This window comes from Bufo bufo, chromosome 1 (genome assembly GCF_905171765.1).
Source record: "Bufo bufo chromosome 1, aBufBuf1.1, whole genome shotgun sequence".
Classification (NCBI taxonomy): domain Eukaryota; kingdom Metazoa; phylum Chordata; class Amphibia; order Anura; family Bufonidae; genus Bufo; species Bufo bufo.
The window spans coordinates 743139020-743211108 of NC_053389.1; the positions used below are offsets into that span (position 1 = coordinate 743139020).

At 44.6% G+C, this 72089-nt stretch overlaps 2 protein-coding genes across 2 annotated transcripts; both read left to right on the forward strand.

The window, feature by feature from the left end:
• The first annotated feature begins 20610 nt into the window (after window positions 1-20610).
• PCNA (proliferating cell nuclear antigen) lies at window positions 20611-26527 on the forward strand. The gene is made up of 6 exons (XM_040414458.1): window positions 20611-20968; window positions 22356-22453; window positions 25058-25125; window positions 25281-25475; window positions 25557-25680; window positions 26261-26527. The coding sequence occupies exons 1-6, from the start codon at window positions 20748-20750 to the stop codon at window positions 26338-26340; spliced, it is 786 nt and encodes a 261-aa protein (XP_040270392.1). The 5' UTR covers window positions 20611-20747; the 3' UTR covers window positions 26341-26527.
• A 20482-nt stretch (window positions 26528-47009) lies between these two features.
• On the forward strand, window positions 47010-54168 carry TMEM230 (transmembrane protein 230). Its single transcript, XM_040414459.1, has 4 exons — window positions 47010-47095; window positions 49295-49430; window positions 52004-52126; window positions 53625-54168. Exons 2-4 carry the CDS (start codon window positions 49335-49337, stop codon window positions 53763-53765), a joined length of 360 nt encoding a protein of 119 aa, XP_040270393.1. The 5' UTR covers window positions 47010-47095; window positions 49295-49334; the 3' UTR covers window positions 53766-54168.
• Window positions 54169-72089: the final 17921 nt, after the last annotated feature.

Consider the following 72089-nt stretch of genomic DNA (forward strand, 5'->3'; position numbering starts at 1 on the left):
GGCATGAATGAGCCCCTGGGGAATATCAGAGGCGGATGGGCGCAGGTGCTGGGCACATCTGCGCACATCGCCCTCTGAGGGGAACATTATGCACTGCTAATATATACATACATATATGCATGCCCAGTAGGCATGCATATATATTTATGTATACCTGCCACCCTTCCTCAACAGGCACCACATTTGCCATGCGCCAATCCTGTGGGACATTCCCTGTCAGTAAAGAGTCCGCAAATATCAGAAATAAGGGTCTGGCTATGACATTACTTAATTCCCTTAGGATACGGGGGTGTATGCCACCCGGTCCTGGCGATTTGTCTATTTTGATCTTTTTAAGTCGCTGTTGTACTTCTTCCTGGGTCAGACAGGACACTTTTAATGGCGAATTTATTTCAACATTCAGCATTTCATCTGACAGTTTATATTCCTCAGTGAATACACTGGAGGAAAAAATAATTAACAGCTTTGCTTTCTCCTCGTCGCTCTCTGCGACTCCCCCCTCATTACTCTTTAAAGGGCCGACACCTTCAGATTTATACTTTTTAACATTGATATAATTGAAGAACATTTTAGGGTTAGTTTTACTCTCTTTGGCAATTAATCTCTCGGTCTCTAGTTTGGCCGCTTTTATTTGTTTTTTACATGTTCTGTTTTTTTTCTTATAGTTTTTCAGTGCTTCCGTGCTACCCTCCTGTTTTAGTGTTTTATATGCTTTCTTTTTGTCATTTATTGCTTTCTTTACAGTTCTGTTTATCCACATTGGTTTCTTTTTGTTCCTTAACCTTTTATTCCCATACGGTATGTACCTCTCACAATGAGATTTTAGGATGTTTTTAAAGATATCCCATTTTGTGGCTGTATTTTTATTTTTGAGGACTTTGTCCAAGTTAGTTAGGCCTATGGCCTCTCTTAGTTGGCTAAATTTAGCTTTTTTGAAGTTTGGTATTTTTGTTCCTCCCTGTAGAAACGCTCTTTTGAATGATAATTGGAAGGTTATTACTTTATGGTCACTATTTCCCAGGTGTCCCCCAACCTGCACGTCTGTTGTTCTGTCAGGTCTATTGGTTAATACTAAGTCCAGTATGGCCGTCCCTCTAGTCGGGACCTGAACCAGTTGGGAGAGATAATTGTCTTTGGTTATTGCCAAGAATCTGTTTCCTTTATGAGATATACAAGTTTCAGTTTCCCAGTCTATATCTGGGTAGTTGAAGTCCCCCATAATAAGCACCTCATTATGATTTGCCGCCTTGTCTATCTCGTTTAGTAGTAGATTTTCTGTGGACTCTGGTATATTAGGTGGTTTATAGTAGACTCCTATTAGTAATTTATTGTTGTTTTTAGCTCCATGTATCTCTACCCACAGTGACTCCACATGTTCATGTCCCTCACTTATATCTTCACGGAGTGTGGGCTTTAGACAGGACTTTACATAAAGGCAGACCCCTCCCCCTCTCCAGTTTTGACGATCCTTTCTAAACAGACTGTAACCTTGTACATTAACCGCCCAGTTATAGCTATCATCCAGCCATGTCTCAGTTATTCCCACTATGTCATAGTCCTCCTCACACATCACTAATTCCAGTTCACCAGTTTTATTAGTCAGGCTTCTGGCATTAGTATACATACATTTGAGAGGTTTATGTATATTTTTTACCCTACACCTTTCCTTCTGAACTGTTCTAGTCCCTCCTTCCATTCCTCCCCCAGTCCCACTACCTTGCCCCCAGTCTCTATCTGCACTATCTTCCCCTTCTATAGTGTAATTACCCTCCCCCCCAGTCCCTAGTTTAAACACTCCTCCAACCTTCTAGCCATCTTCTTCCCCAACACAGCTGCCCCTTCCCCATTGAGGTGCAGCCCATCCCTACGATAGAGCCTGTAGCCAACAGAGAAGTCGGCCCAGTTCTCCAGGAACCCAAACCCCTCCATCCTACACCAGTTCTTGAGCCACTTGTTAATTTCCCTAATCTCCCGCTGCCTTTCTTGTGTGGCCCGTGGTACAGGTAGTATTTCGGAAAATACTACCTTTGAGGTCCTTGCCCTAAGCTATAAGTAGTGTTTCTTTTATCTAAAAGAAATGGATCCGAGCTAGAACGTCCCTAGGAATGGTAGGAGAGAGGTGCTTGGGCCGTGCCACTATGTGTATTCTGTCAATGAGGAGGTCACGTTCAGAAATTGAAGGGATCAGAGCTTGCATCAGTCCCTGTAAGTGTAATCGCAGTTCTTGTAGCTGGATTTCCTCAGGGATTCCTCTGATTTTAACGTTGCTTTGATGTGACCTGTCTTCAAGGTCAACAAGCTTGTGTTTTATTATAATTTCATCTGTGAGGTCATTATGGACATCAATAAGTTGATTATGTGAGGACATTCTACCCTCTAAATCTGATATGGAGGTCTGCAGAGGGTTAATGAGCAAGGCGATGTTATCTTCTATAGATCTGATGAGTGCTAGCAGCATGTCCTTTAACCGCCTCCGGACCGCCTAACGCAGGATCGCGTTCCGGAGGCGGCAGCGCTGCGCAGAGTCACGCATATACGCGTCATCTCGCGAGACGCAAGATTTCGCTCAAAGCCGGCCCGCACATGCGCATCGCGGGCCGGCAAAAGTTAGAGGACAAGTTCGTCACCAGCCTGCCAGCCACGATCATTGGCTGGCAGGTTGGCGATTTTCAAAAAAACGAATCACAAGCCATATAACAGATCATATTAGTAAATATGATCTGTTATATGGCTTGTCTGCTCCTCTGCTGGTCCTTTTCGTCGGTTGGTTCCAGCAGAGGAGCAGAGATCACTGTGAGTACCCACCAACACTACACCTTAGCCCCAGATCACCCCCATCACCCGAATTAACCCCTTGATCACCCCTTGATCGCCCCTGTCAATCACCTAGTGAAAGGAAAAAAGAGATCAGTGTAAACTGTCACTTTTTTTTTTCACTGGTATTGACTGTTAGGTTTTAGGATAGTTTAGGCCCCTTGGTTATGTAGTTTAGCGATTGTTTAGCGCCCAGCCCACCGCACCGCAGTCACTTATTCGCTGTTTAGCGTATCGCTAATCAGCATTTGTACATTTATAGTATCTGTAAGTGATCAAAACTGATCACAGTCAGATCTATAATTGTATTAGTGTCACCTTAGTTCACCCTCCACCCAAAACGCAGTGTTTGCCCGATCAGGCCTGATCGGTCGCCCACACGTGCGTTCACCCACACCCGCCCCACCGCAGTGACAAAAAATATATATTTTTTTGATCACTGCACAATCACTTTCCAAGCGCTGCGGCGATAAAAAAATCTGTTTTGATATTTTTTATCAACCGCAGCGGCCTCCGGTACTTCGCTAGCCTCCCCTTTGTAAGACAGGCTTGCTTTTTTTCTTGGGTAGTCTCAGGGAATACCCCTAAATTTAGTAGTCCAAATGTCAAACAGGGGGTATTCTTCTGAAGAGGCCTACAGGATTCTGACCCAGTCGGATGAGGAATGGGAACCCTCATCTGACGAATCTAGCGGGTCAGAATATGAACCTGTAGAAAGCAGTGGCTCTCTGACCCAAAGTTCGGACGAGGAGGTGGAGGTCCCTGATAGCACCAGGCGTACCCGGCCCCGTGTCGCTAGACCACAGGTTACGCAGGATCAGCTTCAAGAGCAGCAGAGTGGGGCTGGCGCTGTCGGATCACGTGGTGAGGCATACACCAGCAGCGCAGCCCTCCCTGGACCTAGTACCAGCACTGCCGTACAACATGGTGAAGTGGCGAGCACCAGAAGGGCAGTTGAAGCTGGTACGGTGGCACGTGCAGTAGTTACCCCGTCGCAGCCACCGCACAGACAGGCCCGTAGAGCCCCTAGAATCCCTGAGGTGCTGGCAAACCCTGATTGGCAGTCACCAACTTCAGCCGCACCTGTAGTTCCCCCTTTCACCGCCCAGTCTGGAGTTCGGGTTGAGACGGCTCAGATCGGTTCAGCCCTGGGATTTTTTGAGCTGTTCTTGACTGCAGAGCTCTTGGACTTAGTCGTGGCAGAGACAAACCGGTATGCCACACAATTTATATCCGCTAACCCGGGAAGTTATTATGCCCAGCCTTTCCGGTGGAAACCAGTCCAAGTTTCCGAAATTAAAATTTTTCTGGGCCTTCTCCTCAACATGGGTCTAACTAAAAAGCATGAATTGCGGTCATATTGGTCCACGAACCCGATTCATCACATGCCCATGTTCTCTGCTGCTATGTCCAGGGCACGATTTGAGGCCATCCTGCGTTTCCTGCATTTTAGCGACAACACCACCTCCCGTCCCAGAGGCCACCCACCTTTTGACCGGCTCCACAAAATTCGGCCCCTCATAGACCACTTCAAACAGAAATTTGCAGATTTGTATACCCCAGAGCAAAACATCTGCGTAGACGAGTCCCTAATACATTTTACCGGGCGCCTTGGCTTCAAACAATACATCCCAAGCAAGCGTGCCCGGTATGGGGTCAAATTGTATAAGCTCTGTGAAAGGGCCACAGGCTATACCCACAAATTTCGGATCTATGAGGGAAAAGATCAGACCCTGGAGCCGGTCGGTTGCCCTGACTACCTGGGGAGCAGTGGGAAGACAGTCTGGGACTTGGTGTCACCCTTATTTGGCAAGGGGTACCATCTTTATGTGGACAATTTCTACACAAGTGTGGCCCTCTTTAGGCATTTGTTTCTAGAACAGATTTGCGCCTGTGGCACCGCGCGAACTAGTCGCGTGGGCTTTCCCCAACGGCTCATTACCACCCGTCTTGCAAGGGGGGAGAGGGCTGACTTGTGTAACGAAGAACTGCTCGCGGTGAAATGGAGAGACAAGCTTGACATTTACATACTCTCCTCCATTCACGCAGACACGACAATCCAAATTGAGCGAGCAACCCGTGTCATTGAAAAGCCCCTCTGTGTCCACGACTATAATTTGCTCATGGGAGGGGTGGACTTCAATGACCAGATGTTGTCTCCGTATTTAGTTTCCCGGTGCACCAGACGCTGGTATAAGAAGGTGTCTGTATATTTAATTCAATTGGCTCTGTACAATAGTTTTGTTCTCTACAGTAAGGCTGGGAGAACACGATCCTTCCTCAAATTTCAGGAAGAGATCATCGAGAACCTCCTGTATCCAGAAGGTTCCGTGGCCCCATCCACCAGTGTAGTTAGCCGTCTACACGAGCGACATTTCCCCAGTGTCGTTCCTGGTACCTCAACCCAACCGTCACCCCGAAAAAGATGTCGTGTCTGTAGCAGGAGTGGAATAAGGCGTGACACCCGCTATTTCTGTCCTGACTGTCCTGACCACCCTGCCCTATGTTTTGGAGAGTGTTTCCGGAAGTACCACACACAGGTACACTTAGCATAGGGATTGCATCTCACAGGACAGGCACACAGGGCTATTAGGGCCCCTACACTCACAGCTACTGCAAACCTCTCCTTTCACCTGGGATAAAGTGCATAATGTACTTCGCCACATCTTTGGGCGATTTGCGCTTTGCACATTGTCCCATGGGGAAGGAGAGGTTTGTCCTATAAAAGGTAAAAAAAAAAAAAAAGGTAAGCAAAAAACTTCAGTTCAAAAAGTTAAAAAATTTTATATGTTCTGTTCAAAAGTTATTATAAAGTTAATAAAATTTATTGTGTTGCGGCCTGGTTTTTTTTTTTTTTTTTTTACCTTCCAGGTGGACCAACCGATGAACGAGCTGCAGCACTGATGTGCATTCTGACAGAAGCATTGCGCTGCTGTCAGATTACACACAAGTCGGTGTATGCGGCGCTGCAAGACGAGATTTCTCCTCTGCAGTAAAAGATACGTTTGCCGAGGCATATGAGCTGAGGAGGTGGCGGTGTTCATATGCTTTGGCAAACACTTTGTATATATATAAAAATAAAAAAAAATCCCGGCAATGATTTATTCATCCACATCGATTGATGTGAATGGATAAATCTGGTTTGCCAGGGCATATGAGCTAAGTGGGTATGGATGTTGGGCGGAGCTCCTATGTCCTGGCAGATGCCTTGCCCCTCCTTTTTTTTTTTTTGGCAGAGATTTTTTCATCCACATTGATCGATGCGAATGAAAAAATCTGTGCCGTTCATTTTTTTCTTTCAGCCCAGAGGCTGAACGGAAAAAAAAAATCTCATTACCCGTATGCTCAATATAAGGAGAATAGCAGAAACTCCTAATGCTGGCCATACATGTAATGATTGCGGAGACCCTCAAAAGCCAGGGCAGTACAAACACCCCACAAATAACACCATTTTGGAAAGAAGACACCCCAAGGTATTCGCTGAGGGGCATATTGAGTCCATGAAAGATTGACATTTTTGTCTCAAGTTAGCGGAAAGGGAGACTTTGTGAGAAAAAAAAACAAAAAATCAATTTCCGCTAACTTGTGCAAAATTTTTTTTTTTTCTATGAACTTGCCATGCCCCTCATTGAATACCTTGGGGTGTCTTCTTTCCAAAATGGGGTCACATGTGGGGTATTTATACTGCCCTGGCTTTTTAGGGACCCTAAAGCGTGAGAAGAAGTCTGGGATCCAAATGTCTAAAAATGCCCTCCAAAAAGGAATTTGGGCACCTTTGCGCATCTAGGCTGCAAAAAAGTGTCACACATGTGGTATCGCCGTACTCAGGAGAAGTTGGGGAATGTGTTTTGGGGTGTCATTTTACATATACCCATGCTGGGTGAGAGAAATATCTTGGTCAAATGCCAACTTTGTATAAAAAAAATGGGAAAAGTTGTCTTTTGCCGAGATATTTCTCTCACCCAGCATGGGTATATGTAAAATGACACCCCAAAACACATTGCCCAACTTCTCCTGAGTACAGAGATACCACATGTGTGACACTTTTTTGCAGCCTAGGTGGGCAAAGGGGGCCACATTCCAAAGAGCACCTTTCGGATTTCACCGGCCATTTTTTACACATTTTGATTTCAAACTACTTACCACACATTTGGGCCCCTAGAATGCCAGGGCAGTATAACTACCCCACAAGTGACCCCATTTTGGAAAGAAGACACCCCAAGGTATTCGCTGATGGGCATAGTGAGTTCATAGACGTTTTTATTTTTTGTCACAAGTTAGTGGAATATGAGACTTTGTAAGAAAAAAAATAAAAAATCATCATTTTCCACTAACTTGTGACAAAAAATAAAAAGTTCTATGAACTCACTATGCCCATCAGTGAATACCTTAGGGTGTCTACTTTCCGAAATGGGGTCATTTGTGGGGTGTTTGTACTGTCTGGGCATTGTAGAACCTCAGGAAACATGACAGGTGCTCAGAAAATCAGAGCTGCTTCAAAAAGCGGAAATTCACATTTTTGTACCATAGTTTGTAAACGCTATAACTTTTACCCAAACCATTTTTTTTTTACCCAAACATTTTTTTTTTATCAAAGACATGTAGAACAATAAATTCAGAGAAAAATTTATATAAGGATGTCGTTTTTTTTGCTAAATTTTACAACTGAAAGTGAAAAATGTCATTTGTTTGCAAAAAAATCGTTAAATTTCGATTAATAACAAAAAAAAGTAAAAATGTCAGCAGCAATGAAATACCACCAAATGAAAGCTCTATTAGTGAGAAGAAAAGGAGGTAAAATTCATTTGGGTGGTAAGTTGCATGACCGAGCAATAAACGGTCAAAGTAGTGTAGGTCAGAAGTGTAAAAAGTGGCCTGGTCATTAAGGGTGTTTAAGCTATAGGGGCTGAGGTGGTTAAGAGGGACCCTGAGACTGGCACATCTGAGATGGGGAAATCTTGCAGTGTGATCCCTGATTACAGATGGGAGGAGAGGGAGAGCCGGTCGGAGCGTTATGTGGCTCTTGCAGGGGGTTAAGGTGTTTACTACTAGACCCAGCACACAGCCTGTGCACGTGTTTCTCTGGTCTGGGGCTTCCTCCAGAGCTGTTATGGAGCGAGGAGGCTGGAGAGATGCCAGTGCTGCCCAAGACAGTCGCTGGGAGAGGTGGGGATCATGGGTGAGGAACTGTACCTTCTCCCTGCTCTGCTATGTCGGGTGTGTGCGCTGCGCATCTTGTTGGTGAGGAGTGAGTGCTTCCTCCGCCATCTTGTGCGCGCTCTCTCAAAGAAAAAGCCTCATTTTCCCTGGGCTTTGCCGGATCTTTTACCCCTCATCGTCCTAGATTGTTGAGACATGGAGGTAGCCGGGAGATAATATGTTTACCGAGCCAGATGCTGTGATGTCGCTGCTGTGTGTGCGGAGCTCTTCTTCTAAGCGGCCATCTCGCACGGCAGCAGGCCACGCCCCCCTACGTGGCAGTTGTTGTCTTTCTGCCTTTTTTCCAAAAACGCAGCATGCTGGAGCTCTGACTTTTTTTTTTTTTTTTTTACATCATTTTTACATCTCTTTCACTATGGAGGGGAAAAAAAACAGGGGGTAAAACGCAGTTCACACAGCCATTTAGAATAAAACGCAGGTGCCTATTCTGGGAAGAAAGGGAAGCAAATGAGCTCTTAACAAGCTCTGCCTCTAATGTCACCAGATGTAAGGCAGCTATCCTGTAAGTCGATGTTCAGCTCTTTAAACAGGCCTTGAGACATGACTCGGATATTATATTAAATAATTCCAAGAATTCCAGAAGAGCATAAATGGCCTATAAGTCTCCTCATGCTGATTAAGGTGCTCTCTCCCCAAGGAAAGATAATACCCCCCCAAACCCTGACTTGGCCTTTCAGCCAGTTAAGCCAGTACTCTCTGCTCTGAACTGATGAGGGGCAATCACCCCTGCAGTTGAGGTGCTGACTTATTTAATATCCGAGTCATGTCTCAAGACTTATTTAAAGAGCTGACCATCGACTTGATAGGATAGTGTCATGCCCCACTCTGACGATGTGCGGAGGTCGGCCAGGATTGCAGCACGAGTTTAGTGTTTGTTTTGGAGTCGTGCTGGATCCGCCCCTCATCAGGTGCACTGGGTGGAGTCATTAGTTTAAATAGCTCCTCAGCCCAGTGTCCTGAGCGGATTATACTCATCATTGTGGTCTTGGAAGCTAGGAAGGAAGGTTGGCTGTCTGTTCCACCTCAGGAAGATAAGTGTTGTTTCTAGTTGGTTGTTTTGTGTCATCTATACCATCCAGGTTCTGTGCGAGCAGGCTGCTCCTATTTCCCACTTCACCATCTCAGGGAATTCAGGGTTTTGTCAGCCTAGGCACGGGGACACCTCACAACTACCTTAAAGGTCTGTAGGTGGGCTGAGCAGTGCAGAGAAAGAGGTCAGGGATTAGCTAGGAGGTGACCCTTCCCCTGTCTCTCGCCCAGAGCCTGGTTGGTGCGTTATCTGTTATACTGAGTGCACGCCCGCCGTGACATTATAATCCACCATACTGTGACTGCCATCACTCAGGGCTTTTGTGATGGCGTCAATTGACGCACTGAGTGACCGCATGCAGGGTTTATCCCTAGAGGTTGCTGATCTGTGTAGTTCGGTCACACAGTGTCAGAGATTTCTGGCATCAGGTACAGGTCAAATTGGTGGGGAGCCTAAAGTCACTCTTCCCGAGAGATTTACAGGGGGTACGGATGATTTTTTCCGCTTTAAAGAGTCATGCAAATTGTACTTTCGACTGCGTCCATTTTCGTCAGGTAATGAAGATCAGAGGGTTGGTATCTTCATGTCTCTGCTTAAAGGGGACGCGCAATCCTGGGCTTTTTCTCTGCCGCCCGGTTCTCTGGCTCTCCGGTCAGTGGAGGAATTTTTCCAAGCCCTGGGATTGATTTACGATGACCCAGATCGGGTCTCGATGGCAGAATCGAAATTGCGTAACTTACTACAGGGTAAACATACTGCAGAGGGTTACTGCACAGAGTTTAGGAGGTGGGCTACTGAGTCGGGGTGGAACGACCCCGCGTTACGTAGTCAGTTTTGTCAGGGGTTATCTGAAAGGTTGAAGGATGCCCTGGCTTTTCATGAGTATCTGGATACTTTAGAGAATGCAATGTCTTTGGCTATACGGTTGGATAGACGTGTCAGAGAGAGGTGTAAGGGTCCCTCCGTGCAGGGGATCCCTCCTGCGTGTGGTTTTGTTTCTCCTACTGCCCAGGGTGATATTACTTATAACTCTTCGGTAGGGGAGGAACCCATGCAGTTAGGTCAGATATCTTGCCATTCTGATAGTAGAGACTTTAGAAAAGTCCACAATCTATGTTACTTTTGTGGAAAGAGGGGTCATTTTATTTTTTCTTGTCCTCATGTTAAATCACAGGTGGAAGAGAAAAAGAAAAAAAAACTTCCCTCACACTTGGTTGTATGAATGGTGTGGTGGAGCAGACAGGTATGCAAGCTCCCTGCAGTTCCCGTTTTCTCCTTTCAGCTATGGTGGCACTAGAGTCAAAAAATGTGTTTGTTGATGTATTCCTTGATTGTGGTGCTGGGGTAAACCTAATTGACTTTCTTTTTCTTTAAGGCCTGGGACTAAGTACTTGCACGTTAGAGAACGAGATTCGTGTTTTTGCAATTGATTCTTCCCCTCTTTCTCAAAGGAGCCTTAGGCTGGGTTCACACGAGCGGATGCCGTGCGTGGCATCCGCTCCGTGAAAGAGTGCCAAGACCCGATGCAGACTGCAGAGGCACGGAGCATTAACATGACTGATGATGCTCCGTGCCTCTCTGTGATCTCTTTACTACGAAATCACAGGGAGATAAAGTTGTCACTGTGATTTCGTAGTAAAGAGATCACAGAGAGGCACGGAGCATCATCAGTCATGTTAATGCTCCGTGCCTCTGCAGTCTGCATCGGGTCTTGGTACTCTTTCACGGAGCGGATGCCACGCACGGCATCCGCTCGTGTGAACCCAGCCTTACTCACATTGTTCATGGTATTCACTTAAGGGTGGGTGATTCACATGCTGAGATTATTTCCTGTTTCGTCATGAAGGATTTGCCAGCTCCAATAGTTTTGGAGTTGCCATGGTTGTCTAGACATAACCCAATTATAGACTGGCAAGCGAGACAAATCATTGGTTGGAGCAAGTTTTGTTCGGATAATTGTCTTGTCACATCTATTTCTGAAGTGTCCGTTACGGCCTTGCCTCAGTATCTCTCGGATTTTTCGGACATCTTTTCAGAGGGTGGGGCTCAGGAATTGCCCCCTCATCGTGACTGACTGTCTAGTGAATCTCATTCCGGGGGCTAAGTTGCCTAAGTCTCAGCTCTACAACCTCTCTCAACCCGAGAGAGAGGTCATGCGAAAGTATGTCGCCGAGAGTTTGGCAAAGGGTCATATTAGACCATCTAAGTCTCCAGTGGCTGTAGGTTTGTTCTTCGTGAAGAAGAAAGATGGATCACTGAGACCGTGTTTGGATTTCCGGGAGCTGAACCGTATTACAGTCCGGGATCCATATCCCCTGCCTTTGATCTCTGATCTTTTTGATCAGATTGTTGGAGCCAAGGTGTTTTCCAAGTTGGATTTGAGAGGAGCATACAATCTGATCAGGATCAAGGAGGGGGATGAATGGAAAACGGCCTTCAATGCGCACGAGGGTCATTTTGAGAACCTGGTAATGCCTTTTGGGTTGACGAATGCGCCAGCGGTATTTCAGCGATTCGTCAATGATATTTTTCATCACTTGGTGGGGAGGTTCGTAGTAGTCTACCTAGATGACATTTTAATTTATTTTCCTGATCTGAAGACCCATCAGGATCATGTGAGACAGGTTTTGACGATCCTTCAGGAGAATAAGTTATACGCCAAATTGGAGAAATGTTTGTTTGCGGTGCAAGAGCTTCCATTCTTGGGATACATGCTTTCTGATTCCGGTTTTCGTATGGACCCCGAAAAGGTCCGGGCGGTTCTGGAGTGGGACCGACCGGAGAATCAGAAAGCTTTGATGCGGTTTTTGGAGTTTACAAATTATTATAGAAAATTTATTTCGAATTATTCCACGCTAGTCAAACCTCTTACTGATATGACCAAGAAGGGCGCTGATGTCTCTGTCTGGTCGGATGAGGCATTGCAGGCCTTTTCGGCTATTAAGGACCGTTTTGCGTCTGCTCCCATTCTGGTGCAGCCGGATGTATCTCAGCCATTCGTGGTCGAGGTTGATGCATCAGAGGTGGGGGTTGGGGCGGTGCTTTCGCAGGGTCCTTCTCCTGGCAAGTGGGTCCCGTGTGCCTTCTTCTCCAGGAAGCTCTCGGTCGCCGAGAGGAATTATGATGTTGGAGATAGGGAGTTGTTGGCTATTAAGTTGGCCTTTGAAGAATGGCGTCACTGGTTAGAGGGGGCTTCTCACCCCGTTACTGTGTATACAGACCATAAGAATTTGGCTTACCTGCAATCTGCCAAGCGTCTGAACTCTAGACAGGCCAGATGGTTATTGTTTTTTACCAGGTTCAATTTCGTGGTTACCTTTCGCCCAGGGGTCAAGAACGTCAAGGCAGATGCCTTGTCTCGCAGCTTCCCTGGGGGAGGTGATTCAGAAGATCCATCGCCGATTTTGGCGGATGGAGTGGTGGTCTCCGCTCTGTACCCTGAATTAGAGATGGAGGTATTGGGAGCTCAGGAGGGGGCTCCTGGTTCGTGTCCCCCAGGGAGGTTGTTTGTTCCTGAGGGCCTACGATACAAGGTGTTCAAGGAACATCACGATACTGTTCTTGCTGGACATCCTGGTGGTAAGTCCACCTGTGATCTGGTGTCCCGGAGGTTCTGGTGGCCAGGGTTGCGTAAGAGTATTGAGAATTACGTGACAGCTTGTGAAACCTGCGATCGGTCAAAGGTTGCTCATACTCGACCGCCTGGTTCACTTCTTCCATTGTCTATTCCATCTCGTCCTTGGACGCATTTGTCCATAGACTTTATTACGGACCTGCCGAGTTCCTCCGGGAGAACAGTGATTTTGGTGGTAGTCGACCGTTTCAGTAAAATGGCTCACTTTTTACCACTAACAAGTCTGCCTAACGCTAAGACTCTTGCGCAGATTTTTGTGGATAATATTGTGAAATTGCACGGTATTCCTTCGGATGTGGTCTCTGATAGGGGCACGCAGTTTGTCTCCAGGTTTTGGAGGGCGTTCTGCTCTCGACTTGGCATTTAACTTTCTTTCTCGTCGGCTTTTCATCCACAGTCGAATGGTCAGACGGAGCGTACCAATCAAAACCTGGAGACCTACTTGAGGTGCTTTGTTGCTGAGAATCAGGAGGACTGGTCCTCATTCTTGTTCTTAGCAGAATTTGCATTGAATAACCGTAGGCAGGAGTACACGGGTAAGTCGCCATTTTTTGGCGCATACGGTTTCCATCCTCAGTTTGGTACCTTTTCTGGGTCTGGTTCCTCCGAGATGCCAGAGGAGGAGAGATTCTCGTCTGCCTTATCCTCTATCTGGCAGAGGATTCAAGGGAATTTGGAGAGGATGGGTGAGAGGTATAAACGAATGGCTGACAGGAGACGTGTGACTGGTCCGGACCTGTGTGTGGGTGATCTGGTGTGGTTGTCCACTAAGAATATCAAGTTGAGAGTGCCATCTTGGAAACTGGGCCCAAGATTTGTTGGTCCGTATAAAATTTCTGCGGTGATCAATCCTGTGGCGTTTCGACTGGATCTGCCGCAGACTTGGAGGACCCATGATGTCTTCCACAAGTCTTTACTAAAAAAATATGTTAAACCGGTGGTACCATCGCCATTGCCTCCTCCTCCTGTTCTAGTCGACGGAAACTTGGAGTTCGAGATCTCCAGGATTCTCGACTCGAGAGTTCTGCGGGGTTCCCTCTAGTATCTGGTGCACTGGAGGTCCTGAGGAGAGGATGTGGGTTCCGGCGTCAGATGTCAACGCCAGCCGACTGGTGAGGGCCTTTCATAGGTCCCATCCAGATAAGGTTGGTCCAGGGTGTCCGGAGGTCACCCGTAGAAGGGGGGTACTGTCATGCCCCACTCTGACGATGTGCGGAGGTCGGCCGGATTGCAGCACGAGTTTAGTGTTTGTTTTGGAGTCGTTCTGGGCGGGGCTTAGGGGGTGGGCGGGGCTGACTGATTCACGCGCATAACAAAACACAAGGTGCATATTAAAATATATAACACTATATAATGACTATATAAACTGACTATGGTCTCTGCTGCACTGGTCTCTGCTGCACTGGTCTCTGCTGCACTGTACCGTATTTTTCGCCCTATAAGATGCACCTAGGTTTTAGAGGAGAACAATAAGAAAAAAAAAAATCATTACACCTCAGGTCAGACCAGCAATCAGACCCCCAATGTTAATCAGACCTCAGATCAGACCCCCAATGTTAATCAGACCTCAGATCAGACCCCCAATGTTAATCAGACCTCAGATCAGACCCCAAATGGCTCAGATCAACCCCCAAACCTTTAGCCATCTATCAGCCCCCAATGTCAGCCATAACCCCCCCAATGTCAGCCATAACCCCCCCAATGTCAGCCATAACCCCCCCCAATGTCAGCCATAACCCCCCCAATGTCAGCCATAACCCCCCCCAATGTCAGCCATTACCCCCCCAATGTCAGCCATAACACCCCCCCAATGTCAGCCATAAGCCCCCCTCTGGTCAGCCATAAGCCCCCCTCTGGTCAGCCATAACACCCCCCCAATGTCAGCCATAACACCCCCCAATGTCAGCCATAAGCCCCCCTCTGGTCAGCCATAAGCCCCCCTCTGGTCAGCCATAAGCCCCTCTCTGGTCAGCCATAAGCCCCCCTCTGGTCAGCCATAAGCCCCCCTCTGGTCAGCCATAATCCCCCCTCATGTCAGCCCCATGTCAGCCAGCAGCCCCCCTCTGGTCAGCCATAAGCCCCCCTCATGTCAGCCATAAGCCCCCCTCATGTCAGCCATCAGCCCCCCTCTGGTCAGCCATAAGCCCCCCTCATGTCAGCCATAAGCCCCCCTCATGTCAGCCATAAGCCCCCCTCATGTCAGCCATAAGCCCCCCTCTGGCCAGCCATAAGCCCCCCTCATGTCAGCCATAAGCCCCCCTCATGTCAGCCAAAAGCCCCCCTCATGTCAGCCCCATGTCAGCCATCAGCCCCCCTCTGGCCAGCCATAAGCCCCCCTCATGTCAGCCATCAGCCCCCAGTGCAAATAAAATAAAATAAAAAAACACTTACCTCTCCTGCTCCTGGTCACCATCGCGATCCTCTTCATTCTGCTGTCGGCTCTGGCTGTGTATAGCGGCACACAGCGTGAGGTCACAGAGAGACCTCACGCTGTGTGCAGCCATGCACAGCCGATAGCCGAGCCGTGGACCAGGAAGCGGTGAGTACAGATCCTTCACCGCTCCCTGGTCCTTCTGTACTAATGAAGCGCTTCCATAATGGAAGCGCTTCATTAGTACAGAGTTAAAGACTGCCCTGATCGCCGCGGCCCGGCTAACAATCCTCCACGGCCCGGTCCTGGGCCGCGGCCCGGCGGTTGGGGACCGCTGAATTCTATCCCATCCAGGTTCTGTGCGAGCAGGCTGCTCCTATTTCCCACTTCACCATCACAGGGAATTCAGGGTTTTGTCAGCCTAGGCACGGGGACACCTCACACCTACCTTAAAGGTCTGTAGGTGGGCTGAGCAGTGCAGAGAAAGAGGTCAGGGATTAGCTAGGAGGTGACCCTTCCCCTGTCTCTCGCCCAGAGCCTGGTTGGTGCGTTATCTGTTATACTGAGTGCATGCCCGCCGTGACAGATAGCTGCCTTAGGCCTCATGCACACAGCCGTTGTGCGGCTGTTCTGTGCAATGGGGACCACAATTTGAAGTCCCCAATGCACGGGCAACATCCGTGCGGTGGCTGGGACAGATAAAGACTGATTCAACTTGAATGGGTCCGTGATCCGTCCGCACCATAAAAAAATAGAACATGCTGCGATTCTCACGCAATGCAGAAATGATGCATGAAAAAAACGCTCATGTACACAGCCCCATTGAAATGAATGGGTCAGGATTCAGTGCGGGGGCTATGCGTTCACTTCACGCAGAGGTCGCGCTACATTTTTTCTGGAAGAGTAAAAATACTCCTCTTAGCATTTTTGAGGAGTATTTTCCGCCGATGAGGAGTACGAAAGTTACAGTAATTCAAATAGTTAATACGAAGACCTACATAACATTAAGGGGTTGCTATTTATGCAGGGAAACCATTACTAGTACTCTAGAACTGTCTTCCATGCATAAATGGCAAATTTAGACAATTTTACATTTAGCGGAGGGGGTCGGCACCACTGAGGTCCCTGTTGCTCTGAGGGGGTCGGCACCACTGAGGTCACTGTTGCGCTGAGGGGTCGGCACCACTGAGGACACTGTTGCTCTGAGGGGGTCGGCACCGCTGTGGTCACTGTTGCAGTGATTTTATGAGGTTTAAAGGGTTTTTCCTAAGATGGATATTTATCACCTGTCGTTAAAAAAGGACCCCTCACCTCTCCTGATTTGTCTGTTTTGGTAACTACTTGCACCCCCATGTAATAACAATCCTGGAGGATCTATTCTTATGACTTTATGTTGCACCATTCCTCTGTTATTCCTGTTATTAGTTATGAATGACTTGCTGGTAGTTTGCAGTGAAGGTCCAGATGGGGGTGTCACCGCACAGCCTGATATTATTCAATCAGTGCTGTCAACTGGTAACATCCAGCTGGACCTTTATTGCAGACTACTAGCAATTAGTTCATAAGTTCTAGTAGGAATAATAGAGTAATGATACAATATAGAGTCACAAGAATTGACTCCCCAGAAATGTTATTGCATGGGAAATGCAAGTCGTTACTAAAACAGACATGTCCCCAAGTACATGATCGCTGGGGGTCCCACCTTGGTTACCACGTTCTAGTGTTCTCTGGGTCAAGTATGGACAGGTAAATAGTGTTGATCTTGGGACAATCCCTTTAATTTTTGCTGCTGTTTCTGTGCTGCTGGTCACTGGGGTTTGCCATCCATCACGTGGCCATTGCTGCCCACCAAAGTTACGTTCTTGTAGATGAGCTCTCAGGTGGGTATGTCGGTGCCACCGGGGCTGTTGGTAGACTCTGAAGAGACCTGAGGCACTGGTGGAGCAGGACACAGGCACAATGGATGGTGGTGCATGCTGGTGGCAAGGGCACAAGCGAAAGACCCGGGCACATACCTCGCACCGCCACAGTCACATGTTGTGGATCTGGATGATGACATCACGCAGTGATAACCACTGATCTAGGGAGCAGCAACCTTTGGCACTCCAGCGCTGCTGTGAAACTACAACTCCCAACATGCACACTTGCTCAGCTGTTCTTGTAACTCCCAAAGTGAAAGGAGGATACTGGGAGTTGTAGTTTCAGCACAGCTGGAGTGCCGGAGGTTGCTTATCCCTGATCTAGAGGCTGTCATTTTGTGTTATGCTTGTTCTTGCTATAAAGGGGAGTTTGTCTTCCATGACCCATTGCCCTATCTCATGCCACAAAAAAGCCACCACCGCTGTGGTTATTGGATTATACAATTTTACAGTGAAGTACTTCATGTGCTTGGCAGAGGGACTGTGTCCTGGAGGCTGTAAATGGCCACATGCGGCACCGCATTACAGAAGAAATCCTTATAAGCGTCTGATGGAACATGCTGCAATGAATCCTTGATGGATTCATAAGAAAGCTGACAGGTGACAGAGGTCTACGGGTGACAGGTCTGTCGTTATGGAGGTCTCCTGTTGGCGTGTCCAGCGCTGGGACCCCCGCTGACTTCTATAAGCAGGAGTCTGAAGCGCTCAGCCACTTGTCCTCACTGCTGACTGCGGTAGTGAAGACGGTCCCCTAGACCTTCTATTGAGGCCGTCTTCACTACCGCAGTCAGCAGGGAGGAGCGCTCGGCTGAGCGCTTCAGACTCATCACTATAGGGTAAAAACAAGGCTCTCAGACCACCACTTACCCCGCCAGTGAGGATCGCGCGCCTCATTCCTCCCTCTTCAGAGCGGTGTGTCCTAAGCTCCGGCAGCCCGCTCAAACTGACCAATAACAAAGCTCCTCAATGTAAGGAGCCTTGTTATTTGTTGTCTCAGGCAGCAGCAGCATCGCTGCGCTGCCTGCGCCGTTCACAGCATTCACTACACTTATGAATGGCAGGGAAAAGTCTAAGGCGTATTGGTACGCCTTAGACTTTTTCCAGGGAGTAAAATGGCCTGAACAAGCATCTATGACGCTTGTACAGGCGTTATTGCGACCTCTGACTTCACGCATTGCACCTGCGCGGAAAACTCGCTTGTGTGAAAGAGGCCTTAATCTATCCTGAAGAGTGAAATTCACAACGGGTTTTTCTGCAGTACTCTTTCCCAGCAACTTTTCAGCAGTGTGTGAACAGGGTTGTCTTAAACCTCATCCTGTACTGCAGACTCTGTGAATGTACCAGCAGGCTGTGGTGTATTCACTGCAAATAAATCAGAACTTTGATTTAAGGCCTCTTGCACACGACCGTACGACTTTTTCTGTATTTTGCGGTCCACAAAAAAAAATCATATTTTAGTGTTTCCATAGTCTGAGAGCCATCATTTTTTCAGTTTTTGGGCGATTACTTTGGGTAGGGTATGATTTTTGCGGGATGAGATGACGGTTTTATTGGCACTATTTTGGGGTGCATATGACTTTTTAATCGCTTGCTATTAGGCTGGGTTCACACGTGAACGTATTTGATATGCGCGTTTAACGCGCGTTTTTGTCCATAGTCAACGCGCGTATTACGCGCGTTTGTGTGATTGACAGCAGTGTCCTATGGCCGCAAACGCACGACAAAACGCCCCAAAGAAGCTCAAGAACTTTTTTGAGCGTAGGGCGTTTTTCAGCGCGTTCAAACGCGCTGTAAAACGCTCAAGTGAGAACCAGGGCCATAGGGAAGCATTGGTTTTCATGTGTTGAGCGTTTTACAGCGCGTTTGAACGCGCTGTAAAACGCTCAAGTGTGAACCCAACCTTACACTTTTTGTGATGTAAGGTGACAAAAAATGGTTTATTTAGCACAGTTTTTATTTTTTACGGTGTTCATCTGAGGGGTTAGGTCATGTAATATTTTTATAGAGCCGGTTGATGCGGACGCGGCGATACCTAATATGTATACTTTTTATTTATTCATGTAAGTTTTACACAATAATATAATTTTTGAAACAGAAAAAAAATCTGGTTTTAGTGTCTCCATATTTTGAGAGCCATAGTTTTTTCAGTTTTGGGGCGATTATCTTAGGTAGGGTCTAATTTTTTGCGGGATGAGATGACGGTTTGATTGGCACTATTTAGGGGCGCATATGACTTTTTGATCGCTTACTATTACACTTTTTGTGATGTAAGGTGACAAAAAATGGTTTATTTAGCACAGTTTTTATTTTTTATAGAGTCGGTCGATACGGACGCGGCGATACCTAATATGTATACTTTTTTATTTTTCCTATTTTTTACCAATTTTTTTTACTTTATTTGGGGAAAATTACGTTTTTGTTTATTTTTACTTGAAACTTTTAATTTTTTGGGGGGGAAAACTTAATTCTTTGTCCCATTTTGGGATTTCAACTTTTGGGGGTCTAATCCCTTTTACAATGCATTCCAATACTTCTGTATTGGAATGCATTGGCTGTATGAGTAATACTGTGTGTATTACTCATACAGCTTCCGGCCTGTGAGATCCAGGGTGCTGGATCTCACAGGCTCGTCACCGGATGACATCGCGCTGCCTTCCATGCCATCGGGTCCCCCCTACAGCCGCATGGGGACCCGATGGCACCGCCGAAACCGCAGGTAAAAGCCGCAAACCGCAGGTCTGAATTGACCTGCGGTTTGCAGCGATCGCCGACATGGGGGGGTCACGGCATTGTGACCCCCCCCCCCCCCCGGCATTGTGACCCCCCCCCCCCCCCCCCCCGGCATTGTGACAGGATGCCCGCTGAATGATTTCAGCCGGCATCCTGTCACAATTATCCTGCGCCGCAATTTAAACTTAGGACGTACCGGTACGCCCCGAGTCCTTAAGGACTCGGCAAATAGGGCGTATCGGTACACCCTAAGCCCTTAAGGGGTTAAAGGTCTGCGCATGCGCAGACTGGGAAACCGGATCCGTTTCTCCGGAACACTTGGTACCAGATTCGGCATTAGTACATTTCAATGGCAAGTGTTCCGAAATTTTGGCAGGTGAAAATACCGTAAGAGGGACTAAACAGAAGACATCCTGATGCATACTGAACGGAATGCTCTCCATTCAGAATGCATTAGGATAAAACAAGCGTTTTTTTCCGGTATGGAGCCCCTGTGACGGAACTCAATACCGAAAAACTTTAACGCTAGCGTGAAAGTACCCTTAGAACTGCAGAGACCCACCACACATGGCGGTACCACAACAGCCATATAAGGCAGGTCTAATGATAACTTATTGCTATTATTGAGCCATTTAGAGGCAGTCCGGCCGGTATTTGCACATGTTACTGCTGTGAGGTGGACGCTGAGGTAAATGCCCTCACAGATAAGCCAGTGCATGTGGCCATACTATTATCATGTCATACACAGAACTACAGCAGCTCTCACTGCGCGCCTGTCACACACTTCACTCTCCAGAGACAAGGAGCGCAGAAGGCGGGAAACGAATTTGGCGCCCTTCTCTTTCAGGTGACGCGGCGATCACGTGACCCGCGCCATATAAGCCGCAGGAGGAGCCGCTGTCGGGCTTATTTGGCGCCACAGCGCGAGCGGACAGGAGGAGAGAGCGACACCGGGGAGCTCAGTGCGGGAGGCGGGAAACACATCATCTTTACAGCGCTCTAAGTGACTGACGTTCGTTCGCTGCCACCATGTTTGAGGCCAGACTAGTGCAGGGCTCCATCCTGAAGAAGGTGCTGGAAGCGCTGAAAGATCTGATCGATGAGGCTTGCTGGGACATCACCTCCAGCGGCATCAGCCTGCAGAGCATGGACTCGTCTCACGTCTCCCTGGTGCAGCTCACCCTCCGCTCCGACGGGTTTGATACCTACCGCTGCGACCGGAACCAATCCATCGGCGTCAAGATGAGCAGGTACAGGCTATATACCTAGGGAGTGCGTGTGGATACGCAGACGTGTATGGATGTGTGGCCCTTATTGTGTACAGTAACGGCTGCGTGCTGTGAACGCTACATGTGTGCGGTACCGGCAGCCGGCTGTGGCCGGTGACCAGACATGCCCGCTCTTGTCTATTTCTGGCGCGGTTTTATTTCTCTCTGCCTTTCTTTGATGACGTCACCGTAACAAAGCGCCATGATTCGGGCGGGAAAACCTAGTGGGCGGAGTTTGCGCCTTTCCTGCGGTGGAGCCGCATGTGTCAGGAGCATGAGATCCCTGTCGACCTCTCCTCTAGTACACGAGAGGGTTAACAGGTGAAATTAGGAATATGACTAAAAACTAGGAATCTGCCTTTTTTTAAAAATAAATAAATCATTAAATACAGAAAAAAACAGATGTGGTGAAGTAAGAAAGAACTTCTAATACTGCATGCTAGTAATGAGTTGTATAAGCCCCATGTATGTAATATTACACAGGAGCTGTGGAGGGCCTCTGCGCACCCTCTTAGGGGCTCCTTCATGTCCCCGCTGGTCATTTCCATACTGCCCAGCTATAGGAGCAGAACAAGACTGACCCCTTTCACCTGTATGGCAGTGCTGTGTACAGATCCATACCCGTATAGTAAGCTGTATGTCTGAAGTGATCGGTTTGGACGCAGTGGGGGTCATTTACTAAGATTGCTGCACCAGTTTTTGCAATTAGTTACAAGACCCTGTTTTGCCTGTACCACAGATGACTGACAGCTGTGGGGGCGACCTCCGGGGACCGGCAGCTGCCTGCAGAGTGAAGGAGCGCGGACCATGCCACTCCATGTGTTTTCTATGGGAGCGCCGAAAATGGCAGAGCAGCGCTTAGCTACTTTTGAAAGTCCCATAGAAATTAATGTGAAGCGAGCCCAGCCACCACTCCATTCTCTATGGGGCTGATGGAAATGGCGGAGCCAGAACCCGGCCATTTTTGGCACTCCCATAGAAATGAGATGTGGCTGCAGCTCTCAGTGCTACCCGTGCCTCAGACATTGGTGGTGAGGCTTGCCAGCTGTCCAGAAATTTCTGGACAGCCCCTATAAACCACTTACACTCTAAGGGCCCATTCACACAACCATATGAATGGGTCCGCAACTTTGCAGAATGTGTGCGGACCCATTAATTTCAATCGTGGAGAGTAGGCATTTCTATAATGGGCATTTCGTTTTGCAAATTGCAGAACGCACAGACCACGAAACAGTGCAGTCGTGTCAATGCACCCTTATAGAGAGGAGGCCCAAGGGGTGGGGGAGCACCAGTTTTGTGATTCTTTTAAATGATGCACAGATGCGGTGTTGTGCCAATTTGCTCATATAGAACTCCTTGCTTTTTGCAGTATGTCAAAAATCTTGAAGTGTGCAGCGAGTGAAGACATAATTACTCTGAGAGCCGAGGACAATGCAGATACAGTCACAATGGTGTTTGAATCTCCAAGTAAGTGTTTTCTCAGAATTGGTGTTACTTTCACACCGCGTTTGGTGCGGATCTGTCATGGATCCATTTGTATTATCTTTAACATGGCAAAGACAGATCCGTCTTGAACACCATTGAAAGTCAATGGGAGACTGATCCGTTTTCAATTGTCAGTTTGGCTCAGTTTCATCAGACGGACACCAAAACGCTGCAAACAGCCTCCAAAGCAGAATGGAGACTGAACTGATGCAAACTGAGCGGATCTTTTTCCATTCAGAATGCATTAGGGCAAAACTGATCAGTTTTGGACCGCTTGTGAGAGACCTGAAATGGGTCTCTCAAACAAAGCCAAAACGCCAGTGTAAAAGTAGACTAATGTGTCGCAAGAGCTGTCCTGGTGATGTACCCTGCCACCAGATGTGGCAAATGACGGTTCTGCAGGAGCTTTCCATTCTGGCTAATGTTGGGAGCTTCCCAAAGAGCAGGCCTATGGACAAACTAAGGAGGAGATTGTACAAAGTGAATAAACTGCTTCTAATTTCTACAAGGCTTCTAAAAAATGAATCTTATTGTAGCCATGAGCATCTAGTCCACTCCTCATAGATTGTAGTTCATCAGTAACCGTTTCTATGAGGGAGGAATAGCAGTTAGTGTACATCCTATTAACCCTTTTGATACCAGCGCCATGCATGTACAGCGCTGGTTTGATGTGTAAACATGGCGCCCACTCACACGTGCAGCAGGCGTCATGGCCGGCAGATCTTTGCTGTTTCAAACAGCAGAGATCGGTGGCTAATTACCATGACTGGCGATAATGCCGATCGTGGTAATTGCTTTAGATGCCATGACCAAGTGAGATCACGGCATCTAAATGCGCAAAAACCCGGCAGCCCTTCCTACCGATGCCTCGTGTGGCCATTTGGGGCATCGGTACTTGTGCTTAGGCTGAAAGTGTTCATGCTGAAATTCTCATTTTGGTCGCCATATGGCAGGCCAGGAAAAAAAATCTTTACACAAAATTAAAAAAGGAAAATATTTTTTTTATATATCACCCCCCTTTCTGTTTAAATAAAAAATAAATACCTAAACCCCCTTTCCATATAAATAAATATAAACATCATGGGTATTAGGGATCGACCAATTATCGGTTTTACCGATATCGGCCGACATTTAGGATTTTGGAAGTTATCGGCATCTATTTTGCCGATAGCGTATTGGGAACACAGATCGCGCTGCTATCAGCGCTCTCCGTGTTCCCTCAGCAGCACAGGGGAGAAGGAAGCAGTGTCTCCCTCCCCCTGTGCTGCTGCAGCCAGTGAGAGGAAGGAGGACAAGAGAAGGGGCGGGGCTATTAATCATTGGTGGCAGTGGCCACAGGATCCCCTCCTTCTCTGATCGGAGCCCTAGCAGTGTAATCCTGGGGCTCCGAACGGTTACCATGGCAGCCAGGATGCTATTGAAGCCCTGGCTGCCATAGTAAGCTCCATGCTGCTGTGTGCACAAAGCACAGAGCAGCAGGGACAGTGTGAGGTCCTATTTACCCTGATAGAGATCTATCAGGGTGAATAGGACAAGGGTTCTAGTCCCTAAGGGGGTTAAAAGTTAGTAAAAAAAAAAAAAAAAGTGAAAAAACCCCCACCAAAATATTAAGTATAAATGAAAAAAAGATTTACATAAAAGAATACACAACAAAAAACAAATTTTCAGCAGATTTGTGTAGGAATTTTTAATTTTTTTTCAAAAATGAAAATTCCCAGAATATCGGTATAAATTATCGGCTATCGGCCTGAAAGTTCACAAATTATCGGTATCTGCCCTAAAAAATCAATATCGGTCAATCCCTAATGGGTATCATTGAAAACGCCCATACTATTAAAATAGACAAAAAAAATCCAATACGGCGAATGGCGTAACAGAAAAAAGGGTCAAAATGACCAATTTGCCATTTTTTTTATCGCTGTAATAAAATGTGATCAAAAAGTCACACACCAAAATGGTATCAATAATAACTACAGATTGTTCCTCAAATCAAAAAATGAGCCCCTGTACAGCTCAGTAGACGTAACTATAAAAAAGTAAGTTATGGGGGTCAGAATAAGGTCATGTAAAAAATAATTGTTTGAATTTATTTTTACACCATTTAGACATAAAGAACCTATACATATGGCGTACTGACCCAGAGAATGAAGGGCATGGGTCAGTTTTGCTGTAAACGAAACGCTGTGGGAACAAAACCTGTACAACGTGTAGGAATTGTTGTTTTTTCTTCAATTCCACCCCATTTGGATTTTTTTTTTTACTGCTTCCCACTACATGTTATGCCATAATGGTGGCATTAGAAAGTACAACCTGTCCCGCAAAAAATAAGCCCTCATACAGCTATGTGACTAAAAATATAAAAGTTCTGGCTCAAGGAAAATAGGGAAGGAAAAGGAAAAAACCTCCAGTATCCAAGGGGTTAAAAGTGTAAAGCACTCCATATATACAGACCTTATATTGAGATGAATCTGTTCTCTGGCCGACTACATATGACCTGCAGCAGAAGTAGATTTTCTGTAAGTGTGCTCTTCCCATTGTAAGGTATGTATTGCAATTAACATTTTTCTTTTCATAATTTCCTTTCAGATCATGAGAAGGTTTCTGACTATGAGATGAAGTTGATGGATCTGGATGTTGAACAGTTAGGAATTCCAGTAAGTGTATAGTCATTCCTGTGAAGCACATGCTGCTACATAATCTATATAACTGGACACACGCATTAAGGGCAATCTAATGGTGGAAGTCTTGGTACAGGACTGACCCATCCAAAATCTTGTCAAAATATTAATTTATTGTTTTTCTGTAACAGGAGCAGGAGTATAGTTGTGTTATAAAGATGCCATCTGGGGAATTTGCACGCATTTGTCGGGATCTTAGCCAGATCGGAGATGCTGTTGTGATCTCATGTGCGAAGGATGGAGTCAAATTCTCTGCAAGTGGAGAACTGGGAACAGGGAATGTCAAGCTGTCACAGACCTCCAATGTTGATAAAGAGGAGGAAGCTGTAAGTGCTACTTATTGTCAAATTTTTATTATTTTTATTAAATTGCTGCATTGGGCTTAACTATTTCCTTTCTCTTTTCAGGTTACAATAGAAATGAATGAGCCAGTCCAGCTCACATTTGCTTTAAGGTATCTAAATTTCTTCACCAAAGCCACACCCCTGTCCCCAACAGTGACCCTCAGCATGTCGGCCGATATCCCACTAGGTGAGTAATCTGTGATCGCTGGCTGATCATTAGGTAGTGGGATATTTCAGAGATCACTTACTGAAGGGTGACCTTTCATATTGAGGTTACACAACATGTGAAAATGTTTGCACCTCTGTAGTGACTTGTTCTAGGACCTGTGCTTTACAGAGAATACCCAGTCCTAGCTGTACGGGTAAGCTCTGTTTACATTTGCAAGATGTGTATCCTCTGTTGGGCTGTGGCTAACACCTCCGTGGACTCCAAAGCTCCAGCAGAAGACAACCCATTTGGAGCAGATCATTTGATATCTTTGAGGCTCAGATTTCTGCCACAAGTGCTTTAATATAATTCTGTATGAAAAACCTAGTTATTTGTCTAATTTATAGTGTTACAAAAATGCAAGTTATGGCATTGTTTACTTTCAAGAATTATGACAGAACTCGTTAGTCACTGGGGTCAGTCTGGTACTATTTGTACAGCAAACAGTTATAAATGGAACCCATGATGCATATGTGAACAGTAACCTAACCAAAATGTAATGTCTTATGTTTTCGTTCTGTTTATTTATTCCATTCTAATTATTTATTTTCCCTTTCAGTGGTCGAATACAAAATTGCAGATATGGGTCATGTGAAGTACTACCTGGCTCCAAAGATCGAAGATGAAGAAGCTTCTTAATGTTGTATAGTTTATTTTATGTGAAAGTCAACTGAACATCACAGCTTTTGCCAACTGCCTTGTAATGAACGTAACCATATTACATTCTGGCCATGTTTCTAGGCATGTCTGTAGATATCTATGTAAATATTCAACAATCTTTGTAATACCTGCCATATGGAACCAGTAAATCTTTGTAATAACTGATTCTGATGGTCCGTCCTATTACCTGTGCTATTGTGGATCTCTCATACCTTAGGTGGAGGGAAGTAATGTAAAAACAGCCTATTCATGAATAAGCACGACTGTTCATAGCAAAGCTTACTGGACAATACGAAGTCTATACATGCATTAGCACAAAGAATCATTAATGTAATGCTGGGAAAGGGTTGACCCTGTTTTTTTTTTTTTTTTTATAAAGTCTACTGCAAAATGCATGGGGGCGGGGGAGCCAAAGCAAGCTGCAACTTGAAAAAGCGCTTGACCCAAAAAAGCATATTGAATATCTTCTGCTGCTTCCGTGCACCATCTTTAGGGCTCATGGCCGTTGCCCGGCCATATTGGCAATACACAGGCACCAACAGTGTGCCCCCCGCATCACTGATGCAGACCCATTCACTTGAATGGGTTTGCAATCCAGGAGATATGGTATGGATCGGAGGCACTACAGAGTGCTTCTGTGGGCTTTCTGTCTGTGCCTCCGCACCGCAAAAGTAGTGCACGTGCTACAGGCCACAGCCTGAAGGACTTTGCGCCCAAAGGAAAGATCTGACAGGTTTAATCTATAGTGTCTGTAGAAGCAGAAGACCATGTTGCTGCTCTGCAAATGTCTTGTATAGAAACATGCCTTTTCTGCCCAGGAAGTTGCTACCACTCTTGTAGAATGGGCCGACCAGCCAGACGGGACAGGTTCCTGCATAGAAAGATGCCAAAGAAATAGCCTGCTTGATCCAACGGGCTAAAGTACTTTTACTAGCTGATTTCCCCTTATTCTGGCCTGAAAATAAGACAATGAAGAGGACTTCCTCCTACCTTTTGTAGCCTCTACGTACCGTAGGACACATTCTCTAACATCCAAAGAATGGAAATCTGCCTCTTCCTCGTTCCACGGATTCTCATAGAAGGAAGGAAGAATGACTTCTATGGAATTCCGATACTACTTTGGGTAAAAATGCTGGGTCTGGCCTAAGACGGACACAATCATCTTGGAAAATCGTATATGGAGGGCTAATGGAAAGAGCCTGAAGCTCACTAATTCTCCTGGCTGATGTAATAGCTACCAAAAAATACATTTCAAGGTCAGGAACTTAATTGGCAGAGAGTCTACAGGACTAAAGGGAGGTTTAACCAAGGCCCTTAACACCAGATTAAGATCCCAAGGAGGAGCTTTGAAATTCCTGGCAGGGAGACTCCTAGATATTACAAAACCTTATAATCCAAGGATGACACTCCAACCTGTAATCGAATAAAACGTGGCCACCTGGACCTTGATAGTACTTAGTGCTAGGCCTTTCTCCACACCTCTCTGAAGAAAAATCCAAGATTTTACTTAACTGAAGAGGGTAGGATGTGCAAGGAGGGACTCCTAGAAACTTAAAAGGTAATCCAAGTTCTAGCATAGATATTAGTAGTCACCGGCTTCCTACTTAACGGCATGGTAGCAACCACCGATTCAGAAAGACCTATCTAGTAAAAGGCGCCGTTCAAAAGCCATGCTGTCAAATGGAGCCTTTTCACAGAGGGGTGGACAATAGGACCCTGAAAAAGATCTGGGATCTCCAGAAGGACCCAAGGATCTGCTACTGACATCACACTCAGCCAATAGAACCACGCTTGACGTGGCCGGAAGCGAGCAATCATGATGATTCTGGCTTTGTTTTTCCTGACCTTCTTGAGAACCCTCGGTATCAACTGAAGTGGAGGGAAGGCATATAATAGACCAGGGATAGCCAACCTGAGGCTCTCCAGCTGTTGCAAAACTACAACTCCCACCATGCCTAGACTGCCTATAGCTATCAGCCTACAGCAGGGCATGGTGGGAGTTGTAGTTTTACAACAGCTGGAGAGCCGCAGGTTGGCCATGCTTATAATCTGGTCGATCCCTGGGAGACAGGGAGTAGAATATTTTTACCTTCCTGTTCTCCCTGGTGGCAAAAAGATCTACAGGGTGGGCCATTTATATGGATACACCTTAATAAAATGGGAATGGTTGGTGATATTAACTTCCTGTTTGTGGCACATTAGTATATGTGAGGGGGGAACTTTTCAAGATGGATGGTGACCATGGTGGCCATTTTGAAGTTGGCCATTTTGAATCCAACTTTTGTTTTTTCAATAGGAAGAGGGTCATTTGACACATCAAACTTATTGGGAATTTCACAAGAAAAACAATGGTGTGCTTGATTTTAACGTAACTTTATTCTTTCATGAGTTATTTATTCTTTCATGAGTTATTTACAAGTTTCTGACCACTTACAAAATGTGTTCAATGTGCTGCCCATTGTGTTGGATTGTCAATGCAACCCTTTTCTCCCACTCTTCACACACTGATAGCAACACCGCAGGAGAAATTCTAGCACAGGCTTCCAGTATCCGTAGTTTCAGGTGCTGCACATCTCGTATCATCTGAAGGCAATCGTCTATGCTGTGAAGATACGAGATGTGCAGCACCTGAAACAACGGATACTGGAAGCCTGTGCTAGAATTTCTCCTGCGGTGTTGCTATCAGTGTGTGAAGAGTGGGAGAAAAGGGTTGCATTGACAATCCAACACAATGGGCAGCACATTGAACACATTTTGTAAGTGGTCAGAAACTTGTAAATAACTCATGAAAGAATAAAGTTACGTTAAAACCAAGCACATCATTGTTTTTCTTGTGAAATTCCCAATAAGTTTGATGTGTCAAATGACCCTCTTCCTATTGAAAAAACAAAAGTTGGATTCAAAATGGCCGCCATGGTCACCACCCATCTTGAAAAGTTTCCCCCCTCACATATTAACTTCCTGTTTGTGGCACATTAGTATATCACCAACCATTCCCATTTTATTAAGGTGTATCCATATAAATGGCCCACCCTGTACTTGAGGCATCCCCCATAACTTGACAATCTGGCTGAAAACAGAAGGGTCCAGAGATCAACGGCTTAGAAAATCGGCCTTCCAATTGTCCACACCTCTGATATGAAGGGGCGAGAGGGACAAAGCTACCCCCTCCACAAGGGAAAAAAAATCTGAACCTGCAGGGACACGGACTGGGTACCACCCTGATGATTCAGATATGCTACGACCGAGGCATTGTCAGATAAAATTCTCACGTGTTGACCCCTGATCAGAGGGAGTAACTCTCTGAAGGGCCAGAAAAACTGCCATAAACTCTTTTAGATTTGAAGAACTGTCCAACATCCGGCAGTCCCACAATCCTTGAAGCAAGGTCTCTCCCACATGAGCCCCCCACCCTACTGGGCTGGCGCCTGTGGTAACTATAAGGGGATCTTCGATCCTCCATGGGACTCCCTGCCCCAGGTTCTCTAGTGACAGCCACCACTTTAGTGTCTGACAAGTCTGGGCTGAAATCACTATACTGCTTTCCAGGTCCTCCATTTTTCCTGACCAGTTTCCCAAGATTTCCTCTTGGAGGGCTCAGTAATGGAGCCTATTGAACTGCAGGTATACAGGCGGTCAGAGTTCCCAGTACTGACATCCCTTTCCTTATGGACACACACGGATTGTTTATCAGGGTGTGAACCACTGCCCTTATTTTCTGAATTTTTTCTGAGGTTAGGAAGGATCTCTGAGACACTGAATCCAGTAAGATTCCCAGGAACTGTTGTTTCTTTTCTGGAATCAGTCTCGATTTTTCTCTGTTCAGGATCCAGCCCAGGGTTGTCATGATTTTTACCACCTGTTGGACCTGAAATAAGCATCTCTGGTAAAGACCGTGCGACAATCAGAAAGTCGTCCAAGTATGGGACAAACAGGATATCTCTTTCCCTGATATGAGCTGCCATCTCTGAGACTAACTTCGTAAAAATCCTTGGCGCCATCGAGATTCCGAAAGGTAATACCTGGAATTGAAAGTGCTTCAGCTCCCCCTGGAATCTTAAAGGGTTTCTATCACTTCGTTTCACCTATTTAGCTTTCAGACACTAGCGATCCGCTAGTGTCTGCTTTATCTAACCATCCTAATATAAGAGTTTATTGTCCTGCCGTTTAGCTAAAAAAATAACTTATATAGATATGCAAATGAGCCTCTAGGTGCTATGGGGGCGTCATTAGCACCTAGAGGCTCCGTCTACCTTAACAAACTGCCGCCGCCCAGCGCGTCCCTCCAGCCCGCCCATCTCCAGCTGAAGCGATCCTCTCCGTGCGCGTCTCTGTTCTGCGCATGCGCAGTGAATGTCTGATCGCTTCCCTGCTCAGACATCTCCACTGCGCCTGCGCCGATGACGTCATAGTGCTCCGAGGAACAGGCGCAGTGGAGATGTCTGAGCAGGGAAGCGATCAGACATTCACTGCGCATGCGCCGAATACGAGGAGCATCGCATTCCGGAGGAGATGGGCGGGCTGGAGGGACGCGCTGGGCGGCGGCAGTTTGTTAAGGTAGACGGAGCCTCTAGGTGCTAATGACGCCCCCATAGCACCTAGAGGCTCATTTGCATATCTATATAAGTTATTTTTTTAGCTAAACGGCAGGACAATAAACTCTTATATTAGGATGGTTAGATAAAGCAGACACTAGCGGATCGCTAGTGTCTGAAAGCTAAATAGGTGAAACGAAGTGATAGAAACCCTTTAAGGCCACTCTGAGATACTTCTGGTGCCCTGGAAAAATCGGAAGGTGATAGTAGGCATCTTTGATGTCTAAAACTGCCATAAAACAGTCCTTGTAAAGAAGCTGAATTACCGTCTTTATAGTCTCCATTTTGAAGCGTTGGTATAACAGGTACTCGTTTAGAGACTTCAAGTTAATGATAGTCCTGTATTCTCCACTTGGTTTTCTTTCTAAAAACAGAGTAGAATAATATCCTGTGCCCCTTTCCTCTAACGGACACTGAATGAGTGCACCTTTTTGAATGAGTTTTGAAACCTCCTTTTCTAAGGCAGTCTGAGTTGAATGATCTACTCGCGTAATTTTGAATCGTTGCGGAGGGAACTTTTTGAACTCTAGCTTGAATCCCTCTTCTAATGAACGCAGGATCCACGCGCTGTTGGAAATTTTGGACCAGGCTGGGCAAAAAGATTGTAATCTTCCTCCCACCCTGGTGTCATTGGGAGCTGTCTTTCTTAGGGGGTCCCTGGATTGATTTTTGAACCGCAGCCCTTTGGACCTGGAGAATTTCCATCTGTCACTTCTATTTGCTTTACTCCTATTCCTATCCCTATTTCATCTGCCTCTCTGGGAAATACGGTCCTGCTTACGAAAGGACGACTGAAAAGAAGACGGGAACCCCTTTTTAATCCCCTGCCTTCTCTAATATGTCGTCCAAGGAAGACCCAAACAAATATTTCCCCTCACAAGGGATACCACATAAGCGATTTTTTTAGGCCAAATCCCCTGACCAATTCTTGAGCCAAATAGCCCTACGAGCAGAATTGGCCATGGTTGAAGCCCTAGCGGACAACCTAACTGCATCCGCAGAGGCATCTTTCAAAAAATTGGCTGCTTTTCCAATAGCCTCGACCGATTCTAATAATTTATCTCTAGGAGTCTTATCCCGGATTTGCGTCTCCAGCTGTTTAATCCACAATATTTGTGCCCTAGCCGTACAGGTGGAAGCTATATTAGGCTTGAAGGATGCACCTATGGATTCCCATGTTCTCCTTAAAAAGGTGTCAGCCTTCCTGTCCATCAGATCCTTAAGATTGCCCAAATCATCAAAGGGTAGGGATGACCTTCAAGACACTTTAGCTATGGGCACATCAATTTTGGGAGCCCTATCCCATAGAGAACATTCACCTTCTTCAAACGGATATTTTCTTTTGATTACTGATGGGATAAAGCTTCTTTTATCCGGATGTTTCCACTCTCTATTCATCTTGGCCCCTACATTCTTGTGGATAAAAAAGGCTCTTCGTTTCTTAGTCTGCAGGCCCCCAAACATGATATCCTGAATCGAGCGAACCTCTTTTGCATTCTCCAGATTCACAGTTGCCCTGACTGCCTTGATTAATTGATCTACCTCCTGAACAGGAAAAAAGGGCCTACCACTGCATTCCTCATCTGAAGAGGATGTAACAGACTCCATTTCACCGCTTTCAAGTTCGTCCTCTGAACTAGATAGGTCAGAATTTCCAATTGAAAAAGATGTGCTATCTTTGGCGCTCTTTCGCCTGCGTTCTTTACTTGACATAAGACTTAAAGAGGACCTTTCACTAGTTTAAAAACTAACTATATCAGTGGGCAGAGCGGCGCCCAGGGGTCCCCCTGCACTTACTAGTATGTCTGGGCGCCGCTCCGTTCGCCCAGTATAGGCTCTGGTGTCTGCAGCTCCCTCTGTTGTACTGGGCGGAGTTTTTGTATTAGGGTTGTCACTTGCTGCAGCGCTGGCCAATCGTAGCGCACAGCTCATAGCCTGGGACTCCCAGGCTATGAGCTGTGCGCTACGATTGGCCAGCGCTGCAGCAAGTGACAACCCTAATACAAAAACTCCGCCCAGTACAACAGAGGGAGCTGCAGACACCAGAGCCTATACTGGGCGAACGGAGCGGCGCCCAGACATACTAGTAAGTGCAGGGGGACCCCTGGGCGCCGCTCTGCCCACTGATATAGTTAGTTTTTAAACTAGTGAAAGGTCCTCTTTAAGTCTTATGTCAAGTAAAGAACGCAGGCGAAAGAGCGCCAAAGATAGCACATCTTTTTCAATTGGAAATTCTGACCTATCTAGTTCAGAGGACGAACTTGAAATCGGTGAAATGGAGTACCAAAAAATTAACGCCATAAAATTTATAATGTAAAAACGCAGTGGCAGTATTGCAGTATTAATCAGAAAGTTATGTGTACCCCAAAATGGCGCCATTAAAAACTACAACTTGTCCCATAAAAAACAAGCTCTCATAAAGCTATATAGACAAAAAAATTAAAAAGTTATAGCTCTTGGAACGAGACCATGAAAAAAGGAAGAAAAGCGCTTGGTCATAAAGGCCCAAACAGGCTTGGTCACTAAGGGGTTAAACTGAAACAGGCTGTTTTTCAGCTGATCCAAATTTTAGGACCACATGCCTTTAACCACTTCCCATCTGGGCCCTTTGCCCCCTTCCTGACCAGGCCAAATTTAGCAAAACGGACATATCTCACTTTATGTGGTAATAACTTTGGAACGCCTTTATTTATCCAAGTCATTCAGAGATTGTTTTCTCGTGACACATTGTACTTCATGATAGTCATAAATTTGAGTCAAAATATTTCACCTTTATTTATAAAAAAATCCCATATTTACCCAAAAATTTAAAAAAAAATCGCAATTTTCTAAATTTCAATTTCTCTGCTTTTAAAACAGAAAGTGATACCTCATAAAATATTTATTATTTAACATTCCCCATATGTCTACTTTATGTTGGCATCATTTTGGAAATGTCATTTTATTTTTTTAGGACGTTAGAAGGCTTAGAAGTTTAGAAGCAATTCTTCAAATTTTTAAGAAAATTGCCAAAACCCACTTTATAAGGACCAGTTCAGGTCTGAAGTCACTTTGTGGGGCCTACATAGTGGATACCCCCATATATGACCCCATTGTAGAAACTACACCCCTCAAGGTATTTAAAACCGATTTTACAAACTTTGTTAACCCTTTAGGCGTTCCACAAGAATTAAAGGAAAATGGAGATCAAATTTTTAAATTTCACTTTTTTGGCAGATTTTCCATTTTAATCAATTTTTTTCTCTAACACATCGATGGTTAACAGCCAAACAAAACTCAATATTTATTACCCAGATTCTGCGGTTTACAGAAACACCCCACATGTGGTCGTAAACTGCTGTATAGGCACACGGCAGGGCGCAGAAGGAATGGAACTCCACATGGTTTTTAGATGCCATGTCCCATTTGAAGCCCCCTGATGCACCCTTACAGTAGAAACTCCCAAGAAGTGACCCCATTTTGGAAACTAGGGGATAAGGTGCCAGTTTTATTAGTACTATTTTTGGGTACATATGATTTTTTGATCATTCAATATAACACTTTATGGGGCAAGGTGACCAAAAAATTGGTTGTTTTAGCACAGTTTCTATTTATTTATTTTTACAGCGTTCACCTTAGGGGTTCAGTCAAGTGACATTTTTATAGAGCAGATTGTTACGGACGTGGCGATACCTAATATGTATACTTTTTCTCATTTATTAAAGTTTTACACAATAATAGCATTTTTGAAACCAAAAAATTATGTTTTAATGTGTCCATGTTCTGAGAGCTATAGTTTTTTTATTTTTTGAGAGATTTTCTTATGTAGGGGCTCATTTTTTGCGGGATGAGGTGACGGTTTTATTGGTACCATTTTGTGGGACATACGCGTTTTTGATCACTTGGTGTTGCACCTTTTGTGATGCAAGGTGACAAAAATTGCTTGTTTTGACACAGTTTTTTTAATTTATTTTTTACGGTGTTCATCTGAGGGGTTAGGTCATGTGATATTTTTATAGAGCTGGTTTTTTTTTTTTTTTTTTTTTTTTTTTAATTATCTTTTTATTTTCATTTTAAAAGCATAGACAGGTAGACAAGTTGACATCACTTATCATTTTTTCCAACTGCTTAACATTTACAAAAGACTATTTGTTATCAATAATCTTAGAGTATAGAGAACATAAGCAAATGATGGTACAATTATATAATATCGTATCCAATTGTATAGGATTATGCATAGAATAAAAAAGAAAAAAAAATCAGCAGTAAAAGTAATCCTAACTTAGGTAAGTAAGAAAAACAAACAAATAAATGACACAAACAATGGGGGATTTGACAGAGACACGACACAAGAGGAAAGGAAGTAAAACGTAGATGCCATTCATTCACTGGTTAAGCTCATGAACGTTGTCCCATAACTGCCATAATTTGTTGAACCTTTCCATACTATTAGTTAGACCAGCTGATAGATATTCCATCCTTCTAACCTCGGTGATATTGGTAAGAAGGTCTAGCTGGGTGGGGGAAGTTGTTTTCTTCCAGAATCTAGCTATAAGACGTCTGGCTGCGGTCAGAATGTGTAAAGTAAGAAATAAAATATGTCTCCTCAATAATATCGACGGCATATTTAACAAATAAAAGAAAGGGTCTAGTGGGAATCTGATATTGAGCAGACTGAAAAGAACCTCCTGTACCATATGCCAATAAGACTGAATCAGGGGGCACTCCCAGAAAATATGTATATGAGAACCTTCTCCTGTAGCACATCTCCAACATCTATCTGAGATGTTAGGGTTAAGGTGCCTCAATAGTTTTGGGGTGTGATACCAAAACATAAGTATCTTGTAAGAGTTTTCCTTATGTGTAACGCAGGAGGAGGTCTTTGCAGTCCTTTCCCAAATCAGCTTCCATTCAGCAGGCGACACATAACGACCAAGGATAGATTCCCATTTAATCATATAAGGATGTTTCACAGTTGAAGACGACAATATACCATAAATCTCTGAAATGAGACCCCTAGTGGTGCTTGACAACTTGCATAATTTCTCAAATGTAGAAGGGGTGGAGACAGTCGAGGATTTAAAGAGGCTAGAAAGCAGATGCTGAAGTTGTAGATATTGATATCCAGAAGATTCAGATAACTTAAAGGACATTCTTAACCTATCCAGTGGCAATAAACTGAGTGTTTTATGGTCAGTTATATCCACAAAGCGAAATAATTTATTGGAGAACCAAGGCTTAAGAAAAGAGGCGTGCATACCCATCGGGAACAGGGGATTAAATAAGAAGGAAGTCATTGAAGACTTTTCAGGTGCTAGAGAGAATTTACGATTACAACTACGCCAAATATTATATGTATGAGTGATTGGACCTAACATTTCCGGAACCAACGTGTTCGGAAGTGGTGTCCATAAAAGTGAATTGGGATGTATAGGGGCTAACCATAATTTTTCTATTTCTAGCCACCTGGAATAAGCATATAAATTAGACCATGCCGGGAGCCTTCTGAGATGTGTGGCCCAATAATACCTAGTAACATCTGGAGCTGCCAGACCACCTTGAGTTTTGAGTGCCGTGAGAGTTGCACATCCAATCCGATGCCTCTTCCCATTCCATATAAAATTTAGCATACTTGTCTGAAAGGTCCTTTAGAGGAACAGGGATCGGTAGTGTTTCAAACAAATATAAAAGTTTAGGCAAAATTGTCATTTTGACCGCTGCTATGCGACCTAATAAGGAAATGGGAAGAGACATCCACCTGGTCATGAGCATCTTTAGTTCACGGAAAGTATTTGGAAAATTTTGACCATATAGTGAACCATATGTCGGAGTTAGGCTAATTCCAAGATAACGCAGCTTTGTGTCTTGCCATCTAAAGCGAAAGTTAGTTTTTAGTATAGTTAAATCATCTAGGGAGAAGTTGAGAGGTAAGGCTTCAGTCTTAGCAGTATTAACCTTGTAACCCGATAACCTGCCGTAGGTTTCCAGAAGGCGAAAGAGGTTAGGAAGTGAGATGTGTGGATTTGTCAATGTAAGCAAGATATCATCAGCGAACAAGGACAATTTGAACTCTACTTTATTCACCAAAACTCCACGGATATCAGGGTGAGCCCTAATGGCTGCTGCGAGGGGCTCAATGCAAAGGACAAAAATTAATGGGGACAATGGACAGCCCTGACGTGTACCATTATATATGGGGAAGATCGGAGATTGTGCGTGAGGCATTTTTACTGTAGCTGTAGGCTGGGCATATAGGACTTTCAGGGCATTAAGAAATGGTCCGGCAATGCCAAAGGCCCCCAGGGCGGAGAACATAAACGACCAATTTAATCGATCAAACGCCTTTTCGGCGTCGAGGCTTAGCAAAAGTGCTATGTCTTTACGCTTATTAACGATTTCCACTAAATCAATAGTTCGCCTAGTGTTGTCTCCTCCCTGACGATCCCTGACAAAACCCACCTGGTCCTTGTGCACTAAATGGGGGAGCCAAATGGAAAGGCGATTAGCTAAAGTTTTGGTAAATATTTTGAGGTCCGAATTAAGAAGGGCTATAGGTCTATAATTGGCACATTCTAGTGGGTCCTTTCCGGGTTTTGGGATTACTGTAATGTACGAATGTGAAAGCGATGGAGGTATTGGGGATCCCTGCAAGAAAGAGTTAAATAATAGTATCATTTGGGGCATCAGGATATCCGAAAAGGTTTTGTAGTATACATACGGCAGGCCATCAGGTCCCGGGGACTTGTTATTGGGAAGCTGCTTCAGTACCTCTTGCAATTCCTCTGACGTTATAGGGGCATTTAATGAAGAAATAGCTTCCTCTGATAGTTTAGGTAGTTTGCATTGCGTCAAGAAGTTATCAAAAAGTTGTTGACGCTTTTCATGATCCATTGGCGTCTGTTGTGCTATAGAGTAAAGCGATGTGTAAAACTTTTGAAAAAGTTCCGATATAACAACAGGATCATATACTAATGTACCATCAGATGACCTCATAACTGTCGGATTTCCCACTAAGTTGGACTCGCGCAGCTGACGTGCCAAAAGGGTATGTGATTTATTGCCCCATGCATAGAACCTTTGCCTGGAGTACAATAGTTTTTCAGTCTTGTGGCATATAATATCCCTTAATCTGTCCCTAAGAACCACTATACGGCGAAGCAGGTGTCGTGAACGGCGCGAGCCCAACTTACCTTCCAAATCCTTAAGCTGAGCAGTGAGAATGACCTGTTGTTGAATCCGGTCCTTCTTTAGTTTAGAACCCATAGCAATACAATTGCCTCTAAAAACCGCTTTATGCGCTTCCCACAACGTAGAAACCAAGGAGACGGAAGACTGATTTAGGGCAAAGTATTCTGTTAAGCTATCTCTAAGTTCCTGTCTAAGTGGTAGACTATTTAAAAAAGTCTCATTTAGGCGCCAATGGCACTTTTGTACATGATAACCTGAAGTTTTTAGGGTGATGGTGATCGGGGCATGGTCTGACCATGTGATATGGCCAAGGTCAGCCTCCTTTAGCATTCGGAGGATTGGAACATTTCCAAAAAAATAATCTATCCTAGAGTGGGTGCTATGTGGGTGAGAGAAAAAAGTGTATGATTTTGCTGAAGGATAATTAACTCTCCAGAGGTCATAAAGAGCATAGCGTCGAATGAGACGCCTAAAAAGACATGACAATCTGCGTTGTTTACGCGAAGGGGCGGCGCTATTTAAGGGCAGCCTATCCATATGCTCAGAGAAAGAGATAGAGCTGGTTTTTACGGACGCGGCAATACTAAATATGTCTATTTTACTTTATTTTTTCTATTTTAATTTTTTTTTTTTTTATTCCTAACTTGGGAACTTTTTTTTTTTTTACATGTGAAACTTTATTTTATTTTATTTTTTCAACCCTTTATTTTTTTTATTTTTTTTTACACTTTTCGTCCCCCATAAGGTCATACAAGACCTCTGGGGGACATTTGCTTCACTTTTTCTTTTTTTTTCACAGTTGATTTCTCCTGTAACTGGGGCTGAGATAGTAGCCCCAGTTACAGTGGAAATGCACCCCTATAGAGGCTGTGCAGCAGCAATCCTGCGCTGTACAGCCTCACAGCAGGGCTGATCGAGGTCTCTGAGAGACCTCACACAGCTCCTGCACACTCCGGTCACGGCGGTCACATGACCGCCGGGCCGGAACAGGAAGCGCACAGCGCTTCCTGCTCTGCAGACACAGCGCTCGGTGAGCGCTGTGTCTGCAGCGATCTAGAAGGCAGGGACACCTGGGCACTGTCCCTGCCTTGTCTTAGGGTTGCCCTGCTGTCACTGACAGCGGGCAACCCGATCAGCAGCTGCACGATTAGCGTGCAGCTGCTATTTCTGACAGGACGTTTTAAAACGTGCTGTCAGAAATAGACGTCCACCCATAGGACGTTTATATCCTATGGGCGGACGTGAGGCGGTTAAAAGGCCAAATCTGTGCAAAGATGTGGATTCATTGTCATTTTCTGTCAGGTAGTCACACGTTGTGATGGCAAAGGCAAAAAAACTCTCCCTTTTTGAACTGCATAAGCAGGGTCTCTCACAGCACGCCATCGCTGCTGAGGTGGGACGCAGTAAGACAGTCATTTGGAATTTCTTAAATGATCCTGAGGGTTATGGAACAAAAAAGTCAAGTGGAAGACCCAACAAAAATTTCCCCAGCACTGAGCCGGAGGATGCAATTGGCTGTCCGTCAAGACACTGGACGATCCTCGACCCAAATTAAGGCCCTTACTGGTGCTGACTGCAGCCCCATAACCATCAGACAGCATCTGAGACTGAAGGGCTTCAAAAACAAAAAACGTCTTCAAAGACCTCGTCTCCGTGAACGCCACATAACTGCTCGTTTGGACTTTGCAAGAGAGCACCAAACATGGGACATTCAAAGGTGGAAGAAAGTTTTATTCTCTGATGAGAAAAAATTTAACCTTGATGGTCCTGATGGTTTCCAAAGTTACCTATGATGTGGGCAGCTAACACATCTGGAGAGGCACTATCAATGCCGAACAGTATATAGAGGTTTTAGGACAACAGATGCTCCCTTCCAGACAATGTGTCTTTATTTTATGCATATATATAGCGCTACTATATTCCGCAGCACTTTACAGACATTAGCATCCAACTGTCCCCAATGGGTCCAATAAGGTCCCTATCAGTATGTCTTTGGAGTGTGGGAGGAAACTGGAGTACCCGGAGGAAACCCACGCAAACACAGGGAGAACATACAAACTCCATGCAGATGTTGTCTTTGGTCAGATTTGAACCTAGGACCCCAGCGCTGCAAGGCACAAGTGCTAACCACTGAGCCACCATCGAAGGCCTTGCATATTTCAGCAAGACAACCCTACACAACAGTATGCCTTCACAGAAGAAGAGTCTGGGTGCTAAACTGGCCTGCCTGCAAGCCAGACCTTTCACTAATAGAAAACATTTGGTTAATTATGAAATGACAAATCCCTCAAAGAAGACCCAGGACTATAGAGCATCTAGACTCATACATCAGACAAAAATGGGGCAACATTCCTCTGCCATAATTCCAGCAATTGGTCTCCTTATTTCCCAGAAAAGAGGATGCTACACAATGATAGTCATGGCCCTGCCTGTCCCAATTTTTTTGAGATGCGTTGCTGCCATCAAGTTCGAAATAATAATAATATAATAATAAAATGTATTTATATAGCGCCACCATATTCCGCAGCGCTTTACAAATTCATAGGGTTCATGTATAAAACAAAAGTAACTGGCTGAAACACTAGGAGTCAGGGCCCTGCTCGCAAGTGGGGAGATTTAATTACTATGTATAAATATATCGGGGGTCAGTACAGAGATCTATCCCATCATCTATTTATCCCCAGGACTGTGACTTGTGACGAGGGGACATCCTCTGCGTCTGGAGGATGGAAGGTTTGTACACAAACATAGAAGAGGATTCTTTACGGTAAGAGCAGTGAGACTATGGAACTCTCTGCCTGAGGAGGTGGTGATGGTGAGTTCACTAAAAGATGTATTAATATTACAGGCTATAGCTAGTAGAGAGGGGTCGTTGATCCAGGGAGTTATCTGATTACCTGATTGGAGTCGGGAAGGAATTTATTTTCCCCTTAAGTGGGGAAAATCAGCTTCTACCTCACAGGCTTTTTTTTTGCCTTCCTCTGGATCAACTTGCAGGATAACAGGCCTAACTGGATGGACAAATGTCTTTTTTCGGGCTTATATACTAGGTTACTAATCTATGAGTAATGGGGGTGATTGTGATAAGTAGGATTTGAGCCATTATTGAACTGACAGGAGTGGTGCCGGCCGATCTGCTTCAGGTTTGGGACTACTAGAGGATCAAGTTTAGGCCAGAGGAGTTGGTGGGGCAAAGGTTTAGTCTGGGAAAAGTCATTTTAGGTAGCTTGATAAGCCTGCCTGAAAAGATGTGTTATTAAGGCATATTTGAAGGTGGAGAAGTTGTGAATTGACCTAGTATTCCGGGGCAGAGTATTCCAGAGAGTAGGTGCAGCTCGAGAAAAGTCTTTAAGACGTGAGTGAGAGGCACAAATTATGGATGTTATTAATCTTAGGTCGCTAACAGAATGGAGAGCACGAGTAGGGTGGTAGATGGAGATGAGGGAGGAGATGTATGGAGGTGCAGCACTGTGGAGAGCTTTGTGGGTGAGGGTGAGAAGTTTGAACTGTATTCTGTGGTGGATGGGCAACCAGTGAAGTGACTGGCACAGATTAGTAGCATCAGTGTAGCGGTTGGATGGATAGATGAGCCTGGCTGCAGCATTTAGAACAGACTGAAGGGGGGAGAGTTTAGTGAGAGGGAGACCGATTAGTCATGCGTTGCAGTAGTCAAGACGAGAATGAATTAAGGCAACAAGAGTTTTTGCCGTTTCCACCATAAGAAAAGGGCGGATTCTGGCAATATTCTTGAGGTGCAGACGACAAGAGCATGTTAATGATTGAATATGGGGAACAAAGGAAAGATCAGAGTCAAATGTGGCCCCAAGACAACGGGCATGTTGCCCAGGAGTTATGATAGTGCTGCAGACCGAAATTGAAATATTACTTTTAGGTGAGTTAGTAGATGGGGGAAAGACAAGAAGTTCAGTAACTAAATAAGTTAACTTTTTTCTTGAATAGATAAAATGTCTCAGTTTCACCATTTGATGATCTACTGTGAATAAAATATGTCTCTATGAGATTCACAAATCATTGCATTCTGTTTTTATTTACAATTTATACAAAGTCCCAACTTTTTTGGAATTGGGGTTGTAAAATAGTTTCTTAGCTTGTGGCTAAACAGAAAAAAAAATTCAACAGGGAGTACAGTGGCATCAGCAAAACCAAGTAGTGATTAGTAGCTGTGGACCAACTACCTGGGAGCCAAGCTTGACTTAAGAGCCTCCAACCTGTGGGAGCTTACAGCTGTACTGTAAAAGCCAGAAATTTGAAAATGCTGTCAGACAACGTGACCACAGTAGCTTACCTAAACAAGCAGGGTGGAACAAGGAGCACAAAACTAATACGTTTTACCAACTTCTACTGGACAGAGGGAAATCTGGTCTACAGTATATCTCAACAGAATGACTCTCAAGGACAGGAAGTAGAAGCTGAATCCAAACTTCTTCTACACATCACAGAGAAATGGGGTATTTCAGGCCTGGATCTATTTTCCTTCAGGAAGAACAGTCAGCTTCAACATTTTTATTCTTTGTCAAAGACCATCCTCTACGGGTAGATGATCTCTCCCTACCTCGGGCAAGAGGTCTTCTTTTTGCCCCTCCCCTCACTTTTTTTATTCCAAGAACTTTAAAGAACATGTTAGAAAAAAGGTCCAGTTGATGCTTATAGCCAAAAAGCCTGGTTCTCATTCCTCTTGAATTTATCAGCAGTAGAGATGAGCAAAATGATTTCAACAAGTTTTCTTCACCTGCGAGGAGCTATCTCCACTGCTGACAATAGACGTAGATGAAGTGCATAACAAATCCACTTGGTAAAAAGTATAACAATACCGTAAACCAAGTGTACAGATGGTCAAGGTGTTTTAGCACAGGCGATACCCATGTTTATTTTTTAAATTTTGTTTATGTAATATTATAAAAATTTTGAGGAAAGGGCGGTAATTTGAATATTTATATATACAGTCAATTTTTTTTTTCATTTTCAGTTTTTTTTTTTACATTTTTTAATAGTTTGCCTAAGGAACTATAACAAGCAATCATTAGATTGCTTTTCTCATAGACTCCAATGCATTAGCATTGGAATAGATGTGAATTACACTATGTTCCTATGGAGCCCTGCCACAGGAACTAATGTGCAGCAGCCTGCAGCCATGGCTGCTACACACACACTCCGGCTCCCCCGATCTCCGCTGTGGGGAGCCAGAACACACCTGGAAGCGTGTGCTTCCAGGTTTTTGTGCCTCCAGTTGCCAAGGTCACATCTGACCACGGCATCTGAAAGGTTAAAAGTCTACGATTGGTTACTGTCGGTTGCGGTCATGAGCCTCAGGTGCCTGGTATCTATGGCATCCTCTGCACGTGCGAGCAGGCTTTATATTTAAAGTCCCAACCGCTGATATATATATATATATATACATACATACACATATACAGTCAGGTCCATAAATATTGGGACATCGACACAATTCTAACATGTTTGGCTCTATACACCACCACAATGGATTTGAAATGAAATGAACAATATGTGCTTTAACTGCAGACTGTCAGCTTTAATTTGAGGGTATTTACATCCAAATCAGGTGAACGGTGACGGAATTACAACAGTTTGCATATGTGCCTCCCACTTGTTAAGGGACCAAAAGTAATGGGACAGAATAATAATCATAAATCAAACTTTCACTTTTTAATACTTGGTTGCAAATCCTTTGCAGTCAATTACAGCCTGAAGTCTGGAACGCATAGACATCACCAGACGCTAGGTTTCATCTCTGGTGATGCTCTGCCAGGCCTCTACTGCAACTGTCTTCAGTTCCTGCTTGTTCTTGGGGCATTTTCCCTTCAGTTTTGTCTTCAGCAAGTGAAATGCATGCTCAATCGGATTCAGGTTAGGTGATTGACTTGGCCATTGCAGAACATTCCACTTCTTTCCCTTAAAAAACTCTTTGGTTGCTTTTGCAGTATGCTTTGGGTCATTGTCTATCTGCACTGTGAAGCGTCGTCCAATGAGTTCTGAAGCATTTGGCTGAATATGAGCAGATAATATTGCCCGAAACACTTCAGAATTCATCCTGCTGCTTTTGTCAGCAGTCACATTATCAATAAATACAAGAGAAGCAGTTCCATTGGCAGCTATACATGCCCACACCATGACACTACCACCACCATGCTTCACTGATGAGGTGGTATGCTTAGGATCATGAGCAGTTCCCTTCCTTCTCCATACTCTTCTCTTCCCATCACTCTGGTACAAGTAGATCTTGGTCTCATCTGTCCATAGGATGTTCTTCCAGAACTGTGAAGGCTTTTTTAGATGTCGTTTGGCAAACTCTAATCTGGCCTTCCTGTTTTTGAGGCTCACCAATGGTTTACATCTTGTGGTGAACCCTCTGTATTCACTCTGGTGAAGTCTTCTCTTGATTGTTGACTTTGACACACATACACCTACCTCCTGGAGAGTGTTCTTGATCTGGCCAACTGTTATGAAGGGTGTTTTCTTCACCAGGGAAAGAATTATTCGGTCATCCACCACAGTTGCTTTCCGTGGTCTTCCGGGTCTTTTGGTGTTGCTGAGCTCACCGGTGCGTTTCTTCTTTTTAGGAATGTTCCAGTCATTCCACCAGGGCCATATTTACCTCCTGGGCTAAGGGAGCTTAAACTTCCTTCAAGCAGATTTGCCAGGCTGCTACCTCTGCTGCCTTCTTCAAACACTACAAATTGGAGGTTACTGCCAGTCAAGACTTGTCCACAGCTATCCCAACTTAACGTTTTCTCTGTTAACCCTCCTGTCCATGGACATGCTAGGGAAACATCATTTCATTTTCCGTTAAGCTCCACATCAGCACTGGGGAAACATCAAGGCGATTCCTTATCTGAAAAGATTAGTTATTTCCGCATCCCATGCCCATTGCCGCTCTACTGACCTGCTTCTCGGCAGCTCGGACCCACTAGCGCAGGGTTGTCAAATTCGTGGCTCTCCAGCTTTTGCAAAACTACAACTCACAACATGCCTGGACATCCTATAGTTATCAGGGCATGCTGGGAGTTGTAGGTTTGCAACAGCTGGAGGGCCATGAGTTTGACATCCGTGCACTAGCGTCTCTCCCCCTCATTTGTGGAGTGTCCATCCGCCAGAATAACTTCTTGCTGGCATTCCTCTCCATAACGCAGGCCGAGGGTGTGCACTCCCTCTGCTTCTTAAAGTGCAAGTGCCCACCGCAATCTTCACCAGCCAATGGGTGGCCATCCTGGGGTCCTAAAGGCACCTTCCAACTGTGCGAAAGTTTGGTCCAACATCAAACTGGTGGTTACTTGGCGTAGGGGTTTCTCAACCACTTTCCGAACACATGCCCGGAACATTTAGAAAACCTACTTGGTATGGCTGCAATCGTACTGACCCGCACAATAAAAATAACATGAACATAAACAAAACCCACAAAACAATGGCAGAATTTTTTTTTCCAATTTCACCCCACAAAGAATGAAAAAAAAATTTTTTTCAGTACAGGATATGGTAAATTAAATGGTGCCATTAAAAAAATTCAACTGGTCGAACAAAAAACAAGCCCTCGTTCGGCTATGTGAACAAAAGAAATGTATGGCTCTTTGAATGTTAGGGAAGAAAATTTTTTGTGACATGAAAAACATAATATGATTTAACCATTGGTGTCAAAGAACACTGTGTTAAGCCACTTCCACACCCCGTTGGGATGTTGCCCGTATTTTCTGTTGGGAAAGGTGGCAACTAGTGATGAGCGAACCGAGCTTCGGATGCTACATCCGAAGCCGCTTTGCTCCAAACTTCGGATTAATGCTGTAAGAAAATCCATCAATGTACGGGCTCCTGTTCGGCGGTACCAGAGTTTGGTTCCAAGTTTTAAAAATCAACTACCGAAGTTATACAACGATAACTTACTTTGGCTCATCGGAGCCCATACATTGTAACGCTGTATGGACACGGATCTCCATGCAGCATTTGGGCTCTTGCACACAAACGTATATTCTTTCCGTGTCCGTTCGTTTTTTTTTGCGGACCGTATACGAAACCATTTATTTCAATGGGTCCGCAAAAAAAAAACCTGAAGTTGCTCTGTGTACACTCTATTTCCGTATGTCCGTATTTCTGTTCCGCAAAAAAATAGAACGTCCTATTATTGACCGCATTACGGACAAGGATAGGACTGTTCTATTAGGGGCCAGCTGTTCCATTCTGCAAAATACGGAATGCAAACAGATGTCATCTGTATTTTTTGCTGACCGCAAAATACATACGGTTGTGTGCATGAGGCCTTAATCCGAAGTTTTGAGCGAAGCGACTTCAGATGTAGCACCCGAAGCTCGCTTCTCTCTTCATAAGTGGCAACCTACACCTAATGGAAATGTGCTGTCTTTATGAAACCGTGGCACGGCATGTACTGTTGCTGGTCATGACTGCATGCTGATAAACTGCACACATCCCACAAAGGGTTAAGGCTACTGGTCATGACTGCATGCTGATAAACTGCACACATCCCACAAAGGGTTAAGGCTGCTGGTCATGACTGCATGCTGATAAACAGCACACATCCCACAAAGGGTTAAGGCTGCTGGTCATGACTGCATGCTGATAAACTGCACACATCCCACAAAGGGTTAAGGCTGCTGGTCATGACTGCATGCTGATAAACTGCACACATCCCACAAAGGGTTAAGGCTGCTGGTCATGACTGCATGCTGATAAACTGCACACATCCCACATAGGGTTAAGGCTACATGGATCCCAATCCACTATGACCACAGCAGGACACCTCCACTATGCATACAACACTGTGCGCACTGAAAAACTAATAAAGCTTATTCAAATTGACAGACAGGAAATCCAGCCCGACTGTCTGCGCCAATCCCAGCAGCTCCTCTTCCTCACGTGACTGGTCCCGTCCCGCTAGAATCACTGAACCCGGAGGTTTCCGCCTGCACTATGGACTCACGAATCAGGTAGATTGGATTGTGGCTGATCAGTCCTGTCAGTGGCTAGCGGGTATGTCCCCTACACGACCCCGTAGTCGCCGAGGCTTGCCTCGTGAGAGCTGCTGTATAAGTAGGGACGTCTGTGGAGCGGATCGATCTCTGCTGCACCCCTTAACAGCAGTCTACACGTCAGGGTCTGTGCTCATCCGCACTAGTGCTGTGTCCTAGAATATAGTCCGCCCCAGTGTCATAGTGTGAATGCAGCCTGTCATGTGCCCCCTCTATTACACCGAGCAGGGTCACATGCCCAGGTACTGTATAGGTGCCCTTTGGATTAAATGGATTCTGTTTCACATTACATTTCCCTCGACATAACAGCGAAGTCCCAGGAGTCAAAGGGAACGTGTCACCAGATTCCTGCATATCAATCCAAATGACTTTAGATGGTCGCTTGCCAGCTGATGTCACCGCACTTTGCCCCATCTGATGGTGGCCCCACTGCAGAGCTCCTTGGTGCAGTGAGGGTAGGAGTCGGCCACAATAACCATATGATTTTGGGCCACGATATGGATTTTGTCTACATCGCCCTACTGCGATAGATGACCACGGAATAATATATCGCGATATATATTGTTATTGCACTTGCTTCAAATTATATTGCGATATAGATTTTAGGCCATATCGCTCAGCCCTAAAGGAGGCCGTCTTCATTGCACCTAAGGGTACAACCACAGGGCAGGGTTGTGACGTGGCCAAAAGCCACTGTTCAGTGCATCTGTATTGTTAAAGGAGTTTTCCAGGATTTTCCTCAGTATCTGATCGGTGGGACCCCCCATCGGTGCTCCTGTCAGTGCCGCGGCCTTCTCCCGCTGTTAGCAGGGAACGTGAGTGGAGCGTTAGGTGCAATGGCGACGGCCAAGGAGCTCATTTGTATAATATAAAAAGTTAAATATCTCGCAAAGTGCGTTCAGCTGGCGAGTCCACGTCTAAAAGTAATTTGGAATGATACTTGGGTATGTGGTAAGGTCACCTGCAGGGATGCTGGAGAACGGAGGGGGTTCTGAGGGAGACCTTCCTATATGGCTGCTCACTAGCATTGGAGTCTATGATGATTTTTCTACTTTTCTATGGAGCTCTATTAGGGATCCATAGGAAACGCTGTGCAGCACCCTCGTGTCATAGACTATGACTGGGGCTGCTGCACACAAGCTCTGGCTCCTCCGATCGCTGCACGGGGGAGCCGGAGCATAACGGGAAGCGCGTGCTTTTGGTTTCTAGCGCACTCAGATGCCGTGGTCAGGTTTGCGGTGGAGCGGCATGGTCTGAAAACCCACAGAAACACTCCGTAGCGATTCCATGGGCTTCCGATCCGTGCCTCCTTTTTGCACCGCACCGTATCCTCGGAATTGAGCATCCGTTCAAGTGAATGGGCTGTTCTGTGGCACGGCCTGCAACGGTCGTGTGCATGAGCCCTAAGCTTTTCCGAGATTTCAATACTGATGATCTATCCTTTGGATAGGTCATCAGTATCTGATCGGTGGGGTCTGACACCTGGGACCCCCACCGGTCAGCTGTTTGAGAAGGCAGTGGCGCTCCAGTGAGTGCTGCAGTCTTCTCTCAGCTTTCCCTAGGCCAGTGATGACACGTTCACCGGTCACATGACCTAGGCGCTGTGAGAAGGCCGCGGCGCTCGGCGGGGACCACTGGACCCCCACTGATCAGATACTAATGACCTATCCAATGGACTTTTAATGATTGCCGTTTTAACAGGGGTAGCGCAGTGGATTGGGCGTGCGCTTCACTGTGCGATCCTCTTCTAAGAAGGAGCTGTTACTCACTAGTCCAGGATCAGAGAAACTTCTGTTCCCAGCTGTTCAACCCTTCGATCAACATGGAGTCTCCTTTGAATGATCAAAGGAGACTCCCTTATTCGATTTGGTCACTGGGCCACAGCCTTAAAGGACAGCAGACTGACAGAATAGTGACTTAGATATCCACGTGACTGTGCTAAGCTAAAGAAATAATGTAATAGGTTGCTCAGTGTGAACCGTGATCAGTACAGTAGTAAAGAAATAACCGCTAAATCTCTTCTTTCTATATACGCGTAAAAAACGAGGTCTCCTACAACCACATCAATGAATGATAGACAATAAGAGAGGTGCAAACCCAAGAAGCATCATCTCAGACGTGCACTCGGCGAGTTACTATTTTCTCCTGTTTTCTCAGGATTTAGGTTCTCTTCGGGGTGTACCAAGCAATATATGCTATGATGCCCTCACGCAGCAATGCTGCCGCCACGCCGATCAGCAAGGTGAAGTACTCCAAGCTTTCTGATACAGATGACGGGTACATTGACCTTCAGGTAAGGACTGTCCGCTGCACGCCATCTACACCGCTTTTTACTGTATTTGCTGTATATAATAAATTTCTCCCATTATTTTACTTTTTTTCATTTGGACACAATTCTCATACTGACGTAGTAGGATGACGCCAGTATTCTGATTACTACGGTAGATATTACCTGTAAGCTGACCATACACGTAAGACGTTTGTTGGCAGATCCCTCCATTTTCATACAAAGCCATAGACCGTATATGCTGTATTGTCCCCTAACCTCTCCCATTGAAGAGGGAGCAAGGGGCTGACATGTTGTCGTTAAGGCCGTGTCCATTTTGCAGACCTCAAAAATATGAATGCGGTCCGTGTGCCACCTGCATTTTTTATTTTGCAGGCTCTGCACGCTTTTTTCGGATTGGCGCTGTTGACTGAGGTGGAAGTAGAAGGCTATATCCACTATGTAGTAGCTGTGCTAATACAAGACGGATCCGTCTGTCCGCATGACAAGCGGAGAGACGGATTCGTTCTTGCAATGCATTTGTGAGATGGATCCGCATCTGGATGCGTCTCACAAATGCTTTCAGTCACATCCAGATCGGCAGCTTCGGCAGGCAGTTCCGACGACGGAACTGCTTGCCGGATCACACTGCCGCAAGTGTGAAAGTAGCCTCAGGCCTCTTTCAGACGGGCGTCATGTTTTTGGCTCCGGATGCGTCCCGGGTGCAATGTGTTCTGCACGCGCGTGATAAAAAACTGACTGTGGTACCCAGACCCGAACTTCTTCACTGAAGTTCAGGTTTGGGTTCAAGGTTGTGTAGATGTAATTATTTTCCCTTATAACATGGTTATAAGGGAAAATAATAGCATTCTTAAAACAGAATGCATAGTACAATAGGGCTGGAGGGGTTAAAATTTTTTTTAAAATTATTTAACTCCCCTTAATCCACTTGTTCGCGCAGCCGGCATCTCTTCTGTCTTCATCTGTGAGGAAAAGGACCTGTGGTGACATCACTGCGCTCATCACATGGTCCATCACATGATCCATCACCATGGTAATGGACCATGTGATGAGCTCAGTGACATCACCACAGGTTATTTGACAGGCCCTGAAGAAAGAACAGGAGACCGGCAGCTACGCGATCAATTGGAGGAGGTGAGTTAATTTTTTATTTTATTTTTTTAACCCTCATTGACACTGCGCACCAATGTTTATTATACTGGGGTGTTGGGGGGGGGGGGGCGCACTGCGCCACCAATGTTTATCATACTGTTAATATTGGAGGCGGGTGCTGGAATCAAATAGCCGGCACCCTGACCTCTATGACAGGGAGCTGCTATCCGCTGCAGTTAACCCCTCAGGTGCCGCACCTGAGGGGTTAACCTCTGCTGATCACAGCTCCCTGTCAGAGGCAGGATGTCGGCTATGCGATTCTGCTGCCAGCACCTGCCTCCTGTATTAAAAGTTAAAGACCAGCTTATATGGGTTTGGACTTTGATAAGCAGCAGGCTACACAGAGCGGCGCCTAGAGATCTCCCAGCACTTACTATTATTCCTGGGCCCCGCTCCGTTCGCTCGCTGTGGCCCCATTACTGTCTCCTGCTCCATATGCTAATTACTATCGGAGCAATGGGGAGGAGACATCAGCTTCTCTAGTGGGCGTTCCTTCTCCCTGCGCTGCGATTGGACAGCTCTACAGCCAGGGGAGAAGGAACGCCCACTAGAGAAGCTGATGTCTCCTCCCCATTGCTCCAATAGTAATTAGCATATGGAGCAGGAGACAGTAATGGGGCACAGGCGAACGGAGCGGCGCCCAGGAATAATAAGTGCTGGGACATCCCTGGGCGCCGCTCTGTGTAGCCTGCTGCTTAAAGTCCGGACCCATATAAAGTCCTATCATTGGTGGCGCAGTGCGCCTGCCCCTCCTCCGCCCCTCTCTCCCCATTGGTGGCAGCGGCAGAAGCAGCACAGGGGGGAGGGAGAGACTGCTTCCTTCTCCCCTGTGCTGCTGATGGAACATGAGCGCGCTGACAGCAGCGTGCTCCTGTTCAGATGGTATCCTATCGATACTGGGAGAAAAGTATCGAAATTTCGATACCCGCAACAACCCTAGTGCCGAGTGTCAAACCGCCTCCACAAGATGCTGGTCTGTGATTCTGATGACAGAATTATGTTATTACCACTAGATGGCGCACACCGCTAATGTCATTTACAGTAAGACTACCTCCAAATAGCAATACAAAGCTGGAGACTGATGCCAAGCAAAACCTACTGTATGGCAAGATAAACAGCTAAATGTGCCAACGGACATCTAGATAAAAGCTGGATCTGAGAAGACTTGGATGCCCTAAAACTGTAATGAATATTGAGGGTAATAAAACAAAACTGTAAGATTCCTTCAGTTCTCCTACAAGCACAGTATTGTAATGCCATATGTTCCAGTCATTTATCATTTTTGGTGGTGGTTTTTGTTTTGGAACATTTAAAGCATTCGTTTATTGTGGCATTTCAAGCCAGAACATAAGCCTGTGGCATGCTGAGTTTTGGGGGGTGAAAAATGGCAAAAAATAAAAATAAATTAATTTTTATTTTTTTTACAGTTTAAGAGGAGCCCTCCAAAAATTCCATACAAAGCCATTGCTTTAGCCACCGTCCTCTTCTTAATCGGCACTTTGTTGATTGTGATTGGTGCGCTCCTGCTTACTGGGCACATTGGCAACGGGGTAAGCTGACTTTTCACTCTTTATTTCTCTCCGGTATTAAATATTGGGAAACAGAAAAATATATATAAAAATATGTATAAAAACAATCTATTCCAAAGTTTTTGGCATTAAAGCGACTATTTCAGTAAGGCTACTTTCACACTAGCGTTGTTTAATTCCGGCGTTCAATTCCGACACCGGAACTGCCCGCCGGATCCGGAAAAATGTGTGAAAACGGATTACATTTGAATCCTGATCAGGATTTTGATCACAATGAAAAAATGCATTGGAAAAAACGGATCCGTTTTCTAAAAAGACTGAACTGAAGACATCCTGATGCATCCTGAACAGATTACTCTCCATTCAGAATGCATTGGGATAAAACTGATCAGTTCTTTTCCAGATTTGAGCCCATAGGACGGAACTCAGCGCCGGAAAAGAAAAACGCTAGTGTGAAAGTACCCTAAGAGAACTCCTATGCCCAATTTAGGTTATATTGACATCGCAGAGTGGGCAAAATGGGTGGTGAAGCACGACTATTCTGCACAACTGCCAATATCAGCCGCATGTCATAGATTTGAGAACCTGGGTCTGGTTCTTTTGAGAAAGATTAGGGGAGATTTAGCAAAGTGAGATTTTTCTGTTCACATAGCTATATGAGGGCTTGATTATTGCCACCATTTGATGTTGCATACGATGTAGTGGGGAGCTGGAAAAATTTCCAAATGGGTTGGAATTGGAAAAAAAAACCCCACAAATGCTGCCACGGTTTTATGGGTTTTGTTTTTTGCGGCGTTCCCTATGCAGTAAAACTGAGCTGTTACTTTCATTCTCCAGGTCAGTACGATTACGGTGATAACACATTTGTATACTTTTTCTTGTATTTTAATACTGAAAAAAACTTCAAACCTCCCCCTTTTTTTTTTTTTTTTTTTTTCTTTTTTTTTTCTTTTTTTCCCATCACCATATTGTGACCCTTATAACTTTTTTGTAATTAGGTGTACGGAGCTGAGTGTCATTGATGCCATTTCGGAATGTGTACGGCTTTTTGATCCCTTTTTATTCAATCTTTTGTGTGAGGTTAAGCGACCAAAAAACGGCAAATTGGCCATTTTGACTTTTTTTTTCCCGTTTCACCATTTGTTGTATGGTATAAATATTTTTATATTTTAATACTACTGGAGTTTTTGCTGTTTTTTATTTTGGGGAAAGGGGGGTGATTTATATTTTTATTTATTTTTAGATTTATTTAAAAAAAATATATAATTTTTTTTTTACACATTTTTATAGTTCCTATAGGGAACTTGAACAAGTAACCCTCAGATTGCTTCTGTCATAGATAATAGGGTTGAGCGAAGTGAGCTTTAGATGCTTCATCCGAAGTTGTTTCATTCAAAACTTCGTTATAATATTGTGTGGGTATTCATCTCTGTACGGTATTAGAATGTATGGGCTCTGATGAGCTGAAGTAAGTTATTAGCGATCCTAGCAATTCCTGATCCTATTTTGTATTTTTAAGGGCAATGAGCGCGCCATACCTGTGCTGATCATCGGGATCCTTGTTTTCCTGCCTGGCTTTTATCATCTCCGCATCGCGTATTATGCATCCAAAGGCTACAGAGGATACTCGTATGACGACATCCCAGACTTTGATGACTGACCCATTGCTTGTGGCCACCAAATCGGCACAAATCATACTGCTGTACTTGGGCATAACTTCTCGGAACAGCTGAAGAGGAAGCCTGGCAGACCAATGTATATACAGTGCGACTACGGCATAGGCTGGCAGCGGAAACTGTTCAGTAGCCTCTTTCTAGACATGGCAGGGATTATATTTAAGCAAGTTGTAAAAAAAAAAATACGGACCGTGATTAGCATTGTCAAGAAGAGATATGTTCTCAAGATGGATTCGAGGTGCCTAGGGAAGTGCAAAGGCCTAAGCAAATATGTTCGTCTTGAGATATTAAGCTGCACCTGGAAGACATAAGGGGACATCTACTAAAGCGTTCACTATTGTGGCGCATGCCATATATGCACAATAATTGGAGACTTTTTAAGCTTATTGGCACTTTTCCAAAGTGCAGAGAAAAGCAGAGTTTTTTGCCACCCTCCTCCTTTACTATAACTTTCACCAGAAAGTGGCATAAGTTATACTTGGAGTCTACGCCAGCCTGTAGCCAGTGTAGACTTCAGTATCTGGCGTATGGCAGGGCAAAGATGTGCCCAATTTATTAAGATGCATCTGCCGCTTAATAAATTAGGCGCATCTCACGTCAGCGCAGGAAGATTAAGACTGGCATATGGGGACTCCAGTCTTGATAAATGTCCCTCATAGAGTGGAGCAGGGAAGTCTTCTGAGCACAGTGGATATTATACAAGGCGCTGGGAGGAGTAGTTGCCCTTTTTTAGCTTTCTTCCGTGAAGGGTCTGTGCATTTTATTCAGCGTCCTATAGATATAATATATAGATATGTTGATGAGAGAATACCAGTGAAATCAGTGCATAGACCGTTTCCGCCTCTGCTTTCAAGGTGCCAGTAAGTCTACATTATTTCTCGGTCCGCATTATTTCATATTTTGGGTCTGCATCCGATCCGCATTTTTTTTGAATAGCACGCGGACCCATTCATATCTATGAGGCTGCAAAAAATGTGGACAGCACACAGATATTTGTGGTATTATTATGACGGAAGCGTTTTTGCTGATCCATGGCTGATTCAGCAAAAACGCTGGTGTGAAAGTAGCCAAACCCTTGGATTTTGATGCGAAACTACACTGCCTTGTGCATATACTCTTAGAGGACTTTTCATGGGTCCGGACTTTGTTAACTAAGTAGCAGGACATGTAGAGCGGCGCCCAGGGATCTCCCTGATCTTACTATTACCGTCTCCCACGCTGTATGCTAATTACTACTATCGGAACACCAGGGAGGAGACATCAGCTTCTCTCCCTGGCTGTAGCGCTGTCCAATCGCAGCGCAGAGCGTCGCAGCCAGGGATAAATAAAAAACTCACCTTCTCCCTGGCTGTGATGCTCTGCACTGCAATTGGACAGCGCTACAGCCAGGGAGAGAAGCTGATGTTCCGATAGTAGTAATTAGCATACAGCGTGGGAGACGGTAATGGGGACCACAGCGGGCGAACGGAGTGGCGCCCAGATATAATAGTAAGTGGAGGGAGATCTCTGGGCGCTGCTCTACATGTCCTGCTACTTAGTTAACAAAGTCCGGACCCATGAAAGGTCCTCCTTAATGGGGTTGTGCAGCTGCTTTCACACAAGCGTATTTTTCATCAGTATCTCTTAGGCCTCTTTCACACGGGCGTTGCGGGAAAATGTGCGGGTGCGTTGCGGGAACACCCGCGATTTTTCCGCGCGAGTGCAAAACATTGTAATGCGTTTTGCACTCGCGTGAGAAAAATCGCACATGTTTGGTACCCAAACCCGAACTTCTTCACAGAAGTTCAGGCTTGGGATCGGTGTTCTGTAAATAGTATTATTTTCCCTTATAACATGGTTATAAGGGAAAATAATAGCATTCTGAATACAGAATGCAAAGTAAAACAGCGCTGGAGGGGTTATAAATAAATAAAAAATCATTTAACTCACCTTAGTCCAATTGATCACGGCCCGGCATCTCCTTCTGTCCCCTTTACTGAATAGGACCTGCATCACATGGTACATCACATGATCTTTAACCATGGTGATTCACCATGGTAAAAGATCATGTGACGTACCATGTGATGACCGGAGTGACGCCATCAAAGGTCCTTGACCTATAATTAATGCTCACCACAGGTCCTATTCAGTAAAGGGGACAGAAGGAGATGCCGGCATCGCGATCAAGTGGACTAAGGTGAGTTAAATGATTTTTTTATTTTTTTTTAACCCCTCCAGCCCTATTGTACTATGCATTCTGTATTCGGAATGCTATTATTTTCCCTTATAACCATGTTATAAGGGAAAATAATAATGATCGGGTCTCCATCCCGATCGTCTCCTAGCAACCATGCGTGAAAATCGCACCGCATCCGCAATTGCTTGCGGATGCTTGCGATTTTCACACAACCCCATTCACTTCTATGGGGCCTGCGTTGCGTGGAAAACGCACAAAGAGGAGCATGCTGCGATTTTCACTCAACGCACAAGTGATGCGTGAAAATCACCGCTCATGTGAACAGCCCCATAGAAATTAATGGGACGGTATTCAGTGCGGGTGCAATGCGTTCACCTCACGCATCGCATCCGCGCGGAATACTCGCCCGTGTGAAAGGGGCCTTAGGGCTCATTCACACTTCTGTATGACATAAGGATCAAATATGGATCTAGCAGTTTTGTTTTCCCCCACATTTTAGTACAAGTCATCCATTTTTCATCCGTATTTGTTGTGTGTGTTTTTTTTATTTTATATATAAATATTGCTGAAATGTGCACGTGAGTTATGCAAATACGTCCTGTATTTGCATAACTCACGTGTCTTCAGATTCAACCCATTGACTTCTGTGGACTAAAAATGGTACCAATACAGTACTGTGTGCAGAAAAGTAGCGGTACTGCTACCGTTTTTTGTTTTTTTTCCCAGTTAAAGAAAACATAACTTAAGGGCATCTGTCATCAGATTTGTACCTATAAAACCAGCTGCCAAGTGCACATGCAGCAGGTTAGCCAGTTTGACAGGTACAAATCTGCTGACAGATGCCCTTTAATATTGATCTGTAATATAGAAGTGTGAATGTGAGAGTGTGTGTTAGCTGAAATTCTGCTTGCTCTTCACAGATTTGTAGTTGGTAGGTCCTTAAAATGGCAATAATGACCACGGTATCTGATTCAGTTTCTGAATTGTTAAGTGCAGTTCTCTTTGCTCTCCCTTTGTTATCCCAAAGTAATGAACAATGGCAAAGCTTTATCAAAACCTCTACAAGGGAATAGTAGACGCATTATATCAGCCAGTCACATTCCAGCTCTCATTATACAGGAGCTGACTGGTCACTATGGGAAATTACACATTTAATTTGCATAAGGCTACATGCACACGAACGTTGTTTGTTTCCGTGTCCGTTCCTTTTTTTGCGGATAGGATGCGGACCCATTCATTTCAATGGGTTTGCAAAAAATGCAGACAGCACACTGTGTGCTGTCCGCATCAGTATGTCCGTTCCGTAGCCCCGCAAAAAAAATAGAATATGTCCTATTCTTGTCCGTTTTAGGCATTGTTGTAATGGATCCGCAAAAAAAAAAAAAGGCATACGGATGTCATCCGTGTTTTTATTTTTTTTTACATTTTTTTGCGGACCACAAAACACATACGGTCGTGTGCATGTGGCCTTAGTCTTGATAAATATTCCTGAATGTGATTTTTATTTATTTAGTACAAATAAATGCTATTAATAAAGTATATACACGAGTGGTCTTTTTGTGTTTTGCTACATGAGGAGAAAAGTTCTCAGATTCCCTAAACTTAAAGGGATTTTCCGAGACTCTTAAGCCTCATGCACACGTCTGTGGAACACGGACCGTGTGATACCGGTCTGGATTTCTTCTGAGTGCAGGAGCGCACGGCGTCATTGGTTGCTATGACGCCGTGCGCTTCCTGCTGCCGCCGCAGTACAGTAATACACTAGTATGATCTATACCAGTGTATTACTGTACTGCGGCGGTAACAGGAAGCGCACAGCGTCATAGCAACCAATGACGCCGTGCGCTCCTGCACTCAGAAGAAATCCAGGCCGGTATCACACGGTCCGTGTTCCACAGACGTGTGCATGAGGCTTTATACTGATGTCTTATCCTGTGGATAGGTCATCAGTATCTGATCAGTGGGGGTCTGATCAGCTGTTTGAGAAGGCAGCAATGCTCATAGTAGTGCCGCGGCCTTCTTAAAGCTTCTCCTATGCCAGTGACCACACGTTCATCTGTCACGTGGCCTAGGAGCAGCTCAGCCCCTTTCAAGTAAATGGGGGTGAACTGCAATACCAAGCACAGCCACCATACATTGTATGGCACTGTGCTTGGTGAGCTGCCGCTGCCTTCTCGAACAGCTGATTGGCGAGGGTCCCGGGTGTCGGACCCCTACCGATCAGATACTGATGACCTATCCAGAGGATAGATCATCAGTAACAAAAGCTCAGAAAACCCTTTTAAAGGGGTTTTCTGGGAGTAGAATATTGATAACCCATCCTTAGGATAGGTTATCAATATCTGGTTGGTGGGGATCCTACATTGATCTCCTCACAGCTTGCCAAGCACAATGTCATACATTGTATAGTGACTGTGCTGCACATACGGCCATGTGACAGATGGACGTGACATCGCTGGCCTAGGAAGAGGCTGCAGCACTCACCGGAGTACCCTGTCCTCTTCTAACAGCTGATATTTTGGGATGCCAGTGGTCGGAACCGCACCAATCAGCACCCCCTCCAGTAAAGTTCGAGATGGATGTTAATGTGCACCACTGCAGTCAATGACCGGCCTCAACAGTGATATGTCCCATAAGCAGCACATGACCCATCAGTGACGTGCTGCTTGGGGACTTGTCAACACTGAGGCCAATCATTGGCTGCAGTCTTGCACATGAGTGACCCTGTCTGTCTGAAGGTTTACTGGACAGGGACCAGAAGATGGCAGAAGGGAACTGTAACAGAGCAGGTGAGTCTGGTTTAGTCACTACATACAGCAGGCTGGGTTTGTTAAATTCTTCATTCATGTGACAAATACTTCCCATTTGTCTTGTGGGTCTTGTTAGAAGAACCCCCAGTTCAGACAGGAACCCGTCTGTGGGTATAATATTACGATAGGTGGTATATAGAGTTATCAGCAATCACAGACTACCGCCCCTAAAACGTAACCTTTATTTTACATCATTATAATAAAATACAAAAAATAACCCAAATGATAACGTAAAGGAAAAAAAAATGGATTTATGAAAACAATAACAATGAGTCAATCCTCGGCACTTAAGGACACGGATAGGCAGGTGCGGGCCAAACGTATTATACTATGGGCTTTGGCCCTCAAACTGGCCCTAAATCTGTAGTGCCCTGCCTAAAAACGGATTGGCCGATCCCGTATCGGGAACCTCCTGAGCGCCCTAGGATGACCCTAAGTAGGGGATAATGCTACCAGCTAATATGTGCTGACTGAAAGATCATTACTACCATGATGAGTAACACAAAATACTCTCAAAAGAAAAAAACTAAAATATGCACAGAAAATAATAAGAGTCCAGGTTTGTATATCACTATTGTAAACCAATCCTGATTATAGGTATCTGGAAAATTGATATTATAGCAAAACGATGCCGTGTTAGTTTATCACGTCATCAACCCGACGCGTTTCACCCATACATAGTTGGCCTCATCAGTGGACCCCTTGGGTAGATACCTGACCAGGATCAGGTTAAGACTTGGATCTGAAAACACTTAAAACAAACCAGTAGAATTTTCCAGCTTGGAGAACAAAACTGGAGATGGTAGATGTCAAAGGAATGGCTATAACAGATATCAAAAGCAGCTCATTAATCTAGTATAGTCTTTTTAAGTGTTTTTAGATCTAAGTCTTGACCTGATCCTGGTCAGGTATCTACCCAACAGGTCCCTGATGAGCCCAACTATGTATGGGTGAAACGCGTCGGGTTGATGACGTGATAAACTAACACGGCATCGTTTTGCTATAATATCAATTTTCCAGCTATGAATATCAGGATTGGTTTACAATAGTGATATACAAACCTGGACTCTTATTTACTTTATTATTTTCTGTGCACATTTTAGTTTTTTTCTTTTGAGAGTATTTTGTGCTACTCATCATGGTAGTAATGTTCTTTCAGTCAGCACATATTAGCTGGTAGCATTATCCCCTACTCGGGGCCATCCTAGGGCGCTCAGGAGGTTCCTAATACGGGATCGCCACTATCGGGGCGGCCATTCCGTTTTTAGGCAGGGCACTACAGATTTATGGCCAGTTTGAGGGCCAGAGCCCATAGTATAATACGTTTGGCCCGCACCTGCCTATCCGTGTCCTTAAGTGCCGAGGATTGACTCATTGTTATTGTTTTCATAAATAATTTTTTTTTTTCTTTTACGTTATCATTTGGGTTATTTTTTTTATTTAATTTTTAGAATGATGTAAAATAAAGGTTACGTTTTAGGGGTGGTAGTCTGTGATTGCGGGTCTTGTTAGAAATAAGGAACCAGAAAACACATGACTTTATAGGACTGCATTAAGGATCAGCTGATGGATGTGTCCTAATAGTGTCCAGACAGCAGTGGTCCATGTAAAGGATGTGGGATCTTGACTAATGGCTATTCCTCCCAGCTTCCTCATAAACATGCATTTTGAATGGGTAGAGGAGAATGAGCCTCCAGCAGACACCTCTGACCCTGGCTTGGCTTATACCTGAGCAAAGGATTGGGTACATATGAAATTCGACATGCCCAATCTTTCTTTACCTTGACATCTATCAGTTGGGAGACACACATTATATACTGTAGTCAGCTGATCCCACCGAAATTGGCAGGTTCAACCAACAACTATGGCCACTTTGACCCCCAATGGTGTCCATAGACTTTAAAGGGGTTGTCCCACAATACAAACAGAATAGGGGGCAACTACCTGATCGATGAGGTTCTGACCACTGAGACCACCAATAATCACAAGTTTACATATAACTAAAGCGGCAGGTTGAGCATGCGTAATTCCACTCAATTCATTATTTTTGACAGTCCCATAGAGATAAAATGGAGCTGCAGCATGCACGCTCGACCTACCACTCCATTTGTAGGAAGGCACGGACAACCATTCTCTTTATCAGTGGGGGGCCCAGCAGTTGGACCCCCAATGTTCAGACACTTATCCTCTGAGAAGCCCCTTTCAGAATCTGGTGGCTGCAGCCTTCAGCTGATGACTGCTGTTCCTGCTCTTGGCACCTCGAAAAAAACTGCCGATATGCCAGGGGAAGCTGTGGCATACAAGGATGGATTGAGTAGAGGAGCCGCTCTTAGGTGATATTAACATGCAGCAAATTTGGATATACAATTATAGAGCTCATAGAAGGGTCCTGACAGGGCAAATGGACTATGGGTTGTCTTAATCATGACATCAACTCTTTAAAAGGGGGTATTCTGACATTGATGGCATATTCTAGACTATGGACCCAAATCTTAGTCTCAAAAGTGAAAAGCTCACTTCTCTGTCTGATTGGAAAAAGGGATGATATAAGTGCGTTTAGACAACAATGGACGCCGTTTTGTAATATAGAAAAAAAACGAGGCAGTGAAAGCATTGATAGAGCAGATCCATGCCCGTGAGAAAGACACTAAGCTGTAGACAGGTGTGGAGGTTCAGACAAAAGCAGTCTTTTACCCTCATCACTAAGGAGAAAAGGAACCTAATGGTGAGATCATCCTTTAATTGGCCAGTAAAGGGGTTGGGGGGGGGGGGGGGGTATTGTGGCTCAGGATGATTATTACTACATTACTATACAGCATATTATTACAATATACTGAATATTACAGTATGATTGTACATACTATTACTATATTATACATGTGTATACAGAAACGACTGTCAATCACTGATAGGACCAGGACCGTCCACTTAGGAACTTAGCTCAGAAAGAGCAGAGATGTAAATGAATACATTGTAAGCTTTGCTGAACCATTTCCCATAAAACCATGTACATCAATCTGCTCAGCTTCTTCAGATTGCAGTGTATTTTCATGGTGACAGGTTTCCTTTAAAGGATGATTACATCAACTTCCTAACTGAGGGACTTAATTTCATTTTATCCCATACTGGATTTTCATGTGAAGGGTTGCTGCCCCATTACATACGGGGGACCGCAATGGGGACTCAGATTACACCCAGCTATGACAATCTTTTTATGAGTGTGTTCCTTCCCTGGTATTTTAATCATGTCATCTTTTATCGCAGGTTTATAGATGACCTATGGAGATGAGAAAGGATGTATTTTTGACAAGATCCACAGGATGGCGCCTTCTGCTTCCAGCTCTGTCCACTGTGCTATTTCTGGCATCTGCTGAGCAACTGGTCGGGTCTGGGGAGTTGGAACCCACCCATCTGATATTGATTGCCTATCCTAAGGATAAATCTATTTAACCACTTCAGCCCCCCTAGCTTAAACACCCTTAATGACCAGGCCACTTTTTACACTTCTGCACTACACTACTTTCACCGTTTATTGCTCGGTCATGCAACTTACCACCCAAATGAATTTTACCTCCTTTTCTTCTCACTAATAGAGCTTTCATTTGGTGGTATTTCATTGCTGCTGACATTTTTACTTTTTTTGTTATTAATCGAAATTTAACGATTTTTTTTCAAAAAAATTACATTTTTCACTTTCAGTTGTAAAATTTTTCCCAAAAAATGACATCCATATATACATTTTTCTCAAAATTTATTGTTCTACATGTCTTTGATAAAAAAAAAATGTTTGGGTAAAAAAAAATGGTTTGGGTAAAGTTATAGCGTTTACAAACTATGGTACAAAAATGTGAATTTCCGCTTTTTGAAGCAGCTCTGACTTTCTGAGCACCTGTCATGTTTCCTGAGGTTCTACAATGCCCAGACAGTAGAAAAACCCCACAAATGACCCCATTTCGGAAAGTAGACACCCTAAGGTATTCGCTGATGGGCATAGTGAGTTCATAGAACTTTTTATTTTTTGTCACAAGTTAGCGGAAAATGATGATTTTTTTTTTTCTTACAAAGTCTCATATTCCACTAACTTGTGACAAAAAATAAAAACTTCCATGAACTCACTATGCCCATCACGAAATACCTTGGGGTGTCTTCTTTCCAAAATGGGGTCACTTGTGGGGTAGTTATACTGCCCTGGCATTCTAGGGGCCCTAATATGTGGTAAGTAGTTTGAAATCAAAATGTGTAAAAAATTATCTGTGAAATCCTAAAGGTGCTCTTTGGAATGTGGGCCCCTTTGCCCACCTAGGCTGCAAAAAAGTGTCACACATCTGGTATCGCCGTACTCAGGAGAAGTTGGGCAATGTGTTTTGGGGTGTCATTTTACATATACCCATGCTGGGTGAGATAAATATCTCGGTCAAATGCCAACTTTGTATAAAAAAATGGGAAAAGTTGTCTTTTGCCGAGATATTTATCTTACCCAGCATGGGTATATGTAAAATGACACCCAAAAACACATTGCCCAACTTCTCCTGAGTACGGCGATACCAGATGTGTGACACTTTTTTGCAGCCTAGATGCGCAAAGGGACCCAAATTCCTTTTATGAGGGCATTTTTTGACATTTGGATCCCAGACTTCTTCTCACGCTTTAGGGCCCCTAAAATGCCAGGGCAGTATAAATGCCCCACATGTGACCCCATTTTGAAAAGAAGACACCCCAAGGTATTCAATGAGGGGCATGGCGAGTTCATAGAATTATTTTTTTTTTGACACAAGTTAGCGGAAATTGATTTTTTGGGGTATTTTCTCACAAAGTCTCCCTTTCCGCTAACTTGGGACAAAAATTTCAATCTTTCATGGACTCAATATGCCCCTCACGGAATACCTTGAGGTGTCTTCTTTACTAAATGGGGTCACATGTGGGGTATTTATACTGCCCTGGCATTTTAGGGGCCCTAAAGCGTAAGAAGAAGTCTGAAATATAAATGTCATTGATCACAGGGGGGTGATCAAAGACAGGGGAGTGATCAATGACAGGGGGGTGATCACCCCCCTGTCATTGATCACCCCCCTGTAAGGCTCCATTCAGATGTCCGTATGTGTTTTGCGGATCCGATCCATGGATCCGTGGATCCGTAAAAAACATACGGACGTCTGAATGGAGCCTTACAGGGGGGTAATCAATGACAGGGGGGTGATCAGGGAGTCTATATGGGGTGATCACCCCCTGTCATTGATCACCCCCCTGTAAGGCTCCATTCAGACGTCCGTATGTGTTTTGCGGATCTGATCCATGTATCTGTGGATCCATTAAAAACATATGGACGTCTGAATGGAGCCTTACAGGGGGGTGATCAATGACAGGGGGGTGATCAGGGAGTCTATATGGGGTGATCACCCCCCTGTAAGGCTCCATTCAGAAGTCCGTATGTGTTTTGCGGATCTGATCCATGTATCTGTGGATCCATTAAAAACATATGGACGTCTGAATGGAGCCTTACAGGGGGGTAATCAATGACAGGGGGGTGATCAGGGAGTCTATATGGGGTGATCACCCCCTGTCATTGATCACCCCCCTGTAAGGCTCCATTCAGACGTCCGTATGTGTTTTGCGGATCCGATCCATGTATCCGTGGATCCGTAAAAAGCATACAGACGTCTGAATGGAGCCTTACAAGGGGGTGATCAATGACAGGGGGGTGATCAATGACAGGGGGGTGATCAGGGAGTCTATATGGGGTGATCAGGGGTTAATAAGGGGTTAATAAGTGACAGGGGGGGTGTAGTGTAGTGTGGTGCTTGGTGCTACTTATTACTGAGCTGCCTGTGTCCTCTGGTGGTCGATCCAAGCAAAAGGGACCACCAGAGGACCAGGTAGCAGGTATATTAGACGCTGTTATCAAAACAGCGTCTAATATACCTGTTAGGGGTTAAAAAAATCGCATCTCCAGCCTGCCAGCGAACGATCGCCGCTGGCAGGCTGGAGATCCACTCGCTTACCTTCTGATCCTGTGAACGCGCGCGCCTGTGTGCGCGCGTTCACAGGAAGTCTCGCGAGATGACGCGTATATGCGTGACTGTGCCTGGAGCTGCCGCCTCCGGAACGCGATCCTGCGTTAGGCGGTCCGGAGGCGGTTAAATGCTGTCTCTAATGTACAAACACTAAAACAAATTGCTGCCTCTATAAACCTCTATAAAATCACCTATTACAAAATCACAGTAATATTAAAGTTAAGAAGTTACAACAAAAAACACAATACCCCGTACTGCTCAGCACACACATCACAATCTCTGTACAATCAACTCAAATCCACCAAAATCTACACAACGGAAAAACACTTACCTTATCCTTACACAAATAGAGCGAAAATTTTTATTTTAACAAGCAGAAATTTTCTCTGACGCAGCAGACAAAACTACAGTTTACATTTCTCTACCTGGCTCGCCATCTGTTGTAGAAATATTAATATTAGAAATCCGCTGGCATCAGACTTTGTGTAAGGAAAGGTAAAAATCTCAACCGCAGTCAGACAAAGGTGTTTTCATGTTAAGTTCTGCTGCGCAACTGCCCCTCCTCCACAGTCTGCTCACCTTTTATTTAGTCACAGTAACAATAGAAAATGGGCTGGCCCATCACCTGACCACTTACTTCATGTAACAAGGATACAGGAAGTGATGACACAGGAAGATGAGATAGTTCAGGTACTTGTCAAAGGACAGTTGAGGGCATCAACGTGGCTGGACAGTGCAATGCACACACCCCTGTATAAGGAAGGATGAGTCATGTCCATTGTCTGATCAGCCAGGTGGCCGCCCATCTCCCATCACTGTCAGCATGGACCTCATTCAATACTGCTCAAAGCGACGAGTATCTAGTGAAGATCATTCTACTGGTTCTTATAGGTTTGAGATTATCTGCGAGACATTGCTACGGCTATTGTCAGTATACGGTACGAGTATACCGAGAAGGCAGATATGCATGTCTTAAAAGCAGATATGTATCCAGAAAGGGATAGCGAAGCCGCAGCAGAGGTATAATATGTATCTCTCGTTATGCAGACTTCACTTCTCTAATGTGTATAGACATTTGAAGGGAAGAAGCCCAGCGCATTGCACTTAGTGCTCACAAACCGGCAAACGCCCCCCTACACACTGAGAACACGTCTCCAAGCCCATGAGAAGGTTTTCATACTGACGGTTTTACCACTGGTCCCGATTCAACCCAAGTACCCTCTGCTAGAGCTTTCTTCGGTTAAATCCGACACAGGGAGACAGATGACAATCTATAAAACACACACACATCCTAAGATAAAATGTCCGCATAATAAAATTTCCACAACAGCTGTAAAAGTGAAGTTCTCAGCCAATTGTAACAGTCTATACTATGGCCGATTTCCATCTTTCTGAATTAAAATTCTGGAGTTCCTATTATTAGTAAGATCAACTAAATTATCCACAAGCCGCTGCCCTTCTTCAAGCTGGGGGTGTCATGCCTCCGCTGCCCGTTACCAAAGCAGTGCCAGGCACCCACCCTGATAGAGCTGACTGGTACAATGCGTGATTAGTCCTAATGCTGAAGCTGTGACTCTTCTGGTGCGGATAAGGGTGGATCACCGTGTAGCCCTCATCTTAGTGCACATTGTGTTTACAGCAGAGAAGAGAATGCTACAGATATTCTGGGTTAGCATTTTATGTGGTCAGCAAGTTTACTGACTTTCACAAAAATGCTTTTGTCTACAGATATTTCTGTGGAAGTCAGTGAATTTGCTTACCACAGAGGAGGCAGCCAGCCAGAAGATGACCTGTAGTGACCCTTTGCCATCCCCCCATTATCTATAACCTGGGCATTTACTCTATAAAGAAACGGCTGATAATAACCTACTTGTGTCTGTCTGGTGTCATATTTTACTTTCAACTTTGGATTTGTATCAGACACCAGGTTACCAAAATGGAGATAAAGGCAAGGTGGAAAGAGCAGAAGAGATGACTTGCCATGATGTCTACTGTAGACAGATGCCTCTCTCGCCAGAAGATCTTCTTCAAAAAGTGTCTTTCCTTGAAAGGTCTCATCTGGACCTACTATACAGTGCACAATCGCCCCCTAACAAGTTTTTTGGGGGACCTGAACTGGTCACAATTTAGTGTGCACACTTCTACTGGAAATGGGTGCAACATATCAGACCTTTTAATGAGTGTTCAAGCTACAGCCACTAGACAATTTTATCATTGAACTGTATAATGGGTGATTTAGCATCTGTCACCATCATCAACCCTATTAATCTAGGCATACTGCCTGGTAGAGTTGATCATGGTGAGCTCAATGCTACCTCTACCTTTCTGCAATCAAACGTTCCATTGCAGAGAATTCCTAACTTTTATTAATATGCTAATACAGTGCTCAGAGCAGTGAGGGGCTGGCCTAACCACTTATAGCACATCTTCACCTCCTCCTCTTCCTCATCACTATTCTCTCTCATTTACAGATTGACATATTCACTGTTCCAATGCCGGGCCTTGAGATCTTACGCATGCACCGGTAAGATTACAGTCGGTTCTGGTTGTAATCTTGCAATCTTCAATAAATATTTAACCTGAAACTCAATTTTTCATTAGTTTACCCCATAGTTTTATGTAACTTCCAATATGCCTTTTTACTGACCTGCTGCTTTACTTTAGCCTGGTACTAGTTTAATTGTCTGTCTAATGACAGCCAGGCTCTTTCTCTAATGTCCAGGATCGGAGAAGCCTTCAATCCCGGCCGTAATCAATAGCAACAGTCACATTTCAATTTCAGAGGTAGGGGGCTCCCTCTTTCATTCCATTGACCACCCAAATCACATGGGGTGCCAATGGCTGATATGGCAGCCGGAGTAGTAATTTTAATCCCTGTGACTGCCAAGTGCAGTAGCCAATGAGGACCTTCCAGAGTCTGTGCCTATTAGTGTAAAATGACAAGTATAATACAATGCACTACAGAAGTAGTGCCGTGTACTATATTAGCAATCCCAAAAATTATTACATGTTCTAGGACAAAAAAATAAAAATTCTATAATTTTTTTTAACCTCTTCAGGACACATGATGTACCGGTACGGCATGTTGTCCTGGTACTTAAGGACACATGACGTACCGGTACGTCATGTATAGTTCCGATCACCGCCGTTCGGCGGGCGGTGATTGGAACCCGTTGCCTGCTCAAATCATTGAGCAGGCACCTTGTCAATTTGCGGCTTTTACCTGCGGTTGCGGAGGCTGGCGGCGGTGCCATCGGGTCCCCATGCGGCTGTAGGGGGGACCCGATGGCATGGAAGGCAGTGCGATGCCTAAGGAAGGCATCGCGCTGCCTTCCGGTGACGAGCTTGTGAGATCCAGTCCCCTGGAACTCACAGGCAGGAAGCTGTATGAGTAATACTCACTGTATTACTCATACAGCCAATGCATTCCAATACAGAAGTATTGGAATGCATTGTAAAGGATTAGACCCCCAAAAGTTGAAGTCCCAAAGTGGGACAAAAATTAAAGTGAAAATAAAAGTTTTCCCCCCAAAAAATTAAAAGTTTCAAGTAAAAATAAACAAAAACGTAATTTTCCCCAAATAAAGTTAAAAAAAATTAGGAGGAAAAAAAAAGTATTAGGTATCGCTCGTCCGTATCGACCGGCTCTATAAACATACCACATGACCGAACACCGTAAAAAAAAAAACTGTGCTAAATAAACAATTTTTTGGTCACCTTACATCACAAAAAGTACAACAGCAAGCGTTCAAAAAGGCGTTCGCCCACCAAAATAGTACCAATTTAACCGTCACCTCATCCTGCAAAAAATGAGACCCTACGTGAGACAATCGCCCAAAAAATAAAAAAAACTATGGCTCAGAATATAGAGACACTAAAACATATTTTTTTTTGTTTTAAAAAAGCTGTTATTGTGTTAAACTTACATAAATAAAAAAGTATACATATTAGGTATCGCCGCGTCCGTATCGACCGGCTCTATAAAAATATCACATGACCTAACCCCTCAGATGAACACCGTAAAAAATAAAAACTGTGCTAAATAAACAATTTTTTGTCACCTTACATCACAAAAAGTGTAATAGCAAGCGATCAAAAAGTCACACGCAACCCAAAATAGTGCCAATCAAACCGTCATCTCATCCCGCAAAAATCATACCCAACCCAAGATAATCGCCCAAAAACTGAAAAAATTATGGCTCTCAGACTATGGAAACACTTAAACATAATTTTTTTTGCTTCAAAAATGAAATCATTGTGTAAAACTTACATAAATAAAAAAAAAAGTATACATATTAGGTATCGCCACGTCCGTGACAACCTGGTCTATAAAAATACCACATGATCTAACCTGTCAGATGAATGTTGTAAATACCAAAAAATAAAAACTGTGCCAAAACAGCTATTTCTTGTTACCTTGCCTCACAAAAAGTGTAATATAGAGCAACCAAAAATCATATGTACCCTAAACTAGTACCAACAAAACTTCCACCCTATCCCGTAATTTCTAAAATGGGGTCAAAAGATTGAAATTCTGAAATTTTATTTCCATTTGCCAATAACTCTTGTGGAACACCTAAAGGGTTAACAACGTTTGTAAAATCAGTTTTATATACATTGAGGGGTGTAGTTTCTTAGATGGGGTCACTTTTATGGAGTTTCTACACTAGGGGTGCATCAGGGGGGCTTCAATTGGGACATGGTGTCAAAAAACCTGCCTTCCAAAAACCGTATGGCATTCCTTTCCTTCTGCACCCTGCCGTGTGCCCGTACAGCAGTTTACGACCACATATGAGGTGTTTCTGTAAACTACAGAAATTTCATCTCCATTTGCCAATAACTCTTGTGGAACACCTAAAGGGTTAACAACGTTTGTAAAATCAGTTTTGAATACCTTGAGGGGTGTAGTTTCTTATATGGGGTCACTTTTATGGAGTTTCTACTCTAGGGTTGCATCAGGGGGGCTTCAAATGGGACATGGTGTAAAAAAAAAACAGTCCCTCAAAACCTGCCTTCCAAAAACCGTATGGCATTCCTTTCCTTCTGCGCCCTGCCGTGTGTGCCCGTACAGCAGTTTATGACCACATATGGGGTGTTTCTGTAAACTACAGAATCAGGGCCATAAATATTGAGTTTTGTTTGGCTGTTAACCCTTGCTTTGTAACTGGAAAAAAAATATTAAAATGGAAAATCTGCCAAAAAAGCGAAATTTTGAAATTATATCTCAATTTTCCATTAATTCTTGTGGAACACCTAAAGGGTTAACGACATTTGTAAAATCAGTTTTGAATACCTTGAGGGGTATAGTTTCTAGAATGGGGTCATTTTGGGGTGGTTTCTATTATGTAAGCCTCGCAAAGTGACTTCAGACCTGAACTGGTCCCTAAAAATTGGGTTTTTGAAAATTTCTGAAAAATTTCAAGATTTGCTTCTAAACTTCTAAGCCTTGTAACATCCCCAAAAAATAAAATATAATTCCCAAAATTATCCAAACATGAAGTAGACATATGGGGAATGTAAAGAAATAACAATTTTTGGAGGTATTACTATGTATTATAGAAGTAGAGAAATTGAAACTTGGAAGTTTGCAATTTTTTTACAAATTTTTGGTAAATTTGGTATTTTTTTATAAATAATAAAAAAAAAAATTTTACTTCATTTTACCAGTGTCATGAAGTACAATATGTGACGAAAAAGCAATTTTGAGAATGGCCTGGATTAGTCAAAGCGTTTTAAAGTTATCACCACTTAAAGTGACACTGGTCAGATTTGCAAAAAATGGCCTGGTCCTTAAGGTGAAATAAGGCTGTGTCCTAAAGGGGTTAAAGGCTCAATAAAAATCCAAAATTTTTTATTTGTTTTTAACATCCACATACCCCCCCCCCCCTCCCCCCTCCCACACACGTTTTTAATGGGAAAAAAATAAAAACAGGCATAATTACATGGCTACATTTGGAACAACCTGAACTATGAAATCATCACATCATTTACTGTGGGAGGAAAAAACTTCATAAAACAATGCTAAAATGGCTGGGTTTTTTGCTCATTCATCTATGAGAATAGTAAAATAAAATGTTATGGCTCTTGGAATTAGGGTTCATGCACATGACCGTTGCCTGTTTTGCGGTCCGCAAATTGCGGATCCGTAAAACACGGATGCTGGCCGCGTGCATTCCACATTTTGGGGAACGGAACATCCTGGCCACAATAGAACAGTCCTACCCTTGTCTGTAATGCAGACAAGAATAGGACATGTTCTATATTTTTGAAGATGCCAATGAATGGACATACGGATGTGGACTGTACACGGTGTGGTGTCCTCATCTTTTGCAGCCTCATTGAAGTGAATGGGTCCACATCTGACCCGCAAAAAGTTATACAATTTTAAACCAAAATCACACTTTTAAAAAATACAACAACGTCCTACATAAAACAAGCCCTCATACAGCAATGGCAATGGGAAAAAAAAATAATGGCTATGATGAAAAGAAAGAAAAACATTGCTAACCACTAGAAGAACTCCAGACTCCTAGATATAGTTTATCATCAATCGAAGAGAAAATTTAAAATATCCTGTCATCTCTCCTGACATGTCTTTAAAAAAAAAAAATTGCCTTCCAGTGGAATTACAAATCTTGAGCATCTATTCTTATGCCTCTACTGTCAGTGGCGTCGCCAGGGGGGGGCCAGAGGGGGCCACGGCCCCCCCTACATCATGCTGTGCCCCCCAACTAAAATGCCCGTGCCCCCCCAAGTTAGCCGCCGCAGTTGGGCACAGCCAGGGAGATGAGCGCTTCCATTGCGCTCATCTCCATATTCATCTGCCGGCCTGTGTGCTGCGGCAGGGGAGGGAGAGGCGTGTCCCTTCCCCTTTCTCTGATAGGCTGCAGGCACTAGGCCGGCAGCCTATCAGAGGCCGCAGGCGGAGCCATACAGCGCGGGACACAGGCCGGAAGAAGAGGCCTGCATCGCATCGCTGACATAGAGGTAAGTATGATTTTTTTTTTTTTTTACAACAGTGTTATTGGCACATTGGGGGGGGGGGGGGGGAGGCAGCTTATTCTTGGCACATTGGGGGGGGGAGGCAGCTTATTCTTGGCACATTGGGGGGGGGGAGGCAGCTTATTCTTGGCACATGGGGGGGGGGAGGCAGCTTATTCTTGGCACATTGGGGGGGGGCAGCTTATTCTTGGCACATTGGGGGGGGCGCAGCTTATTCTTGGCACATTGGGGGGGCGCAGCTTATTCTTAGCACATTGGGGGGGGCAGCTTATTCTTGGCACATTGGGGGGGGGCAGCTTATTCTTGGCA

Coding starts and splice junctions, on each gene's coding strand:
- PCNA (XM_040414458.1), top strand. CDS start 20,748: ATGTTTGAGGCCAGACTAGTGCAGGGCTCCATCCTGAAGAAGGTGCTG. Junction 22,454..25,057: donor AATGGTGTTTGAATCTCCAA/GTAAGTGTTTTC, acceptor ATTTCCTTTCAG/ATCATGAGAAGGTTTCTGAC. Junction 25,126..25,280: donor TTGAACAGTTAGGAATTCCA/GTAAGTGTATAG, acceptor TTTCTGTAACAG/GAGCAGGAGTATAGTTGTGT.
- TMEM230 (XM_040414459.1), top strand. CDS start 49,335: ATGATGCCCTCACGCAGCAATGCTGCCGCCACGCCGATCAGCAAGGTG. Junction 49,431..52,003: donor ACGGGTACATTGACCTTCAG/GTAAGGACTGTC, acceptor TTTTTTTTACAG/TTTAAGAGGAGCCCTCCAAA. Junction 52,127..53,624: donor CTGGGCACATTGGCAACGGG/GTAAGCTGACTT, acceptor TGTATTTTTAAG/GGCAATGAGCGCGCCATACC.